General features: G+C 44.4%; 1 protein-coding gene across 1 annotated transcript; it reads left to right on the top strand.

The window, feature by feature from the left end:
* The first annotated feature begins 17,714 nt into the window (after positions 1–17,714).
* Positions 17,715–52,181, top strand: RAB38 (RAB38, member RAS oncogene family). Its single transcript, XM_081860810.1, has 3 exons — positions 17,715–17,964; positions 34,888–35,168; positions 51,208–52,181. The coding sequence occupies exons 1-3, from the start codon at positions 17,757–17,759 to the stop codon at positions 51,358–51,360; spliced, it is 642 nt and encodes a 213-aa protein (XP_081716936.1). The 5' UTR covers positions 17,715–17,756; the 3' UTR covers positions 51,361–52,181.
* The last annotated feature ends 19,908 nt before the right edge of the window (positions 52,182–72,089 follow it).

Genomic DNA, 72,089 nt, shown 5'->3' with positions numbered 1-72,089 from the left:
AAACAGAGCTGCCTTCAGATGTCTTTTAAAAGTAGGATACAGTGGTACCATGGGTTAAGAACTTAATTCGCTCTGGAGGTCCGTTCTTAACGTGAAACTGTTCTTAACCTGAGGTACCACTTTAGCTAATGGGGGTTCCCGCTGCCGCCGCACGATTTCTGTTCTCATCCTGAAGCAAAGTTCTTAACCCGAGGTACTATTTCTGGGTTAGCGGAGTCTGTAACCTGAAGCGTCTGTAACCTGAAGCGTCTGTAACCCGAGGTATCACTGTAGTTGTTTATTTCCTTGACATCTGAAGGGAGGGTGTTCCACAGGGTGGGTGCCACTACCGAGAAGGCCCTCTGCCTGGTTCCCTGTAACCTCACTTCTCACAGTGAGGGAACCGCCAGAAGGCCCTTGGCACTGGATCTCAGTGTCCGGGCTGAACCATGGGGGTGGAGACGCTCCTTCAGATATAGAGAAACCATCTTCTTGACCATTGGACCCACAATTGGTCTCATCCCCTCAATCTTCCAGAGCCTTCTTTCACATGCAGGGGAAGTCTCTAACTCACAGAGGGTTTGAGACCCATCAATTACTCTCACCTGGTTTAGCCAGTCTAAGCCATTCCAGGGATGTGGTTGCTGTCGCATGCTGGCAGCTTCTAGGAGACACAGGTGAGAGCTGAGGGCAGGGTGGGGACCAAAGGTGGACAAACTGCCCCAGAAGGAGTATGATGTGCCCCCCACCAGAGGTACTACCCCCTCCCCTAACTGGCCCCATTGGGGAGAGGCCACATGGTGGTGACTTTCTCATGTTGGGGAGGGTAATTACAGATTCCTTGGGGTGTTACATCCAGACCCTTCTCCGCACCTCCTTCCCTCACTCATAATAAACAGGGACTGAAACATTTCATTTCCAATTGTCATTTCTATGCATCCCCGTTGACATAATATTCCCAAGATAGCTCACAGTAATAATAAAAATACACAATATAAATTGCAAGGCAAGATCAATAATAAAATCTGCTTAGCAGTTAAAAGCACCGTGAAATAAAGCAATAGCAGCAGAGTAGCTGAATGCTTCTAAAAAGCCTGGGGAAATGTAAAAAGAAAACAATTGTCACATGACCTGAGACAAAGAAACGCATCAGAATGCCAGGTTGCCATACGTCCTCCTTTTCCAGGACATGACCTCTTTCTCATGATGAAAGTAGCCATAGAGATCCATAGCTAAAAGGAGAAGTCGGCAAAGGTGTGCTCTTTTTTGCTTTCCAGAATATGGCAACCCTATCAGACTCAGTATCAGAGAATTACAGAATTGGAAGGGAGAGCCAAGGGTTGCTATCACTGACGAGTCACATCAGATGCTCCTTGGGAGCAATCCTGTAGCAAGATCTGCCAGGATGAGTGGATTGGGATCCAATGGATCTCTGACTGAGCTGGGCAGTTTGTGGTACAACCAGACTGAAATATACTTGGAGTCGAGTGTGGATTTCATCCTTTTTATTCAGCTCATAGTAGTGATGAATGGAAGTTCCCCCAAAATATCTGCTTTATATACATTATTTACACAATGGGTCGCACATGATTGGCTAATTCTGGGATTTTCCTGTAGGCCAATCAGGTTGCAGATTCACTTCCACCTGGAGCTGGATTGGGTGGCTTCTGCGGATCAATCATACTGCTGCATTGTTCTAGGACCAATCAGGCTGCTGCTTTTTTGATCCTATTCAACTCAGTACATAACCCAGACTATGCCAGCTTAACTTCCACATTTTCTGCTCAGCTGGAGCTAAACCAACATATTGAGCTGGATCTGAAGCCAATGTAAGCTTCCCAAAAAGGGATGTTCCAGGGGTGTGATGGAGACTGGACCAGAGAGGTTGGAGTCAGTCTGAATCCTAATCCCATTCACCTTGATTGTGTGACCCAGGAACATGACGTAAGTTGAGCCATCCAAAAGGATGGTATAACTCAAACGCAGATGGGGAGCCACCACTAAAAAGGTCCGTTCTTGTGTATTGAAAGCATAGACCTTTCCCTATTGAGTAGCAGCCTAAGGCTGGACTTATATTTAAAGCACACTTCCATCCCCAAGAATCCTGGGAATTGCAGTTGACAGAGCTGCAATTCCCAGCAACCTGAGCAAGTTACATTTCCTAGAATTTGGGGAGGTGGCAAGATGTGCTTCAAAAGTACGGTGAATATTAGGCTGGCCAGATTCTGCAGTTCTGCAAACGTGCATTTTTCTCAACTCGCCTCCATTTTTCAAAATAGACCAAAAGCCATAAGAAGTCTTACCCAACTGTAGGGGTTGGTGCATTTTTGCACTTTTATTTTCCTTACCTGGGACAAAGCACAAGTTCCGATGTGGCTTCCGGTACCTGCCACAGACACACAGGGCAGTTCAGCTTCCCTGAAATATACTCAGAGTCGCAAAGTGATTTCATGCTCTTTATTCAGCTCATAGTGGTGAGGAGGAATGAATGAAAGTCCCCTCAAAGTATCTGCTTTATATACATTATTTACACAATGGGCTGCACATGATTGACTAATTCTGGAATTCTACTGTAAGCCAATCAGGTTGTGGATTCACTTATATCTGGAGCATGATTGGGTGGTTTCTGCCAACCAATCATACTGCTGCATTGTTCTAGGACCAATCAGACTGCTGCAATTTGGATCCTATTGTTCTAGGACCAATCAGACTGCTGCAATTTGGATCCTATTGTTCTAGGACCAATCAGACTGCTGCAGTTTGGATCCTATTCAACTCAGTACATAACATTCCCCAAGGCTAGAGGTGTACGTTTCCTTTTTGCGGCAGTTTCATTTGGCTAAGTCTTCTAAATGCAGCTGCTGCTGCTGCTGCAACAGATTTTGCAGACAATCAGTTACAATTTCTTGCTCCATTCCTTGGGGCCCATGCGCTAAGCCTGGGATTTGGATGCTCGTGTTTAAATTTCGTGTTCAAATTTCCAGCCGAAGAGTAACAGCGAGGAAGGGCATCCAGTTGTGGAGAGAAAACAATTAACAACAAATTGACTAGAAGGCTAAATCAAACATGTTAAAAATTCGGCAGCGGGAGGGTGAAATATGAAAAATATGGCACTTGCTTTCCTACAACGTTTTTATTCTTTTGCCTGATCATGCGTGCACGAGCCTTGGGGAAGAAGGCTGATTAAGGATTTGCAAAATGTCTGGCTCTGTAGGCATCAAATGGAGAGAATAATTTGATTCTTTAAAGAAGGGGGTGGAAAACTTTTTTAGCCTGAGGGACGCATTCCTTTTGGGGGCAAGGAGCTAGTGCTGGGTGGGGACAGAGGAGAAAGTGGGCAGAGCAATGAGTATAAATGTTACCTTTATCCCCACGTGCCCCTCTTTCTACTATAGGCTAGTTTCTGTTAAAGTATCCTTATTTAATTTACTGAAATTGGGAGTGCACAAATGCATTGCTGTGTGTTTAATTCTGGAATGTTCCCCAGTAACTTTTGTGTGATTGGTTAACTTTGATCACATCATCTTCTCCATCTTGTTTTGTGTGTGTGTGACTTGACTGTGATGGCTGCATCTCCATGAACACAGAAGAACAGACCGAGGACTCAGCTACAAATAAATAAAACGTTTTCAATGCATTGTAAAGTGCAATATACAAATGTGGCACTAGATGGCGCCAGTGAGCTATTCAAAATTAAATGTATTTTTCAAAACATGTTTTTTTTAAAAAAGCATTTTCACCGTGTGTGTTTTTGTGTGTGTAGATTCCACCCGTGTTAGATAACTCTAAATGCAATAGAGGAGAGGCATGCTAATGTTTCTGTGTGAGTGCATGTGAGAAAAAGAATTACAGAAGTTGATGTTCTCCCATAACCTCGCAGAAGGAGCTGCATGGCCTAGCAGAGTGCAAGTACTGGAAAGAGAGAAAGATGCTGTTTGTTTGAATGTTTAGGAAAGAAGCTGTCATATTCAACTGAGGAAAGAATAAGCCCATGCTTGGATAAGAATGTGAAAGTAAATACTTTGCACCCAGTAAAAGCTTTGGAATCCTTTAACAGGGGTTTGGACATTGTTTAAATTTCAAGAAAAGAATCAGCATTGCACACAGCGCTGGCTTCCGAGCTGCAGTTTAGCTACTCTGCTAACAGTTTCTACACCAGAGCTTTCCAAACTTTGTGCAACACAATTTTTCAGACATGCATCATTTCGTGACACAGCAATTCAGTTTTACTAGCAAACTGGAAGTTGAATTAACCCCTTTCCAGCACCGGGAGGAGAGCGGGGAGTGTTTGCGTGACACACCTACACACTAATATGTCGTGGCACTTTTGGAAAGCTCTGTTCTACACACACAACCCTCCCCACCCGGACAAGCAAGAGGTACTGGAGTCCAATGGCATATTCCAGTCCGGCAAAATACACCAGTGGCAAGTGTGAAGCAAAGCCAGTGAGATTGTCCACCCATGTAAACACTTTGTCCATAATCTCATGCGCTCCAACATTTCTCCAACAGGGACATCCTATTCTACATCAGAAAGCTTCTTCCACGTTTGATCTCACTGCACAAATAGACGTCGTAGGCACATACGTATTCATCTGCCGCCTTGAACCAAGTGCAACCTCTCTGCCTATCCTACCTCACAGGATTGTTGTAAACTTTCCACAGATAAATGGAAGGAAGGAAAATTGTAGATGTAATCTGCCTTGAGTCCCCCCCCCCCCAAAAAAAAAACAGGGGAAAGGCAGGAAATAATAATAATAATAATAATAATAATAATAATAATAATAGCAGAAACTGTGAGAATGATAGGGAGTATACCTGAAATAAAATCCTATGGGGACATAGTTCTTAGTAGAAATGTGGGACATAGTTCTTAGTAGAAATGTTTCGGATTGCAGTGTATGGCTGCCTAGCCTTTACCCACTGACCTGGGAGTAAGCACCATTGACTACAGTGGGGTCTACTTCTGAGTAGACCGTGCAAGGCTCCATTTACAATAAAGGAATAAACACTCCCTGTGTTTCCTAAGAGATGGCTGGCTGCTGAAATATTGCTGTTAAAGAATATAAAGCAGATTGGCTACCCTTTCCTTGAAAATTTTAGGAAAGGCTTTGTATGCCAGTTTCACCATCTCCTTAATTTAGTGCAGGGATTTTATTGGCCATAAGAAACAGGACTCCGTTTTTGCACCTTCATGCCCACCACTTTTAATTGTTCTTCAAGATGTGGAGGGGAGGAAAAAGACAAATCGGGACATTCTGGGATCAAATCAGAAACCTGGACCCTTGGGAAAAAGAAGGAACCTTTTACCACATGTGGTGGACGTGCCCCAAGGTAAAAGACTTCTGGGAAAGGATTTATAATGAACTGAAAAAAGTGTTGAAAAATACATTTATTAAGAAACCAGAAGCCTTTTTACTTAGTATAGTGGGGGGTGAAATCCCCAAAAAGGATGTTACTTTTTTCTGTATGCCACAACAGCTGCGAGAATATTACTAGCGAAGAATTGGAAGAAACAAGATTTACCAACTATCGAAGAATGGCAGATGAAGATGATGGACTATATGGAACTTGACAAACTGACTGGGAGACTCCGGGACCAGAGAGAAGAGATGGTGCAAGAAGATTGGAAGAAGTTTAAAGAATGTTTAAAAAATACGTTAATATTTAAATCTTAGAATAGCTTTGGAAGTGGATGTAGGCTGTAGGGTTAGAGGTAGAACATAGTGTATTTTAAAATAGTATTATTTGTAAGGGAAAATATGTGAAGATTTTTATGGTAAAAGTAAGTGTGATAAAAAATAGTTAAAAATTATGATTATGTAAATTGCTAAAGGTGAGGTAAAATGAAAATCAGATAGGACGGACTTGGGGAAGCTCACCTAACAATGTTTAGAAAAAATAAGGATAAGACAAGAATTTGTTTGCATTGTTTGTTTTTCTGTTTCTGTTGTTTATTTGTGTTATAAAATGAATAAAAATTTCTGGGGGGAAACCGGGACACTTGGAGGGTATGTAATCTGTAGGCCGCCACCTTTGAATTGGTTCTTCTGGTTGCTTCCAGAAGCAAGACATATAAGAGGCCTTTCAGAATTGTACTTCAGCCAGAAGTCATGTGGGCTGCATTCTAAAATTTCAGAAATCCTCTCAGGCATGATTAATGTTGCATAAATGAGGTGAATGATGGATCCCTGGCCTCAAACCCTCACTTACCCGTTCTGATAAGGACTTATTGGGCCAGCCAAGCTTTAAAACAAAAATGCAATTATCTTCCAAAGGTCATGATCCAATGTTCTTTGTATATCAACAAAATCTTACAGAAAAGACTTTTTCGGGGGGCTGGGGGTCATGCTTTCTTCTTGTTTCCTTCTTCTCCGTGCAAGATTCTCTCTGCTAACGGCCGCAAATCTTTGTGTTGAATTATTTATAAAAATTACTGCATGTTTGCTATTTATTACTTCCTTTTAAAAGCTGTCTCTGAATTTCTTGCTGAGCAAACATTCTGCAAAAGTCTTCAGACTTGAAATGAGCGGCGTAAAGATTTGGGCTGGGCTGGGTGGAGATTTGACTTCTTCGGCCTACAAAAGTTCTTGAGGATATTTATCGTACATCTTTACTTGTTTTACCTGTCCTTCATCCAAAAGAAGCCCGGGGAAGCAAACATAAAAATGGCAAAAAGTACAATATAAAATGAAATGAAAACATTTTTTAAAAATAAATAAATAACAATTAAAAAAAAACACATTTGCAAACGGATTTTTTTTCTGGAAGAAGACAACACAGAAAGAGCTAAACTTATGCTATATTTCACTATATTTCTGGAAGTAGTTTTTGTGTCATAGGGAAGCTCAAGTGTAATATGGAAATTAACCGTTAGGGAAACATCAAGAAAACGGAACAAGCTGTCATGTTTATGCAGTCCTCATTGGCTCTGCCTAGCATTGCCTCTGGCCATCTACTGTTTGTCTTCCAGCCTTTGACCCCACGAGTCTCAATGGGCAGTAATAATAATAATAATAATAATAATAATAATAATAATAATAATTTATTACTTATACCCCGCCCATCTGGCTGGATTTCCCCAGCCACTCTGGGCGGCTTCCAACAAAAAATTAAAAATACATTAAAACATCAGTCATTGAAAACTTCCCTAAACAGGACTGCCTTCAGATGTCTTTGAAACGTGAGATAGTTGTTATTTTTTTTTTACATCTGATGGGAGGGCGTTCCACAGGGCAGGTGCCACTACCAAGAAGGCCCTTTGGGAGGGTCTTCCCAGTAATAATAATAATAAGGGAGGGTCATTTTGAGCTGGAAACTGACCAGATGGGAAATAGTTCTGCTAGATGCTGCTGTTCTGCTGATATATCACAATCTGCCCGTGGCTAGGTAAAGATAAAGGGACCCCTGACCATTAGGTCCAGTCGTGGCCAACTCTAGGGCTGCAGCGCTCATCTCGCTTTATTGACCGAGGGAGCCGGCGTACAGCTTCTGGGTCATGTGGCCGGCATGACTAAGCCACTTCTGGCAAACCAGAGCAGCACATGGAAACACCATTTACCTTCCCGCCGGAGCGGTACCTATTTATCTACTTGCACTTTGACGTGTTTTTGAACAGCTAGGTTGGCAGGAGCAGGGACCAAGCAACAGGAACTCACCCCGTCGCGAGGATTTGAATCGCCAACCTTCTGATCAGAGCCACTCGTGTCCATGGCTGGTTTGGTTATTAAAGGAGGGAAGAAAACCTACAGGGGAAATAACCCTGGGAATCTACATACTGGTGCCACTGGAGGGCACAACCACCATTCTTTCTGCTGATGTAGCGTTGCATTTCAGGGAACACCAGTAACGGTGGGGAAATGATTCAAGGAAGCTAGCGGGCCATCGAGAGGCTCCCCACGCAGGCAGCCTTAGTAAGCTTTTGAGGCACCCCAGGTTAAAAAAGAAGGGCTGGGGAAAGGAAGAAAGTTCCACACGGTAAATAAATGAAGCAAACTGAACTGTGGGGCAGCCACCACAAAGGCCTCCCTCCATACTGTTGCATTTGAGCATGGTGCATGGATGGTGCAGTCAAGAAAGCATGAACCAGTGTGAGAGCCAGTCTGAGAGCCAGTGTGGTGTAGTGGTTAAGAGCGGTAGTCTCGTAATCTGGTGAACCGGGTTCACTTCCCTGCTCCTCCACATGCAGCTGCTGGGTGACCTTGGGCTAGTCACATTTCCTTGAAGTCTCTCAGCCCCACTCACCTTGCAGAGTGTTTGTTGTGGGGGAGGAAGGGAAAGGAGAATGTTAACCGCTTTGAGACTCCTTAAAGGGAGTGAAAGGCGGGATATCAAATCCAAACTCTTCTTCTTCTTCTTCTGAACAGCTGAGCATAAAATTCGCAACAGTAGAAAGGTGAGACAGTGGCAGAGGTGCCAGGTGGCCCCCAAGATTGGGGGCTCCCAGTGCACATTGTGTATGTGTGTGATAGTGTGTGTGCAACGAGTGACATCACACACATATCCCAATGGCTTGCAGGCCGGTGCAACCTTGTGCCAGACCACGCTGGTCTCTGCGTTGTCTCCCTGCACCACGCAGGCTACAGCGTATATGTGCTGCCAGGGTGCAAAGATCTGCCCAGCGCTCCCAAATTTAGTTTAGCCCCCAAATTAACTTTTATTATATTTATGTCAGACACCACGCTTACGCCTTATCTCTTGTTTATGAAAGGAGGGAGGAAAAAGAAACAAACTTTTTTATTTGCTCATTTATTTACAATACAGCCATACCTCGTGTTATGTTTGCTTCAGGTTGCGGTGACCCGGAAGTACTGGAAAAGGTTACTTCTGGGTTTCGCTGCTCGTGCATGCGCAAACATGCAATATGATATCACACGCATGCGCAGAAGCGGCAAATCATGACCCGCACGTACGCAGACGCAGGTTGCGTTCTTTTCAGGTTGTGAACGGGCCTCCGGAATGGATTCCGTTCACAACCAGAGGTACACTTATACTTCAGTATACAACACCACACTTAAACTTATAAGTATAAGTATTGTTTAGGCACCTACTTAGGAGAAACATCAGTCGTGTCAAAGGTCATGCTGCCCCATAGCAGCGCAGCTCAATACAGTACATAACATTATATTTTGATGTAAGAGTTAATTTCGCGTGCACGGCGCCGTTGAGAATGACAAGCGCCGTCGTTGAGTCAAGCACTGCCGTTGTGAATGACAAGCACCGCTGCTAGCGTGGCGCGTCTTTGGTAAATGAGTGCACAAAGTCAAAAGTCCTTTAGTGAAGCAGTAGGTATACATTTCGGTAATACCTAGGTTTATATGTATTTTGTTTTTCTAGTATCATCAAAATTATTTATTATTTCATAACAGGTAGATAGTTAAGAGCTTAGGCAGCTTCAGCGGCCGGTGCCTGATGCCCCACAGAAATCAGCACCCGGGTGCCCCGCACCCCTGCATAAAGACGGACCTGCTGCAGCCTTCTACAATGTCGCACCAAGCGCCCTCAACAATGAGAAGGCCGAAGACACCTTCACCCGCTAGAGTTGGCACATCTGGACAGCGCTCTCTGAGGTGTCATGATTTGAAACCGTTTCTTGTTCAATGCAGCACAACAGAGTTCACCTTGTGATGTTAAAAAAAGGGGGGGGGGAACTGAGCTGGAGCAGGAACGAAGAAAGTCATGGATTTGTTGGCAGGCTGTTTTCTCCCTTGCCCACCCTTCAGTCTCTTTCTTCCTTTGTTCATCTTTCGCCCTCGGAGAGGGAGAGAGAAAACTGCAAGAAAAGGCTCAGCCGGAAGAAACAGCGTGAGGTGATTCAGGTCATTGCATGGCCTGTATCCAGTGGCCTGCTTCTATAGGAAACAGTCGAATCGGTTCATGTAGCTCTGTCAACACAATGCTCTTTGCCTCGGTTTGCCCCTGTTGCTGCCGTCTCAAATGGCCATTGTCAGATCTCGGAAGAGATACACACTGGATCCTTATGGGGCATTATATAATATTTAGCCTACGCAAACTGTTGTCCCGAAGAGGCCTAATCCTGTGGAGCACGAAGCATTTCGTGATTGATACGAAGCATTTCTGGTTGCAGCAAAATTGGGAGACCTGTCAATCTTCTGAGGCCTGGCCTGACACATTGGTGGCTGGGGAAGCTCAGACAGATGGGCAGGGTACAAATCATAAATTATTGTTGTTGTTGTTGTTGTTGTTGTTGTTGTTAGTGATGTCAAAGCAATCCATGTGCCTCTTTGCTTAGTTGTCCTGCCACAGATCTCCTCCGATAAGGTAGAGGGGCGGTGGACATAATTTGCCTCACACGCGCCAAAGGCAGGTGAATGTTTTCAGTTGGGAGAGTCCATATTCCATTCTGGGCAAACTTGGGGCGGGGGCACACATACCCTCCAAGTGTCCCGACTTTCCAGGGACAGTCCCAGAATTACCAAAGCCATCCCAGTTTCTGATTTGACCCCAGAATGTCCCTATTTCCTCTGCTTTGTGTGTCCGCATCTAATCTTTCCCCTTTCTAAAATTGATTTATTGGTGTGTATGTTTCTTTTTTGTAAATCTACCAAAGAATAAAATAAAATAAGGATGAAGGGGTTTGCTCAGGATAGTGTGCTGTGTTCCATTGGTGGTGGCGCTTTGGGGGGGGGCAAGAAGAACGGACAAAAAATAGGGTAGGGGGGTCAAGGAAGGTTAGTTGCAGGCGAGTGAGAAATGTCCTTATTTTGATCTGAGGAATGTTGGAGGGTATAGTCACATGCCAGTGGCAGGCAGTTCCAGAAGCAAAAATGGGCAAAAGAAAGAATGTAGAGTTGCGTGGTGAGTTCCTCCCCCCCCCCCCCCCGTGGTAATAAAGACGCATGACACAATTATTAAGGTTAATGGGCTAAATAAGGCCACAACTTTATTGGTTACAGGTGATGAGCGGTATGGCTTAGGCATTGGTCCTAACCGACTATCCGGCTTCAGCCTGTCTGCTTGAAGTCTAGGAAGGGTTAACCACCAGTAGGGGGAGTCCTGCTGATGCACATCAACTAGGAACTCCCCCGGGGTCACCGATCGGAGGCGTGCCTTAGGCCCCCACCTCCCTAGGCTTTGGACAGGGCCACGCCCCCCCCCCCGAATCCTTTATCGGACTACCCTTCAATATGTGGGGCAGGTGATGGCGCTTCCTCTCCTCTTCCATCTACAAAACAATACCAATGCCTAACCGCCAATACCCAGAAAGTTGTGACAATTTGCTACGATGTAGGTGAAAACCAAGTGGCTGGTGCCAATTTGCCAAGTGGAAAAATTCCTACCAGGCCCCTCAACGGTGACCAACCAAAGTCCATAGCAAGGTCAAGGAACGAAAACCTTAAAGGGCGGGAGGGTGGGAAACAGGAACAGCTGGTATGTGGGGAAAGAGGGAGATCCTTGGCCGCGCCTGCGTTTAAATTGGGTAGGCCTCGCCCCTACAGCCAGTCGATTGGCTGGCAGGGGGTGACGTGGCCGGGGATTCCCCCAATCGCGCAGGGGCTGGGCTCTAGCCTCACATGCATGGTGGGGCCATGACGCCCCCAATATCACCTCCTCTGCAGGGCGGAAGTGGCTTTTTCATGAAACACAACTCCAGTCTCACAGCGGTTGTATCCACAAACAACTGCTGAATTTGTGGTGTGTTTTATTGCCATTTGAAGGAGTCAGATCAGTTTTGCCATATAATATCTCCAAAAGCAGGCTGTAATATTTGCAAATCATTAATCAGCTTCCCTCGCCCCAGGCTCTCACACACATGCTCAGGCAATGAAATCAACATTTCATAGGAAAGAAAGCACCACATTTCTTCTTTTTAATCCCCCCACCCCGCCGTAGAGTTTTAACATCTTTGATTTAGCCTTCGAGCCAACATGCTGTAATTGTTTTCTCTCCGCAGCTGGCTGCCCTTTCTCACTATTACTGTTTGCTTTGAAATTTTTTAAAAATGAGCATTTAAATCCCAAGGTTAGTGCATGTGCCCCGAGGAACGGAGCAAGGAATTGTAACTGATCATCTGCAAAATCCGCAACATCAGCAGCCACGTTTGGGAGACTTAGCCAAAGGAAATATCCGTGCTCTCTGTGTCTGTTGCAGCTATCAGAATTCTTATTCTTCTTATTATTGCTGGGGGGTGTGCTTTCCCCTAAACAAGCATAATCAAACTGCAAAAATGCATCAACACTGATGCTTTCGCAATGCGTTCTTACAAATTAGGAACGGGTACCATGTGAAACCTGTAACAGTACCAATTCTGCAGACTGAAATACTTCCGTGCGTATTTATGGGGTAAGGCGTTATATACTCAGTAACCCCTTGAACTTGACCCCGTAGCAACTCAGCAACCTGGGCTGATCTCTGAGCCCAGGCGATATATGATGGCAAGGCCTCACTCCTGTCAGCAATTGTGCTGCAGCATTCTGCACTCACTGCAGATTCTGGATCAAGTGCAAGGGATGCCCCACATAGAGCATATGGCAGTAACCCAGCCCTGAAGTAGCCAATGCATGAAATACTGTGTCCGAGCTTTCCTGGGCCAGAAATGGTTTATTAAAGATGATATCGGCAGGTTTGGGTGTTAACCAACTCAGCCACACGGTGAGACCTCAGCCTAACCCAAGCTTCCTCAACCTCAGCCTTCCAGATGTTTTTGGCCTACAACTCCCATGATCCCTAGCTAGCAGGACCAGTGGTCAGGGATGATGGGAATTGTAGTCTCAAAACAGCTGGAGGGCCGAGGTTGAGGAAGCCTGGCCTAACCTAATGAAACCATCCAAGGAATATCCTAATTTAGGAAAATCCGATCCTATACCTCTTCTGCGTTGTGGCTATACCCATTCCTGAGGCATAAGCCTGAGGAATAAACCCTGAGGAATATTCCACACCCGCTGCCTTGTGGGGCATCTTTGGGAGAAGAAAAGGAAAGGAGTCAACCCTACACAATTCAAGAGGGGAGTCCCTTAGATAGATGCCGACAGCAACAACAACATATCATGTTTGCCCAAACAATGCGCCCCAAAATAAAGAGGGCTGGCAGCAAAAGTTACTGGAGTATGCAGAAATGGTGGCGCTGTGGGTTAAACCACAGAGCATGGGGCTTGCCGATCAGAAGGTCAGCAGTTCGAATCCCCACGACGGGGTGAGCTCCCGTTGCTCGGTCCCTGCTCCTGCTCACCTAGCACTTAGAAAGCACATCAAAGTGCAAGTAGATAAATAGGTACCAATTTGGCGGGAAGGTAAACGGAGTTTCCGTGCACTGCTCTGGTTCGCCAGAAGTGGCTTAGTCATGCTGGCCACATGACCCGGAAAAACTGTCTGCGGACAAACGGCGGCTCCCTTGGCCTATAGAGTGAGATGAGCACGCAACCCCAGAGTTGTCCGCGACTGGACCTAATGGTCAGGTGTCCCTTTACCTTTACCTTACTGGAAGATTAAGAAATCAGGAAGATAGAATAAACACATGCAGATGATGAAATTAAAATTTTGAGTGCAAGCGATTAATTATACAGTGGTACCTCGGGTAACATACGCTTCAGGTTACATACGCTTCAGGTTACATACGCTTCAGGTTACAGACTCCGCTAACCCAGAAAAATTACCTCAGGTTAAGAACTTTGCTTCAGGATGAGAACAGAAATCGTGCTCTGGGGGTGCGGCGGCAGCAGGAGGCCCCATTAGCTAAAGTGGTGCTTCAAGTTAAGAACAGTTTCAGGTTAAGAACAGGCCTCCGGAACGAGTTAAGTATGTAACCAGAGGTACCACTGTATCTCGGTTTTAATGATGGAGATGCAGGAAAAAGAAGAGACAACCTGTGTCACTGCAGAAAGGGGAGAAGGGAAGTCAATACAGTGGTACCACGGGTTACATACACTTCAGGTTACATACGCTTCAGGTTACAGACTCCGCTAACCCAGAAAAATTGCCTCAGGTTAAGAACTTTGCTTCAGGATGAGAACAGAAATTGTGCTCTGGCGGTGTGGTGGCAGCAGGAGGCCCCATTAGCTAAAGTGGTGCTTCAGGTTAAGAACAGTTTCAGGTTAAGTACGGACCTCTGGAACGAATTAAGTACTTAACCCGAGGTACCACTGTAATATATTAAAATGTATTAAAAGATTATCTGATATGTTCTGTAAAATGAGAAAATCTGAAAATAAAATTTATTTTGAAAAATAGAATCATAGAGCTGGAAGGGATCCTGAGGATCATCTTGTCCAACTCCCTGCAATGCAGGATAATGCAGCTGTCCCATGTGGGGATCGAACCAGCAACCTTGGCCTTATCAGCACCACACTGAGCTACCCAGACAATTTGACAAAGCTGAATTATATGCATCCCCACCTACAGGCTGCATACACACTATGCGTTTAAAGCTCGCAGCTCCAATGAATCCTGGGAACTGTAGTTTACCCCCACATCAAGACAATTCTCAGCACACCTAACGTACTACAGTTCCCACCATACTTTGATAGCCAAGTGCTTTAGAAGTATGGTGTGTGTGTGTGTGTGTGTGTGTGTGTGCAGCCACAGTCTTCAAATCCACTGGGAAGTCTGAAGAAGAACCACATTCATGTCTGAGGGTTACAACAGAGGCCTAAGTCTTGCTGGAACTAAACCGGATGAGCGGCTGGCCACATCAACCCATGAAAAGGCATATGACAAGGGAACCCATTATGTGCAAAGTCCATTTATTGTATAACTAAATAAGTCCCAGTGCTTTTTCAAAATTCACCAGGTTGTGTGTGTGTGTGTGTGTGTGTGTGTGTGTGTTTCCCCCTTCTCCAGAAAATGAACTATGAAGCAGGATAGAATTAAACTGCTCTAGTCCAACGTAATCCTCTTTCCATGCAAATACAGGCCGCCGTAAGTTGGTAAAAACAACAACCCACTGACTTCTAATTGACTTGCTTTGTGCTTTGATGGTTTTGTTTCCTTGCTTGCTTTTTGTTTTAAGAATAATTTTTTAAAAATCAGTGAAATGATTAATAAAAATATAACTCTCAGGGCAAGGACATAGATCTTTCCAGCACCAACTCCCAAAGTAGAATAATTGCCTCTTGGGATTGTATAACAGACCTGTTGTATATTTATTTATGCAAATTCTTTGTCTCTCAGCCAATCAGTAAAGTGGGTATTTAGTGAGTCAAGAACCATCACACTACAGGCAGACAAGTTTGATGACTCAACAGTCCTTTCACCCCAGGAATGTTTTGATTGAAATACGATGAAGCCTAACCCAAATGAATTGATTAAATCTATCTTGCCGCAGAGAGATAATGCACTTGTTTGGTTTGTTTCAGGATGCTGAGTTGCATAGAGCTTAGTAAGTGCCATGTGTAAAGGGGACTTGAGTGACAACACACACACACACACACACACACACACACACACACACACAGAGGCCTTGTTTGTATGTATATGGCAGAATCAAATGTAGGCTCAATGGGAGCCAGTGTGGTGTAGTGGTTAAGAGCGGTGGACTCGTAATCTGGTGAACCGGGTTCGCTTCCCCGCTCCTCCACATGCAGCTGCTGGGTGACCTTGGGCCAGTCACACTTCTCTGAAGTCTCTCAGCCCCACTCACCTCACAGAGTGTTTGTTGTGGGGGAGGAAGGGAAAGGAGACTGTTAGCCGCTTTGAGACTCCTTCGGGGAGTGATAAAGCGGGATATCAAATCCAAACTCTTCTTCTTCTTCAATGGGACTTTCTCCTTTCCTAGAAAACTAGCCACTTAATTGTGTGTTTATTACAACTACTATTACTAACGTTTGCGACGATATTCACTACAAGAGAAAATGCCTCTTTGTTTCCAGAAGAGAGAGAGAGATCTTCCATATCACAGATCTTCCAAATGTGCAAAAAATAAACAGTAAAACAGATTTATTCTGCACACCTAACTGAAGATACAATCGTTGGCCATTAAAAAGGGAGCCAGTTCACTAGTATGTATTTCTACTGGGTACTAAGCTTTACCTAACACTGAGAACTGGATCTTTGATAAGCAGGCTCATTTCATTAATAAAATTAACTTCCATTGTTTATAGAGCCATTTATATTTCGAAAGACTTGATTGCATGGGGGCGGGGGTGCTGGAGGGGGGTGGGGAGCCTTGCTAAGAGGTTCCACGCCAGTACTTGCCATTTTTCAGGGACGAAAAAGGTGCATTGTCGGATCTAATGGCAATTGAATATTTACCATGTAGGGAATACAGCTTTGGCTAAATTGCTAGGTCCTCAACTGTGTGTAAGAAAACAGAGTGTGGTACGAATATGAGGCCAGCAGCTTCTAAATATGCCCTCTTGTAAAAAGAGAACCACAATTGAATTTTCAAGTAAATCTCCATTACGAGTTTGTTCGTATCTCCCCACCTAATCAATCTTGCAGGGGAGTTGTGAGAGGTTGTCTGCCCTTTGCAGTGCGATCCTCTGGGAGTTTGCAAGGAAACTCAATGGTACATCACCTGATTTGCCTGCAGAAGGTTCACAGAGCTACAATCTCCAGATTGGCTTAACAGTGCCTCTTCACAATAAACCACAAAGGAAGTAGAGTGGTACCTCAGGTTAAGTACTTAATTCATTCCAGAGGTCCGTTCTTAACCTGAAACTGTTCTTAACCTGAAGCACCAGTTTAGCTAATGGGGCCTCCTGCTGCCGCCACGCTGCCGGAGCACAATTTCTGTTCTCATCCTGAAGCAAAGTTCTTAACCCGAAGCACTATTTCTGGGTTTAGCGGAGTCTGTAACCTGAAGCGTATGTAACCCGAGGTACCACTGTACAAAGTTGCAGACTTTTTAATTTTAGAGAAGAGGCGTCATGATATATAAACCTAACATTCGGCACGGCATGGGAAAAGTGGATAAAGAAGAGTTTTTCCTCCCTCTCTCACAGCTCTAGAACTTGCGGACATCCGATGAAAGCGGATCTTGAAAGATTCAAGGCAGATAAAAGCGGGCCCGTAGCGCAGCGGGTAGTTAAAACAATGGAACTCACTGCCACAGGATTGGCAGTGACGGCCACTAGGCTAAAAGAGAATTAGACAAATGAAGGGAGGAGAAGGCTATCCATGGCATAGGACCCAACACCTAGGGGCTGAGATCCCTTTGCCCCCCCCATAAAATATTTGAGGGCCCCCCAGTTGATAGACATTGCCATTCAAATGGTGTGCATGGACAGTATCATGGGATCAAGTACACAGGGCGAGGCTTACCTGCCCCCTCCCCCAAAAATATTTTATTCAAGTTGGCTTAGCACCCCTGATCGGAGGCAGCAACGCTTATGAACAGCAGTTTCTGGAAACTACAGAAGTCCTGCTCTCAGCTCCTACTGGTAGACTTCCCAGAAGATGCGTCTGGTCTACCCCGGTGAGTCCAGGATACTGGACGAGATCGAGATGGGCTGATCCAGCAGGGCTCGTCTTACGTCCTTAAGGCAGTTTTCCCAGGCTGCTGCGTCTGATCCGCACGAAGCATTAAAAAAAGTCGCGCCAAACTTTGCCAAAACTTCTCGCCGCTGTTCCCTCGGTTGGGGATGCTTTGAAGCCACCTTTTGCGACGACCATGGGCCGCTCTTTCGCTCGCTTGCCAAGGGGTGTCTCCCCACCCTCCACCCCACCCTCGCCCGCCTCTGGGCCCTCCCCCTCGGCCTGTCTTCCCCTTCTCCCTGGCGAGCTCGCGAGCAGATCCCAGGACCGGCGCGCCAGGCAGCTCGCTGCGCAGCGCCTCGGCCGCGCCGTCGGAGGAGGAGGCGGCGGCGGCGGCGAGGAGGGCGATGCAGAAGCCGGCCGGCCAGAAGGAGCGCCTCTACAAGCTGCTGGTCATCGGCGACCTGGGCGTGGGCAAGACCAGCATCATCAAGCGCTACGTCCACCAGAACTTCTCGCCGCACTACCGCGCCACCATCGGCGTGGACTTCGCGCTCAAGGTGCTCAGCTGGGACCCGGAGACGGTGGTGCGGCTGCAGCTGTGGGACATCGCGGGTGAGTGTGTGTGGGGGGGGTGATGGGAGGGGGGAGCGAGGAGCAAAGGTAGGTCCGCCTTTTGACACGGGGTGGGTGCGCAGGGGGTTGGAGGTGGGAGTCAGGGGAAGAGGTAGAGATAAGTCTCTCCACTGATCCGGGCTGGGTGCGCCAGGAGCAAGAGGGGAGAGGCGAGGAGGTTGGTCTCCCCACTCTCTTGGAGTAGGTGCTCCAGGCACGGGTGTGTGGCATGCGAGTCAGGAGTAGAGATGGGTCCCTCTACTGGGGGGGGGGGTGAGGCCAGTTCTTCCTTGCCTTCAGGGCCGGGCGTGGAATTGCGTGGAGTGATAATAGTAGACGCGCTCAGAAGCTGCCTTCTAAACACTCTGGTCGGAGCCTGCTAAGCCCTACTCAGAGGAGACCCATTGGGATCAATGTTCATGGCTCCACTGAAGTGCGTTGGGTCTCCGAGGGCGAGGATCCCAGCCAAAAACATGGCATGTTTACTCTGTGATCCTGTTGCCCTCAAGGAAGTAATAATAAAATTATTATTAAGTATGCTGTAGGGTTTGCAGGCTGGAAGCATTTTCCAACTCCGGTTCAGGAGCTGTGTTCCAAACTTATGGGCGTGATACAGCTCGGTTGAATCGGTAGTCCCACAGAGTCGAGTGTGACCACTGTGTCAGGATTTCAGCCTTCTTGCAATTCTAAGTCTTGTTTACTTTAGTTAAGAAGCTGAGCTTATGCGGTCTACTCCGGTGTAAGGCCCATGAGTTCCATGCATGTCTTAAAACACTTTCAAGTTCAGCACATTGAAATCAGTGGGATTTAATTTGGCTGGGTCGGCCATTAATTAATTAATTAATTAATTAATTAATTAATGGAAAGAGTCTAGCCAGAGTTAAACATTTTTAAGCCCCTGCTGGTTTTCATTGGAGAGATTTAATGCATGTAACTCCCTGCCCGGAATCCACGAGACTTTAAAAGTGCTGTAACTGTGGGCAGTTCTATGAGACTCTGTTTTCAAATATTTATTCAATAGTTATTACAGGAGCAAAACAAAACAAAAAAACCTCAACCTTTGAAACCTCAAACCGATGTTGTTGTTTTTAACCTTTATTGGCATAAGTTTAAACAATAAAGGCATACAAAGTCATCCAAATACATTAAGAATCCAAACACATAAAATATATAAAAGGCTCGGTAGCCACTGCTGAATATATCAGACAACTTTAGATTTAGCTTTAAAAATCCCGGCTAAGTATCCCGAAACAATCTTGGTAGTTTCAGGAATATCATCCCTCAACAAATATTGGGTTATAGATTCTTTATGTAACTGTTTAAATCACACACCTCCATCCAAATTTCCATTGATTTCAGTAGGAATCCAGATATCTAGATATCTCTACTCTAAGGTAAGGCCAATTGAGTTAAATGACACTTACTCCCAGATAAGTGTGTGTAACATTGCAACCTTAATAAAAAATTAAAAAATAGTCCAGTAGCACCTTAGAGACCAACTAAGTTTGTTGTCCAGTGTATCTGAAGAAATGTGCATGCACACAAAAGCTTATACCTAGAACAAACTTTAACTGCATCAGACCAACACAGCTACCTACCTGAATTGCAACCTTAAGTATATGCATCATCTCTTCCTTTGAAATTAGGAATGCTTAATCTTGGTTGGATGTTGCTTTTAGAATGCAAACTCTTTGATGCAGAGGCCTTCCTTTTGCACCCATTATTCTAGCTGTATTCATGGGTAAAGGTAAAGGGACCCCTGGCCGTTAGGTCCAGTCGTGGCCGACTCTGGGGTTGCGGCGCTCATCTCGCTTTACAGGCTGAGGGAGCCGGGGTACAGCTTCCGGGTCAAGTGGCCAGCATGACTAAGCTGCTTCTGGCGAACCAGAGGAGTGCATGGAAATGGTGTTTACCTTCCCGCCAGAGCGGTACAAATTTATCTACTTGCACTTTGACGTGCTTTCGAACTGCTAGGTTGGCAGGAGCAGGGACTGAACAACAGGAGCTCACTCTTTTGCGGGGATTCGAACCGCCAACCTTCTGATCGGCAAGTCCTAGGCTTAGTGGCTTAAACCACAGCACCACCCGCATCCACCCGCTGTATTCATATGTCACAATAAACAATAGTTAAACATCTTACCGTGAATGCAGAGATCGCTCCCACTTCATTTCTCCCCTAGTACAAGTAGGAGCACAAACCCTAGTTTAGTGGGATTGTGGATTGCTTTACTCCAAACCATGGTCTCTTCCAGGCAACCTGATTTGCTTGTGGAGAGGTCCAAAAGCAACTTTTTGCTGAGCATCCACTCTCAATTTGTTTGGGGGAAAGTTAGATGACATTACGTCAGCAAGTGTATTTTCCTGTCACTTTCCTTCTCTCAAAAATCTTGCTGTTTTTTGGGAAGCGGGTTTGTTGCACAAGAGCTCCAAACCAACTTTAATTGTGCAACCTCAGTTTGCCTGTACCTGACTGAATCCCACCTGAAAATAATGACAGTTTGGAAGTTCCCCACAAACTGATAAGCCAGGAACAAACCTCAGCTTCACCATGACTTCTGGGTTAGATGTAACGCTAAACCATGGTTTGTTGCTTGTACTAGGGAAGGAGCATTTTCAAATAACAATTTACTATGGCTTTACTGTGGTGCACAAAAACAGCCTCTGTCAAGCATGATGCGCATTCTGTAAAAAGCAATGATAACAAGGAAACCAGATGACTTCATCTGTCCCTGCAGGTATGCTCCCAAAGGCTCCTCTATTGTCCCCCGAGACATATGGAAGCCAACCAGCCAACCAACTATGGATCCAACATCTGGGGCTTCCACCGGAGGGAGAGAATAGATCATTTCAGATGGTTTCTACCTTCTATCCTGCTCCAAAGGGGTCTCTGTTAGGGATCTGCAGGAGCAACTGATGATTATCACTCCCCCCTCTCCACCCACAGGAACATCCAAGTAGTGGAGACCCTCTCTAGGCAACTCTGGATGCAACCCGTTTATGTTTCCTAGATGCACGGCTACGAAATGTCAGGTGTGCCCTTGAAAGTACAATGTGCAAATGGGGACGAACCTGTGTTTGCAGCACTTTGTGCGGCTGGAGTCCTCAACTGCTGCTCTAGACTAGAGAATGAGCCCCACTGAATTGAGCTATTGGCTCTGCCTAGGCTTGCACAGCCAGGGGGCACATTTCAAAGAATGCTGAGCTTCTGCCCAGCCACCGACCCATTTGATAGAGCTGAAGCATGCCCAAGAGCATAGGCTCTCTGCATGATCAGAATCTTTACAAAAGTCACATGCTTTTTAGCTGCCGCCCTCATTTTGCTCCAACCACTTCTCTAGCAACCAAGGAAAAAGCACGAGTTCACGAACATTTTTATTGCAATAAAATAGCCATCGGATAAATGGATTCTTCGGCGATCATCATGTTCTAGGCCAAATTGCTGCAGTACATTGTTGCAAAAAATTAAAAACCAGTTGCCTTTGGCCCTTAAGAAGAAGAAGAGTTTGGATTTCATATTCCACCTTTCACTCCCTTTAAGGAGTCTCAAAGCAGCTAACATTCTCCTTTCCCTTCCTCCCCCACAACAAACACTCTGTGATGTGAGTGGGGCTGAGAGACTTCAAAGAAGTGTGACTAGCCCACGGTCACCCAGCAGCTGCATGTGGAGGAGCGGGGAATCGAACCCGTTTCACCAGATTACGAGTCCACCGCTCTTAACCACTACACCACACTGGCTAAATATAGGAATGGTCCGTGTCTGCCTCCTGAACTGGGTCTGCTGAAGCTTACCTGGATGGGCAGGATGGTGCTGAGGTTGGGGATGTACATTTGCAGTGGGGGAAGTACTGGAGTGGTCTTTGGGACAGCCCTGAACTCACCTCTGCACTATCCAGGGATGCTGCAGCAACACCTGTGTTGAGAATCAGCTCTACAGCCCTGTCATACCTGCCACTCCCACTTATATAGGAAACTTCATGCATAAAGCGTATTACAGTGGTATCTTGGTTCTCGAACTTTATCCGTTCCGGGAGTCCGTTTGATTCCCGAAACCGTTCAAAAACCAAGGCTTGGCTTCCGATTGGCTGCAGGAGCTTCCTGCACTCAAGCAGAAGCCGTGTTGGACGTTCGGCTTCTGAAAAATGTTCGCAAACCAGAACACTTACTTCCAGGTTTGCTGCGTCCAGGAGCCGATTTGTTTGAGAGCCAAGCTGTTCGACAAGCAAAGTACCACTGTACTTTGTAGTTTCTGCTTTTAATTTGGTGTGTTGACTTTACTTGCCACTCTTGCCAGTGTTGCTCTGTTCATGCATTCTACAGAATTCTTATGCTTAATATCTTGTTTTAGGCCACCGATGCACAAGACCTCGGGGTCTGCATCACATGTCACAATATATTGTAGTGCTTTGGCTTATTACAGAATTGTCATTGAAATATTTGTATATCCGATAGTTGTTGTTTTTAAAACAATTTGTTCTACTTTTTTTTTTTAAGCGGTTTTTCCGTTTTGCTGTAAGGATTCTCTTTCTCTCCCAACTGGACCTCTGGCCATTCCTTCGGTACCATGTCAAGAAAAATATGTTTTAGAGGCATGCAGTAACTGCCTCTACGAAAACAACAACAACCTATAATCCAGTATTCCTCAGATAAGGCTTTTGCAAGCAAGCAAGCAAGCAAGCAAGCAAGCAAGCAAGCAAGCAAGCAAGCAAATAAATAAATAAATAAATAAATAAATAAATAAAAGACCATTGCCCAACTCAAAATAGTCTGGCATGAAAAGCCCCAAACACGGCTTCATGGATGATTCTGAGTCAACTCCCTGAGTCAGTTTATAGTTGTACATTGCTGCTAAATTTAGTGATGTACATTGTTTTAATTGTCTGTTTTAACCATATCTGCACAGCAGTTTTTAATGTTGTGAGTGTCCTCTATTTAAGAGGCTTTTACTCTGCAGCCTCTTATAGTTGCTTTAACTGCGAATCTTTTAGTTCTTTTGCTCTCACAGTTGTTTTAACTGCGTGTCCTTGTTTGTTTTTAGTTCTTATTTGTTTTAATTATCAGTTTTTCATCCATCCACTATCCGTGTCTAATCCTGTATTTTATCCAGATGTTTTATCCTATGCCTTATCGGTTAAAAAAAATCCTAACTGCTATTTTATCTATATGCTTTTTAAACCTGGTCTGAGACCGTAATAAAGTTCATTCATTCATTCAATAATACATATGTAGCTACAGGTTTAATTTCTTTAAACTCTACTCTTACTGATTCCCCCACCCCGTCTCTCCCTAGAATTACATAAAACGAGACCAGGGAAATAAAATTCCTAACGTTCTTTTGGAATTAAAGGATTTTAGGTGCTTGTGCTGCGCATTTGGCAGGGCCGATACGAACAATAATTATGCAATGATGCCATTTGCATCTCATCCCTTTGACATTGTGCACACATACCTGGCTTGTTAAACTGCCTCTGTACCTCTAGAATCCTGCACTAGTGCTAAGTCTTTAGCATTCTTCTTACATTGCACTGGCGGCTACCATGGAACTCCTTCCCTCATCATTGGGTTCCTAAATGAAATCTCTGGCTACATAGGAGGAGTTCGCCTAGTTGCCTATTCCTATTCCGCTGTTGCCCTGCCCATGGAAATTATTCACGTAGGGAGGAGCCACACTGTTGACTGTTCTAATGGAGGCTGGTATGCAGGGAGATGTGGGAGACCAACAGTTTGTTGTTGTTGTTGTTTAGTCATTTAGTCGTGTCTGACTCTTCGTGACCCCATGGACCAGAGCACTGCCTCCCGCAGCTTGGTCAAACTCATGCTGGTAGCTTCGAGAACACTGTCCAACCATCTCGTCCTCTGTCATCCCCTTTTCCTTGTGCCCTCCATCTTTCCCAACATCAGCGTCTTTTCCAGGGAGTCTTCTCTTCTCATGAGGTGGCCAAAGTATTGGAGTCTCAGCTTCAGGATCTGTCCTTCCAGTGAGCACTCAGGGCTGATTTCCTTCAGAATGGAGAGGTTTGATCTTCTTGCAGTCCATGAGACCAACAGTAGGCGGAGCCAAAGCCAGTGTCCCATTTTCCCATGCAGACCAGCCTTCTTTGGACTCCACCTGACCATCTTGGGCTCCTCTCTTGCAATCGGGCAAAAATAAAGAGCCCCACTGCACTGTCAGCTCCCATGCCACCAACATAACAGAAAATGGGCATCTTATCTCTGCATGCAAAAGTGCAGGATAGTAGCTTGCATTTGCACTTGCTTATGGTGTTTGGAAATCGTAACTTGTAAGAAGAGCCTGCTGGATCAGGCCCTTGGCCCATCTAGTCCAGCATCCTCTTCTCGTGGAGGCCAACCAGATGCCTGTGGGAAACCCACAAGCAGGACCTGAACACAAACTCACTTTCCCCTCTTGAGGTTTCCAGAAAGTGGTATTCAGAAGCAATGCTGCTTTCGTCCATGGAGGCAGAACATAGTCATCATGGCTACTAGCGACCATTGACAGACTTACTCTCCATGAGTTTGTCTTAAAACCATCTAAGTTGGTGGAGATCACTTGTCTCCTGTGGGAGCAAGTTCCCTAGTTTAGCTATGTGCTGCATGAAGTATATTCCTTCATTTGAACCTTCCAGCATTCAGCTTCATTGTATGCCAATGATGGTGGTGGTGATAATAATAATAATAATAATAATAATAATAATAATAATAATAATAATAATTATTATTTATACCCCACCCATCTGACTGGGTTTCCCCAGCCACTCTGACGGCTGCCAACAGAATATTAAAAACAGAATAAAACATCAAACATTAAAAAATTCCCCAAACAGGGCTGCCTTCAGATGTCTTCTAAAAGTCAGATACAGTGGTATCTCGGGTTACATACCTTTCAGGTTACATACGCTTCAGGTTACAGAATCCGCTAACCCAGAAATATTACCTCGGGTTAAGAACTTTGCTTCAGGATGAGAACAGAAATCGTGCTCCGGCAGCACGGCAGCAGCAGGAGGCTCCATTAGCTAAAGTGGTGCTTCAGGTTAAGAACAGTTTCAGGTTAAGAACGGACCTCCGGAACGAATTAAGTACTTAAGCCGAGGTACCACTGTAGTTGTTTATTTCCTTGACATCTGATGGGAGGGCGTTCCACAGGACAGGCACCACCACCAAGAAGGCCTTCTGCCTGGTTTCTTGCAGTAAGGGAACCGCCAGAAGGCCCTCGGAGCTGGACCTCAGTGGGGGTGGAGACGCTCCTTCAGGTATACAGGACCAAGGCCGTTTAGGGCTGTAAAGGTCAGCACCAATACTTTGAATTGTGCTCAGAGACGTACTGGGAGTTCTAGTGTTAGCATGATTACTATTATTGGGGGGAATTGTAGCAAATGTTAACAACCTGAATGCATTAGAATAGCAGTGCTGTTAAAATGCTCTCTTTTATAAGTTGGATAATATCTAAAGGGCCAGCATCATAGACACATAGGAAGCTGCCTTACACTGAATCAGACCATTTTATCCAGCTTAATATGATCTACACTGACCTATAGCAGCTCGGAGGGTTGAAAATGGGGCCTTTTGAATCAAAACAGATGTTCTACCGCTGAGCTAAGGCCCTTTCCCCATGATTTTACAACCCTTCCAATTTGTGCAAGGAAGACTAGTACAACAAATCATGTGCTGGAAGATCATATGATGTAGCTTTCAGGCAGATCGCTAAAGATTTGGAAGTAATTATAAAAAATGCTCTGGGTTTTAATGAGCTGCACAGCCTTTGAATTATGCCACAGGGCAGAAAGAATTACTGCACTGTATTTGCAAGAGCAGAGTTTTGCTAAACTAGGAGTGGGCAATGTTTTTGGCCACATGCAATGGGGAGTGGTTGTTAAGGATTGCAAACTCATGTGTGTGCGCGCACACATGCACAAATGTATGAACCCTTCCCTTCTCTGTCTCTCTCTCTCTCTCTCTCTCTCTCTCTCTCTCTCTCTCATGCACAAAACACTTATGATTTGTGGAAATCATACTTTGTTATTACATCAGAGCTGGGCCAACCACAGCTTACTGTTTCTGATATAATAACAAACTACCGTATTTTTCGTTCTATAAGACGCATCTAGTTTTTGGAGGAGGAAAACAAGAAAAAAAAATATTCTGAATCTCAGAAGCCAGAACAACAACAGGGATCGCTGCACAGCGAAAGCAGCAATCCCTCTTGCTGTTCTGGCTTCTGGGATAGCTGCACAGCCTGCATTCACCCCATAAGACGCACACACATTTCCCCTTACTTTTTAGGAAGGGAAAAGTGAGTCTTATAGAGCAAAAAATACGGTATGTTTTCCCACAAAAACAGAAGTAATGCAGAATATAGAAAACGAGAAGGGACAGAGATGGGAGGAGAGAGTACACATACACAAGTCTTCTTTGCGTAAGACTTAATGGACTTCACATTACAGGTGAGCTATGTTGGAACATGGAACACCGTGGTTGGTTTTCTAAAGTATGGTAAGCACAGACCATGGTTTGATGTGATATCTGAATTGACTTGAGTCACTGTCTCACACCAAGATCTCATTTAGTATTATTTGGCTGGTTTGCATGTGGTTCTAAATCATGGTTAGCATGGTTCTAAACCGTGGTTAGCACTATGTGGATGAACCTCATTGAAGTATCAGTTTTACACACTCCTCTATCCTCCTTCAAGCTGTGTGAGACAATGACCTCTGCTGAGCTTACTTGCAGTTACAAAGGATGTTGGCTGTGAATACGGGCTTAAATCAAGCAATGGTTCGTTGCTTAACAAGCCAACTTCAAACCATGGGTTATGAAGCTGGCTAGTTTAAGTAGCCATTGTTTCTTGCAAACCAGGATTAATCATTCTCAAGGAATGCTTAAAAGTAAACTTGCCAGATTCTGTCCTAGTTGGCTTTCTAGTCAGGCTTTCTAATGCTTGTTTACAAAATGCTGAACCAGTTCATTAAATTTTTGGCTACTAACTGACTCAGATACAGTATATACATTACTTTTGTAGGGCTATAAGCTTTCATCAGTACAGTACAAACATTAAATTTAGCTAAATGGTCAGTCATCTAAATAATTGGTTAGGTCGGACAATCCAATTTTTGGTCATTATTTGGGGTGGTTGCTGCGGGAAGTTGAGGTTAATTTGGTTCTGCTGTAATAGAAAACAGAAAAGAGAATATCAAAGATGTCCTTTGCATCTAAGGGATTGCTTTTGTTAATTAAATTGCAGCTTATCTTAATCTTCCGTTGATATCTCAAAAGGCAACTCTATTAAGATTCCAGTACTATGGAAATGAATTTACATTGAATTGATTCAGTAGTTGATTAATTGGTTAAAAGACCATGGGGAAGAGATTTTCAACCGCAATCACACGGGATGTGGGATGGGTATTAACAGTTTAGACATCCCACTAGCTCAAGTTGAGTGAGAATACTTAGTATTAGCATGCGCAGTCTAAATACTAGTGTGTATGTTAATGACAAGTCTCTCTCTTTTTCATCTTCCTCTTCTAAGCATTTTAATCTCTGTGCCTCACATGGAAGCCAGCCTCTGTAATGAATGGATAGGTTCATTTTCCATGCCTGCCAGTTTCCCCTTCAAAAACAGAAGCCTTTGGGAACCCAGAGATACTCTTCAAGGGCTTAGAAAGACTGTAAGGAAAATATGAGTATTATTATGCATTAGTGTGGAGAGCATTAGAGTGTACCTTTTCTGGAGCGCAAACAGGGGTTGCATGCAAAAGTGAGATAGTCATGGCGCTTTCTTGGTCACAGTCCCCTGACAGAGGCCTCTTTTCGTAAAATGGGGGAGGGGTTTTCTTCCTTACCTCTCGCAATTGGGAACATGCTGTGGTTCATGAACAATGCCCTCAGCATCCAAGCACCAGAGGTTGTGTTGTGACACATGGGGAGCCATCCACTGGGAAGCTCACAGGTTATCTGTTTTGTTTTATTTATTTAGGCACTTAAACTCTGCCTTTTCAAAGCAAAAAAGAAAAGTCAACGCAAAGCATCTCACAGTATTAAATGGGAATAAAATGCAATTTTTAAACAGTAAAAAAATAATATGGCCAACCATTAGGGTAGTAAGAATGGGATGTGGATGGCGCTGTGGTCTGAACCACTGAGGCTCTTGGGCTTGCCAATTGGAAGGTCAGCAGTTCGAATCCCCACTACGGGGTGAGCTCCCGTTGCTCGGTCCCAGCTCCTGCCAACCTAGCAGTTCAAAAGCACACTAGTGCAAGTAGATAAATAGGTACCGCTGCGGCAGGAAGGTAAACGGTGTTTCTGTGCGCTCTGGCTTCAGTCATGGTGTTTTGTTGCACCAGAAGGGGTTTAGTCATGCTGGCCACATGACCCGGAAAGCTGTCTGTGGACAAACACCAGTTCCCTCGGCCTGAAAGTGAGATGAGCGCCCCAACCCCATAGTCGCCTTTGACTGGACTTAACCCTCCAGGGGTCCTTTACCTCTTCACCTTAAGTTAGTAATATATTAAAAGCATTCTTTTGCCATTCTAACAGACATGGCTTCCCTCCAAGATTCTTGGGAGCTGTAGTTTGCTAAGGGTGCTGCAAACTAGAGCTCTTTGAGGGGCAGCACCCTTAACAAATTACAACTTCTGGGATTCTTTGGGGGAAGACTAACATGTTTGATAACAAACTAGGTGAGAGTGTTTTAAATCTATGGCATGGATGTGGCCCCATTGCTTTCAGTGGAACTACCCTGAATATGGGTATTTCCTAGTACAACCCCTGAAAATAAGTCTCTGAATCTCCTTGGCACCTACAAGAAGAGCAAAACGACTGCAGTTCACGTCAAGGGGCTTACTCTGGAAGACTTTCCCTGGTTTCGATAGTGGAAGGGTGGAACTATTTTGATCCTCCACTACAGGCATTTGGAATCTCTTGAGATTGCCACACCCTCCCTCTCAAGAGGCTGAGCTAGCCATGACAGCGGGAAACCTATGTGAAGAATCAGTTCAATTCATTCAGCGTGCCAGGGGTGGAGAAGTTAAGGATAACAGAATCATAGAATTGAAGAGTTGAAAGGGACCCCAAGGCACATCTAGTCCAGCCCCTTCAATGCAGAAATCTCAATGAAAGCATCCATGAGGGATGGCCGTCCAATCTCTGCTTAAAAACCTCCAGTGGAGGAGAGTCCAACACCTCCTGAGGGAGTCTGTTCCCTCAGAAAGTTCTTCCTGATGTTGAGTCAGAATTTCCTGTCCTGAAACTTGAAGTCATTGGTTCAGGTCCTACCTTCCAGAGCAGGAGAAAACAAGCTTGCTCCATCTTCCATGTGGCACCCTTAGGAAGATAAATGGTAAGGCTTCACTGAAAGTTCACATGGTCTTTATTTCAACCGTTCAAAGGGCATAGGGGGTAGAAGAAGAGTTTGGATTTGATATCCCGCCTTATCACTACCCGAAGGAGTCTCAAAGCGGTGAACATTATCCTTTTCCTTCCTCCCCCACAACAAACACTCTGTGAGGTGAGTGGGGCTCAGAGACTTCAGAGAAGTGTGACTGGCCCAAGGTCACCCAGCAGCTGCATGTGGAGGAGCAGAGACACGAACCCGGTTCACCAGATTACGAGACTACCGCTCTTAACCACTACACCACACTGGCTCTCATTCAAAGATGCCTCTGAAAAGGGAAGAGGGGAACATGATGGTGGTGGGATATTGGGTTTCATGAACTAAACGAGATACAGTGGAGGCTTGGGTCGCAAACGTGATCCATGCGGGAGGCACGTTCACAACCCACAGCATTCGCAACCCGCAGCACCGCATCTGCACGATTTAGTGTTTTTGCGCATGCGCGAGCGCCGAAACCCAGAAGTAACCCATACCGGTACTTCCGGGTTCGGTGCAGTGCACAACCCGAAAACGCACGACCTGAAGCGTCTGTAACCCGAGGAATGACCATATCTTATTTTCTGCTCACAGGTGTTTAAAAATCCCATGCTCACTCACAGTAGACTGGGGCTGTTTGTGGGCAGACTTGCAGCCCAGAAGCACTTTCCAGATTGAACACATAGCACCATATAGAGGCCTGTCCACTCCGTTCTGTCCCCTTCCATATACAGTGGTACCTCTACATACAAACGGGATCCGTTCCGGAGCCGGGTTCACATCTAGAGGTAAATGTAACTAGTGACGGCACGTCTGCGCACGTGTGCATCACTTTTTGCCGCTTCTGCGCATGCGTGGGACATCATTTTGAGCGTCTGCGCATGCGCAAGCGGTGAAACCCAGAAGTAATGCGCTCGTTACTTCCAGGTTGCCGAGGAGCGCAACTCGAATGCGCTCAACTCGAAGCATATTTAACCCGAGGTATGACTGTAAAAGAGGCGCGGGTGGGGGGAGTCCACTTTTAAAGGGAATGAAATTTTTGAAGAAAAAATTGGGGTGAGGTTCAGCGCAGAACTAGTATATAGAGTCTTCACCCATTTCCTTTTGCAATTCCTCTCTGCTAGAATTTAGAACCTCTCTCTGTGTGTGTGTGTGTGTGTGTGTGTGACTGGCAGACCTCTGACCTCTTGAGCCAAAAGGGAAAGGCTAGATTTATTTGAAATTTTTCACTCCTAAGAATCCTTCAGCCCTCTTCATTTCCCTGCAGAGGTCTTGCAAAATTCACTGTGCGAAATTCTCTTGCTGTAAGCTACTGCTCTGAAAATAAATTGAATTTTTTAGAAGGAGGTATGCTGGCATACAAGGGAATCTTCTCAGGCACAGGGTGGTTGGACAACACATGATATAGCCGCTCATCTGATTAGGCTGTGGAGAAAGATCATAAGGCGTCTTATGCAGGAAATGGTCCAAAAGAGTTGTGTGCATTTTTGTGTGCGTGCGTGACCTTCACTTTTCCCCCAAAAGATCATGCTTCGAGTTTAGCATCATCAATGGATAGCAGTGTTAAATAAGAGAGAAATAATCAAAGACAGAAGTTCACTTTTGGATTTTCTGAATCATGTGAATGAATTTGTGCCCTTCTTTTTAAAAAAAGAAAGAAATGTTAGCCTGCTGAACAATAGCTCAGTGTTGCAAACCTGTGATATTGTCTGTGTCATAAATGGGCCAGCTGGTGGCTGTGTGCTTGTGGCCATTATGCATTTGGAAGAAGAAGAAGAAGAAGAAGAAGAAGAAGAAGAAGAAGAAGAAGGAGAAGGAGAAGAAGAAGAAGGAGAAGGAGAAGGAGAAGGAGAAGAAACAACACATGATGTGGTTGGGGAGCAGAGGAATTGGCGTGGTGGATCTGGACTCTGAAAGTTGCGACCTTCCAACCCATCTTCCCGGAAGAGCTCAGGCTAGTCTGCTGCTTGGCTTCAGAGATGGAAGCAGGAGTTTTCAAGCTGTGTTCCAATGGAATCTTGGGGTTCTTTGGGAGATTTCTTGAAAAGGATACCCATAATGGCAAATGAGCCTCTTTGTGTGGCAAGACCCCCTCCCCCCTTGTGAAATAAAGACACAGGACACTTTATTTAAGGTTAATGGGTGTAAAAGGCCACAACTTTATTGATTACAGGAATTGAGAGGTATTGGCTTAGGCATTGGTTCCTATCGGCTAACCGGCTTCAGCCCAATTGCATGAAGACCAGTGAGGGTTAACCACCTGCGGGGGAAGTCCTGTTGAAGTACGTCAACTAGGATCCCCTGGGTGTCACTGCTCGGAGGTGTGCCTTGGGCCCACACCTCCACAGGCTTCGGACAGGGCAACGCCCCCCGGAATCCTTTACCAGACTACCCTTTTACCTTGGGGGAAGGTGATGGCGCTTCCTTCCCCCACTTCATTTGCATAACAATACCCCTGCCAATGCCTAACCGCCAATACCGGGAAAGTTGTGACGTTTGCTACGAGGTAGGCAAAAAAAACAAATGGCCAGTGCCAATTTGCCAAGTGGAAAAATTCCTACCAGGCCCCTTGACGGCGACCAACCGAGCTCCATAGCAAGGTCAGGGGAGCAACTAAAGGGCGGGTAGGGTGGGAAACCTGGTCAGCTGGAGAGGCGGAAAGAGGGCAGTCCTCAGGCGCGCCAGGCATAAATAGCCCAGGCCACGCCTCCCTGACCAGCCGATTGGCTAGGCAGGGAGCTGACACGCCCGAGGATTTCCTTATTCTCATGGGGGCTGTAAGCCAGCCCCCGAGTGTGTGGAGAGGGCGTGGGCCCACAATCCCACCTCCTCTCCAGCTCGGAAGTGGCTTTCTCAGAGCAAGAAAATGTTTCAGAATCTGGAGAACAGATTTCAGAACTTTTCTGGGTGGTTTTCCCCCCAATAAATTTTTATGATTTTCCTTACACATTTTTCAAACAATACATGGATCAACATATCAACCTTTTTGTTCTGCCAAGCTTACAACTTCCCTCCTTCCCTTCAGCTGGTATCCCGTATCAAATCCAATCGCGCACCCTAGCTCTTTACAACTTATCTACATTGTAGGAGTTACTTCAGTCCTGCTAGTGTCTTTAAATTTTTACAGTTATCATTTAAACAGACAATAAATTTACTCCAGTCTTTCTGGAATTTCTGATCATCCTGATTTCAAATCCTGCAAGTCAGTTTGGCCAACTCATCAAAATCCAAAATAAAAAAATTCCTTCCAGTAGCACCTTAAAGACCAACTGAGTTAGTTCTAGGTATGAGCTTTCGTGTGCATGCACACTTCTTCAGATACACATCTGAAGAAGTGTGCATGCACACGAAAGCTCATACCTAGAACTAACTCAGTTGGTCTTTAAGGTGCTACTGGAAGGAATTTTTTTATTTTGTTTTGACCATGGCAGACCAACACGGCTACCTATCTGTAACTCATCAAAATCCATCATCTTCATCTGCCACTCCGCAATAGTAGGAATTTATTGTGTTTTCCTTTGTTGGGCCAATAAAGTCCTCACGATTTCAGAACTTTTCTGTACTGAATCTGTGCCTAATGTTGACATTTACCTTTGTCTTGACCAAGATCACATACCATGCTTGGGGCTGAGTGGGAGATGAGCCTTTGCTTTCAGTATATGAGAGCAACTGCTCTCAGGGGAGGATCCTGTAAGTGGAGCAGACTGCAAATAAGCAGCTCAGCCTCATCTCAGTAGCTGCATCACAGCACATACCCAGTCCAATACCAGGTATTATTATTTTTGTCTGTTTCCATAATAAAAAGCATTGGTTAATTTTCTCAGTGTCTCAATGCATCTAGCAGTGCTTCTCCAAACTACTGTGTTGACAGGCTTGCTTGCATTCTTTTTAAAAAGGGGGGTGGGAATCAACCAACAGAATTGATTTTCAGATGAGTTTTGCCAAGTAATAGCTTTTCGAACGATCTGTTGTAGAGTGAATATCTGTTCACAGCCTGATCTGCTTGGGCGAGCTAACCTGGCCTATTTTCTGTATATTGGATAAGGCCATCTGTATTTTTGTTGGGCTTCTTCAACGCTTTCTCTCTCATCTCCCATCACATCTCCCATGTTCCTGCCACCAATATTCCATTACTAAATCATGACAGTGGAGTGACCAAAATTCTATCTCCAGGACTCAGGTTCTATAATAGAGTGGTTTAACAACCAATATCTTTTCCCAGGGAACTCTGGGAATTTTAGCTCTGTGAGGAAAAAGGGGGTCTCCGAACCACGCTCAGTACCCTTGACAAACTGCAGTCCAAGATTTTTTGGGGGAAGACCTGGCTATTTAAAGTGGTATGATACTGATTTTAATGTATATACAGTGGTACCTTGGGTTAAGAACTTAATTTGTTCTGGAGGTCCATTCTTAACTTGAAACTGTTCTTAACCTGAGGTACCACTTTAGCTAATGGGGCCTCCAGCTGCCGCCGCACGGCCGCACGATTTCTGTTCTAATCCTGAAGCAAAGTTCTTAACCCGAGGTACTATTTCTGGGTTAGTGGAGTCTGTAACCTGAAGCGTATGTAACCTGAAGTGTCTGTAACCTGAAGCCTCTGTAACCTGAAGCCTCTGTAACCTGGGTTACCACTGTACTGCAAATGAGATTCATGTCTGAATAGGCTTGCCTGAACAAAAACGGTTTTCAGTGAGTGATGAAAAAAGCACCATGCTGTCAATCGGCATCAGGTTACAAGGGCAATTTGGGAGTGGTGATGTTTGTTCCCTCCTTCAGATGGGCAGAAGCTTCCTGGGCTTTGGGAAGGAGGCACCAAGGGAATATTTAGGTGACCAGCCTAGCCTCCCTATTCCACTGACTGCACACCACGGTTGCCAGTTCCACAGATCAAAGCAGTCAAATACATTGGTGCCTCGCAAGACGAAAAGAATCCGTTCCGCGAGTCTCTTCGTCTAGCGGTTTTTTCGTCTTGCGAAGCAAGCCCATTGACAGCTTAGCGGATTAGCGCTATTAGCGGTTCAGCGGCTTTTAGCGGCTTTTAGCGGTTTATCGGCTTAGCGGATAAGCGGATAAGCGGATAAGCGGCTTAGAAAAAGGGGGGGAAAGGGAAAAAACCTGCAGGAACTCGCAAGACATTTTCATCTTGCGAAGCAAGCCCATAGGAAATTCGTTTTGCGAAGCACCTCCAAAACGGAAAACTCTTTCGTCTAGCGAGTTTTCCGTCTTGCGAGGCATTCGTCTTGCGGGGCACCACTGTACTTATCATCCCTGGTTATCGGCTGTCCTGGGCCATTTCCTCATTTCACTGTAGGATTCTTGCAATTACAGCATCTCTGATGAATGAGCAACCAGCTTCCTTTTAAATACATCCAGTGAGCTCAGCACCTCCCAAAGCAGTCTGGCCAGATGAGCCTGGGATGAGATTCATCCAGGCAATGCTTATATTCTCAGGCATCCAGCCTGAATCCAGGAAACAAACTAATCAAAAGATTCCCCCCATCTGTTCAGTATTGATCTTCCTTTGTGTGCATCCACTTAACGGTGTGTGTTTTTGTCGTCTGTAGGTCAGGAAAGGTTTGGGAACATGACGCGAGTCTATTACCGAGAAGCTATGGGAGCGTTTATCGTCTTTGATGTGACGAGGCCGGCAACCTTTGAAGCGGTCACCAAATGGAAGGAGGATTTGGACACTAAGCTGAGCCTCCCCAATGGCAAACCGGTGCCGGCAGTTCTCTTGGCAAACAAATGCGACCAGGGCAAAGAGTTGCTGGTGAACAACGGCATCAAGATGGAGCAGTTCTGCAAAGAGAATGGCTTTGTGGGATGGTTCGAAACGTCAGCAAAGGTAACTTGTCCTTGCGATGTTTGAGGGGTCTGCACACGTCATAAGGTTGAAGTCAGGGTAGCAAAATGGCAGTTAAGAAGCTCAAATCATATATATATGACCGACACCCTTCTTTGGAAATTAAAATTTTCACAGTCACATGCTTATCCAAGCATGGGCTTGCAGTCTCTTCTTCTAACTTCCAAACAACTGTATTTTCTTCTCTTTCCAGAGCTCAGCACTTTCAGCCTTCTGTATCTCAGTTAGGCATGACTTGCAGCTCCTATGAGAGATTTCCACTTTTATCTTCTCCTGCAGCTTTTGCTCTCTTTCTTTCAAGCAGAGAAGAACTACAACACTCTATCCAACTTAGCAGTGTTCACAGTGGATTCTAAAACACAGTCACCTTGCCTCACGTAAAATGGAGTCTCCTTCCATGTGACCAGCATTAGCCAATCCCATGAGAACTACTAGAGAACTCTCTGGAATTCAGCTACCAACCAATCAAATTTAAACACATGCATAGACAAGCACTTACAATTTCTGTGAATTAAATTACTATATTGTAATAGCTTCTGCTACTCAGCTGTGAATTCCAGTCTACTATGGTAGTGTTGGGGTCCCTTCCCACAAATCACAGTGGTTCTCAGGCTGTGGAGTTGTATGCATTATATATATATATATATATATTTGCTTTCGTAGATTTTCACGGGTACAGGAATGCAGGTTTTGGTGTCCTCGGGTGTCTTCCCGTGTAAAAGTTGGGGTGTCTAGGCGACGTTTCGACCTCGTCGAAACGTCGCCTAGACACCCCAACTTTTACACGGGAAGACACCCGAGGACACCAAAACCTGCATATATATATATATATATATATATATATATATATATATGGAAATCAAGTGCATGGCACATGGAGCCCAATAGGCGACTTGTTCCATACCCTGAGCCACCATTTTGTAAGTGGCTCCACCATCCCCAGGCAACATTTTGCAGCTGACTCCAGCTGTTGGAGCTCAAGAGCTCTAGTAAAAAGCAAAGTAGACTTGAAAGCCTGAAGTCTGCTCATATCTGCTTTTTGTAGGAATGCTCAGGGTGGCAGAAGAGGATATATTGTTTATTAATATCCTTCCTAACTTGTGCTAGCAAGTTCCTTTACTTAGCAGAGTTACATTCCCCTTTTTTACATGCACAGCAGATAGCTGGTTGCAGGCTCGTGTGAGCTTCTCACTATTATACAATTCAGTCTGTCTCAGATTGAATTCTACATTCCTGGTAAATTCCCTTTAATCCCTCTTAAAAGAATAAAGACACCACAATCTTATTCAAAGTCAATAAAAGAAGTTTACTTACATCGGTTCACAGTTGGATTCCTGAAGGCAGACTTAGTTACAAATATGTACATGTGGATCTACCCCATATGGGGGAATAATCCCAGTGCTTCTGCTAGCTGGGAACGAGCAGAGCAGTCGTAGCTAAAAGCTGGTCAAACGAAGAAGGAAGTCAAAAAGAGAGGGAGTTGCTGCGTGACTCATCCTTTTGTTACCTGGATAGCTTAGGTCACACCCACCTTCTATCACATGCAAAAGAAGGATGCTCCAGCCAAGAGGAACAGGAAGTTTTGACTGGCTGGACCAAACATTCTCTCTCATGTCTTCTCTAGCATTTCAAGGAATGTTGTACTTGACTGCCTCTCATGGATCACATCCCACACTTTTGACCATGCTCTGTATGCATTCAATGCAGGATCAGGGAAAAGACCCAACCAGAGGCTTATGGGAAGCTCTCAGGCAATAGCAATCTTCCCTCTTGTATTCCCTATGCTGCCTCCAATATTGCAGGTGCTATTACACAGACAGGGACACGGGTGGCGCTGTGGGTTAAACTACAGAGCCTAAGACTTGCCGATCAGAAGGTCAGCGGTTCGAATCCTTGCGACGGGGTTAGCTCCCGTTGCTCGGTCCCTGCTCCTGCCAACCTAGCAGTTCGAAAGCACACCAAAGTGCAAGTAGATAAATAGGTACTGCTCCGGTGGGAAGGTAAACAGCGTTTCCGTGTGCTGCTCTGGTTCTCCAGAAGCGGCTTAGTCATGCTGGCCACATGACCCGGAAGCTGTACGCCAGCTCCCTCGGCCAATAAAGCGAGATGAGCGCCGCAACCCCAGAGTCGGCCACGACTGGACCTTATGGTCAGGGGTCCCTTTACCTTTACCTTATTACACAGACATCATCACTAGAAGCCACTGATATCCTCCATGAATTTGGTGTCCATCACTGCATCCTTTTTCGACCTATTGACGGGTTTGCTTATTTTCCCCTTCCACTCCATGAATTGCTATTCCTTGTGACAAACTCAGCAGTTAGTATTTCCTTGTTACCCCTTTGGATACACAGCAGCGAGAGCAAGGAACATAGTGACTTTCAGTAATTGCTTTCCCGAATGTAGGAAGATCCGGCTGCTGGGAACTGAAAATGTATTACAAATGGAGCCAAATTAGTTAGTAAGTTCAGTAGGAGAGAGTGAGTGTACAACTGCCTCCAGACTCGACCAGAGTGAGCTTGCAAATTAACTACATCCATTTTTTTTTAATTTAAAAAAATTCTAATTATTTCAAGCTCTTAAATAACTTTATCGGGCCTCCAGTGTGCTTTGGCCGATGGCAAAGTGAAACCACCCACTACAGAGTTGCAAAAAATCAAGTTTTCATTTATTTTATGGAGGAAAGGTTTTTTCCCCATAATTCAGTTTCTCCAACACAGCCAACAACTGTCCCACTTAAGCAGCAGATTCAAGACATACCCATTGCAGGGGGCTGGACTAGATGCCCTTTGGGTTGCTTCCAACTCTTAAGATTCTATGATTCTACCAAAGGAAGTACAGTGGTACCTCGGGTTAAGTACTTAATTTGTTCCAGAGGTCTGTACTTAACCTGAAACTGTTCTTAACCTGAAGCACCACTTTAGCTAATGGGGCCTCCTGCTGCTGCTGCGCCGCCAGAGCACGATTTCTGTCCTCATCCTGAAGCAAAGTTCTTAACCTGAAGCACTGTTTCTGGGTTAGCGGAGTCTGTAACCTGAAGCGTATGTAACCCGAGGTACCACTGTACTTGGTCACAGGATGGTAACATTTCTCTCACTCACGAGGTCTAGCAGTGCCTCCGAGAATAAACAGCTTTTCTTTATAGAACTCATAGATATAACATGTGGAATTCATTTGCAAAAAAAAAAAAAAAGTGTTGGCTGCTGTTGACTCCAAAAGCTTTTCAGAAAGGATCTGGCATCTTTAGGGAAAACAAATTTATCAATGGCCAGCAGCTATGGCTGCTGAGAATTGACCATCGAAGTTCAATGGCATTGACTTCATTCATTTGAAGCCTGGGCATGACTGGGGCTTTGGGCTGTGCATGCAGCCCCCGTCACATCAATGAGCAAACAAAGTAGTTCCATTGAACATTTCCTGTTTCCTCTGAACCTGGTAGCTATTTGTTTCCAGCTTCAGAAGAGGCCAGAATAACAAAACATGTTTTAGTATGCAAAAGGAAAGGTTGTAAGTCAGTGTTGTACCCTGTGTTGCTTTGAATTTGACTTAATATTCTGGCTTGTTCCAAAGCTGTTGACCATAGTTTCCTAGTCTGGGCAAACTATACTTTTGGGAACTATAACTAGTGGAAGACTTCTTGCTTTGTTTCTCAGCTCTCACAAAGCGAGAGGTGCAGGAACTGCATGCAGTACCAAAAGCTTGCTCGTCTCTCAACTGCAAAGACTACTGCAATGCGCTCTACGTGGGGCTACCTTTGAAGGTGACCCGGACACTACAACTAATTTAGAATGCGGCAGCTAGATTGGTAACTGGGAGCGGCCGCCGAGACCACATAACACCGGTCTTGAAAGACCTACATTGGCTCCCAGTACGTCTCGAGCACAATTCAAAGTGTTGGTGCTGACCTTTAAAGCCCCAACGGCCTCGGCCCAGTATACCTGAAGGAGCATCTCCACCCCCATCATTCAGCCCGGACACTGAGGTCCAGCGCCGAGGGCCTTCTGGCGGTTCCTTCCCTGCGAGAAGTGAGGTTTCAGGGAACTAGGCAGAGGGCCTTCTCGGTAGTGGTGCCTGCCCTGTGGAAGGCCCTCCCATCAGATGTCAAGGAAATAAACAACTATCTGACTTTTAGAAGACATCTGAAGGCAGCCCTATTTAGGGAAATTTTTAATGTTTGATGTTTTTGTGTGTTTTTAATATTCTCTTGGGAGCCTTCCAGAGTGGCTGGGGAGACCAAGCCAGATGGGCGGGATATAAATAATAAATTATTATTATTAAACAGAGGTATGCCTCTCTCGACTGGTCCATTGAGTCGGATCCGAAGCTCCACCCCCCCCCAACTATGAATCTGTCAGAGGGAGGCCTTTACCATAACAGCCTGCTTGTGAGTTTTCCTTGGTCTCTACGGCATGTTTGATTCTTTCAAATCACCTTGGTTGAAGCCTGTGGTGCAAAAATTAGCTCAATAGGTCTGTCACCCTCTTACCTGTGAACTGTGGGATCCGAAGGGTGTCAAATCAATGGCTGAACAGGGGCTTTAGGATATCGGATTTCCAAGAGCATCAAGGAATTGTGTGAGAACCCTGTTCCCCTCAGTCGCTGGTACCGTGCCCCTTCTGTAAAGATGGAAAGCCGGACTTGGGAAAGTTAACTATCCCTAAATATAGGAAGTTTCTTTCTTTTTGACAAGGTTGAACGTTCTAATTTGTTAGATGGCAGATACCACAAAACCCCAAAGAACAAAAGATGCTGCCTTTTAAAAAATGTTGCAGTTGAGTCTATCTTTCATCCCCCCTCCTTTTTTCTTTTTTTTTATTACGGTTTTTATCAAGAGGCTAGGAAAGACCTAATATATCCCATTAATTCCTTCCTGGCTTGTCTTTTGAGTGTCTTATGGTCAGTCTGCTTCAAGGCTCCAGTAAGTCGATCACAGATGGCAAAATTTTTGAATGTGGCTGTTTTTGTTAGAGCATTTCTGATCGCCGTACACACAGAGAGACTCACACTGTTTAGTGTTGTTATAACTCTGTGTTTTATCTGAGCTGCATTAATGTGCATTTCTCTTTACGTTATTTATTGCTAATTGTTGTGTTATAGTTGTCCACAGACTGCAAATAAAGAAAGTCAGATAGTTCAGAGAAGTGGTGGCCTGGTTTCTCCATTCCTAAAGCTGATGTTGGCTCTTTGAGTGAAATAAAACGGGCACTTTTACTGTTCCAATCTTATTTCCCTCCCCTGTGCTAATTGACATGGGCAAGGCAGGCGGGCAGGGAGAAAGGATTCAGCATCCCCTCCCCTCTTCATGGCTTTAATCAGCAAAATGAAAACAGGGGGATCCTAATCATGGATCTCCTGCACAGCGTCTTCATCAGCCTAAAAAAAGCAGAAATGTTTTTTTTTCTTTCTTGCATAATTAGCTCTCTGGAGATTTAGGGGAATCTGCATGCAGTTGCTATAGATTTTGGAAGGAACGCCACGTCTTGGCAGGGAGAGCTCAGACATAAATCTGTAAGCTGTTGTGTAGCAGGCCCTGCGATAAGCTGAGTCCCAAACATGAGCTGTTCTAGTAATTATTGCTAACGTCTTGCACATGGCTCACAGCCAATGCCATGCTCTGTCTTGATTTGTTTCTCCGTTTTTGTTGCCGTTCATGCAACAAAATGAAAGGGCTTGTAGATCAGTGGTAGTTCATTGGCTTTGTGTACAAAAGGTCCCTGGTTCAATCCCTAACAGAATCTCTAGCTGGGACTGGGAGAGGTTCCCTGTTGAAATTCCTTGAGAGCCACTGTCTGTCAGTGCTGAGCTAGGTGGACCAATGTAAGAGGCAGATCCCTGAACAGTGGTTCGTCAGGTTACAAAGACTTTGGGTTTTGCATTTTCAGGTTGCGGACTGTGGGAAACACGGAAGTACCGGAAAGGGTTACTTCTGGGTTTCGCCGATCTCGCATACGCCGAAGCGCTAAAAAATGCTGTGGGTTGTGGATGTGCCTCAGTCACGGATTACATCCACAACCCGAGGCTCCACTGTACTCCTTGAGGTTGTAGGTTGCTATCTTTCTATATAATAAAAATGTAAGGCAGTCACCGTGCAGCACCCTCTGGAGGATATGCTGTGCTGCATCACAGCCCTGGATTTGCATGAAATCGGGGTGCGGGAGGGCATCGAAAGGGAAGAGCAGGTTTATAAATGGCCGTTTTGAACAACAGCAGAAGTTTGGAAAATGCAGGGATGGCGGAACTCAGGGGAACCCTGAGGATATGTGAGGGGGATGAAGAAACTGCGAGGATGTGGGTTGCTTGAGGGAGCTGTTGAGAATATGTGAGTCTGAATGAGGGGTAAAGGGCAGGATGGAGGGCTGGCAGGGTTGTGACATGAGGAGGGGTGGGTGCCCCTCGTGTATACAGGTGTATATGTGAGAGAGAAAGATTTGGGTATTATGCAGGTACTATTAGCAGCGTAGCGTGGGTTGTCAGCACCCGGGGCAAGGCAAGTAATTTGCGCCCCCTAACCCAGGGCAAGGCAAGTAATTTGTGCCCCTAACCTGCCGCCGCTGCGAGCTGCTTCTTGCTGCTGCCTGGGCTGGGGTATTTACGGTAAGGTAGCCACGGTGGCGGCGGTGGGTCCGTGCCAGGTGATCTGAGGCGAGTTGCTGCTGGCGCTGCCGCCCAAACGACGCCGCTTGCCCAGAGGAGGGCAGAGAGGCGAGGAAAATGCAACATGGCCCAGCAGCTGCTGCAGCAGCAGCGGCGGCGGCGGGGCTGTGAGGAGGGGCTGCCTGGCGCGCCCTCCGCGGTCCTGACGCACGGGGACCATGGCGAGTGCTGAGAGCCGCTGCCTGCCGGATGCCTTCAGCCCAGACGCGTGTACAGCTCGTCGGTTCCGCAAGACATGGGGCTCTGCTACAGCCTGCACCCGAGGCTCTTTGGCGACTCCGGAGGCGGTGAGCGCGCCCCCCCCCCGATGTTGCGCCCGGTGCGGCCAGCCCCCCCTGCACCCCCCACGCTACGCCACTGGGTACTATCTTAGTTTTCTACCTTGCCCCATCCCTAATGGCAGGGGTGGATAGGAACCATTTTTAAAAAAGAAGAACACAGGAATGTTGGCAAGATAAAATAGCCACTTAAAATATATATAGGTAAAATCTGCCATTTTGTTTCGTTTATTTAAAAATGTTTTATTGGAAATTTATGAGCATTGCACACCATGAAGTGATCTTGATCTACTGTGTGTTTTCTAAGCAAGTGTGCCCCAAATACTCAACAAACACTTTCTCCCTGCAGTCCCCACACCCTAAATCTGCTCTGAGAGTTGGGGACCCCCCGGATCAGCTTTAGGTGGTAGGGGCTGCAGTCGGGGAGGGGGAATCCCATTGGTTTGAGCAGGAGTCTGTTTATATCGCGGGTGGCGCTGTGTCTAAACCACAGAGCCTAGGGCTTGCTGATTAGAAGGTCAGCGGTTCGAATCCCCATGACAGGGTGAGCTCCTGTTGCTCGGTCCCTGCTCCTGCCAACCTAGCAGTTCGAAAACACGTCAAAGTGCAAGTAGATAAATAGGTACCGCTCCGGCGGGAATGTAAATGGCATTTCCGTGCGCTGCTCTGGTTCGCCAGAAGCGGCTTAGTCATGCTGGCCACATGACCCGGAAGCTGTACGCCGGCTCCTTCGGCCAATAAAGCGAGATGAGCACCGCAATCCCAGAGTCGTCTGCAACTGAACCTAACGGTCAGGGGTCTCTTTACCTTTACCTGTTTGTAAAGTTCTGGGTGTAAAGTTCTGGGTGTCCCTCAGCGTGTACTGTACCCTCTATCATAGAATCATAGAATCATAGAATCATAGAATCATAGAATCATAGAATCATAGAATCATAGAATCATAGAATCATGATTCTATGATTCTATGATTCTATCAGTAGAGCATGCGGCTTAATCTCAGGGCTGTGGGTTCAAGATCCACATTGGGTAAAAGATTCCTGCATTGCAAGGGGATTGGACTAGATAAGCCTCATGGTCCCTTCCAACTCTCCAATTCTATGATTCTATGAACAGGCAAAGAAGTATTTTCAGGGGTGTGTATGTGAGATGCAGAATAGAAGTGTTGTAAGTACACAAGATTTGTGCCAGCCTTAGTGAACCTGATGATCCCCAGCTGTTTGGGGCTACAACTCCTGCCAGTGCCAGCTGGGGTTGATGGGAATTGTAGTCCAAGACAGTTGAACATAGACTGGTCTATGGGAATTGTTGATAGGAATTGTAGTCCAAGACAGCTGAACATAGACTGATCTATGCCTATTTTTAGCTCTGAGGTTTTGGAGGGCAAACACTGAGCTTCATCTCTGAGAAGGAAATGGACCTGAATCCTGGTCTCCCCGCTCCAAATCCAGCATGTTTGCCACTACACTGCAATATTCCCCCTGCATGAGCATTTCCACTTTGCTCTGCTGACATTTTCTAAAGAAGCCGTTATAAGATAGCCAGAACTACTGCATAGAGATGAGATAAGTATTAGGTCGGTACTCAGGAAGTAATGGGCTTCCTTTGCAGTTCTGCTTCGCTTCCGTTGTGACACGTGGAAGCTGCTTCATGAGAACATGAGAAGAGTCTTCTGGTTCAGACCAATGTCCCATTTACTCCAGCAGTTTGTTCTTCCAGTGGCCAACTAGAAGGCTATGGAAAGCCTTCAAACAGGGTTGGCAGGGGGTTGGACTCGATGGCCCTTGTGGTCTCTTCCAACTCTATGATTCTATGATTCTAGGGTCTGAGCACCGGTGGGCAAGAGAGCTATAACCAGAGCCTGAAAACACTTTGTAAAATTCATTGCAAATATACTAGCAGAAAACCAGCTGAATGCATCTCAGCTGACGATAGCTTCTGTTTGTTTTGGCCAGTGTGCTCCTGGGGTCTTACACTGGACCCAGAGCCATTGGAGGTATCCTCTTCCGACAATGGTCTGTTATCAGGGCTGGATTTAGGTTTGATGAGACCCTAAGCTACTGAAGGTAATGGGGCCCTTTAGATGTCCAGCTGTCCTTTGTCAACAACAAATTGTCGCTGGTATTTGTGTTCAATATATGCTATAAGGTAATTTATGGACCTAATAGGTATCTAAAGCCATTTGCACATAACAAAATATGTATTTTATCATAAAATACATATTTTATGTAGGTACCCTATATATAGAAATGAGCAAACCAGTGATATTTTAGGGAGCAGGCTAGCAGGCGAGGCCCATTACTTACATCATAGGAGCCTACACAACACCAAACACTGTTGCTGTATGTAGGTTTTATTTTAATTCTTTTTTATCTTATATTTTGGAAATGTACATCCAGGGGTTTTTCCCTTTAATTTTTTTGGGGGCCCCCAAGAGAGTGGGGCCCTAAGCTATAGTTTGTTTAACTTATAGGTAAATTTATAGGTAAATCCGACATTGTTTGTTATGGCAACCATTTATCTATCCTTCGCCTCATTTCAGAATCCTGAGGTCCAGACTGAGAAACATCTCTGTCCTTCCCATTGCAACAGGATACAAGCTGTTTATGAGCCACAGTTCTTCTGAACTAAAGATTCTTTTCATTTTCCTAGCTCAGAAAGCCCCTTCTTCAGCATCGCTGGATAGGGATGGGTGTATCTATCAATGTTGGTTTCTCAAATTTTCTCATTTTTCCCCTATCTTAAATTCTCTCTCTCTCTCTCTCTCTCTCTCTCTCTCTATATATATATATATATAAAATTGGTTTTACATAAATTTATACATTTTAACTTTAACCATTTCAAAACATTAAAATAAAAAATTTCTTTCGAACCTTTGGACCTCCTCCCCTCCCTCCATGGTTTCCATTTCCAAAGAAAATATTTTTTTCTTTTTCTGCATCTTTTACCTTTATCTATCTGTTATATAAGGGACGCGGGTGGCGCTGTGAGTTAATCCCCACGACAGGGTGAGCTCCCATTGCTCGGTCCCTGCTCCTGCCAACCTAGCAATTCAAAAGCACGTCAAAGTGCAAGTAGATAAATAGGTACCGCTCTGGCGGGAAGGTAAACAGCGTTTCCGTGTGCTGCTCTGGTTCGCCAGAAGTGGTTTAGTCATGCTGGCCACATGACCCGGAAGCTGTACTAATAAAGCGAGATGAGCACCGCAACCCCATGACTGGACCTAATGGTCAGGGGTCCCTTTACCCTTTACCTTTATCTGTTATATATTCATTGTTTCCAAAGTTCATTTCACATTACAAGTGTCATTGTAACCCTGCCAATGATTTTAACAGTTTACAGTCGTCTTTTAAATATGCTTAAAAATTATTCCATTCTTTTAGACGTACTTGATTTTCCTGGTTTCTGATATGGTTTTTCCCCAATCTTAAATTCAGATCCCTCATATTTCCGCATCAATTTGCATTTTTTTAAAGTTCTCATTTTAGTGTGAATTTCTCCTAATGTTCACATTTTTTTTCAAAGCAGTTTCCCCTATTACAAGGTTATATCTATACATGTATTTTTATGCACACAAAAAATGTGCATTTTTCTACAAATGCAAAATTTGGGGAAGTACGAATTTTGAAAGATGCCTATGTTTCAGTTCATGCATTGTTTTGGAGAGTGGAAATTATGTAGGTTCTCCTTTAAATGCAAACTGAATTGAATTTCTTTCCCTTCCCTGTTTCCAGAAACCTCCCCCTCAAACCCCCCCCCCACCCAAATAAAAGCAGTTCAATCGGATTTCTCTTTATGCTGGAGGAATCTCAGATAAGCTTCCAGTGAACCCCAAGAATTCCCTACAGTTTGCATTGCTCTGTGTCAGGGTGACATGAAGGCCTTAGCATAATTTCAAGTGGGTGGCAGAGAAAATGGGGAAAACCCACTGCTGGCTTCAACTCTGCTCATGTGCAGTGCCTGACAGATTTACCTTCCTCCAGGAGAGTCTGTCCTTGACAGGGGGGGGGGGGCAAAATATTCCTCACCCTCTGCTTTTCCATTGTATAGATGTCAGTAGCTGGAGCTACCAAGGACAGGACAGCAAATGTAAATAGTCATTGTGATTAAGTGATTAGGATGCTGGCCTTCTGAACTGGCCTTTGACAGAACACACCCAAGGGTGGGGGGACAAGTCTCTGCAAAGTCCCCCTCCCTCCGCTTCCTTGGTGCCTGTTGAACAGAAGGCAAGGACCTGCGGCAATCTCTGTTAACGGAGGGTGGGAATTAAAAGCGTTTATTTGTTCTCTCCATTTGCATCCAAACCCTTCAGACAGAACGCTTCCAAGGGCAGCTGACACAGCAGCAATCGATAAAACAATCAGCGTTACAGAATGCAATAAAACTCAAGTTACAGCATGAATCTTAATGAAAATGAGGGCGATGAAAATGATCCATTCGAGGCAGGGAGGTTTTTCAATCGGCGGGGGCATCCTTAACCAAAAATATTAACTGTGTAGGTACCAGGTTTTTTTGTGAGGGGGAGAGCATTCAGCATTCACCAGTGTCACCCAACACACTTTATTTAATGAATTAACCCTTTATTGAATTAACCCTTAAGTAACAAACTGAATGATCTCTGCTGTTGCACTTCCAGTACAGTGGTACCTCTGGTTGCGAACGGGATCCATTCCGGTGGCCTGTTCGCAACTTGAAAAGAACGCAACCCATGTCTGCGCGGGTCGCGATTCGCCGCTTCTGCGCATGCACGTGATGTCATTTTGCACGTCTGTGCATGCGCAAGCGGCGAAATCTGGAAGTAACCTGTTCCGTTACTTCCGGGTCGCCGCGGGACCAACCTGAAAATGTGCAACCTGAAGCAAATGTAACATGAGGTATGACTGTATATAGTTTCCCCTGGGTTTCAAAAGACACACAATTCCACCTTACCATAAACTGCTTGACTGTGTAAATTCTAGACACAGCTTAACATCCCTAGACCATAAGAATCATCAATCCTAAGAGATTTACATGGCCAATCATAAACCATTTCATTTGGAAGTGGGAAGCAGCCCATGAAAACTAAAACTAATAAAGGCACATTATGTCAGCAAAGAAAGCAAGGCACCCAGATGTAACAGGATTTATTTCAGGTATTAGAAATGAAAGCTCTAGGCATTAATGTTGTGTGTTTGCTTTACAGCTGTATGAAAAATGCAAAAATTATACTGGTGACGAATTCTGAACTGCAGCCTGAAATTGCTTGAAGGCCTATTCAGTAAAGTGTCATATTTTCTCTTCAGGTTAATGTTACGATGCTCAATAACGATAAACCTGGAAGTTTTGAGCATTGTGGTGTGTGTCCTAGTAACAGAACAGAAATCCCAAAATTGTGTGCCTAAATGTGCCATGGGTGGGACATGTACCATTGAAACTATTCTAGTACTATGTTTTTCTGCATAATAATAATAATAATAATAATAATAATAATAATAATAATAATTTATTTATACCCCGCCCATCTGGCTGGGTTCCCCAGCCACTCTGGGTGGCTTCCAACAAAACACTAAAATACAATGACCTATTAAATATTAAAAGCTTCCCTAAACAGGGCTGCCTTCAGATGTTTTCTAAATGTCAGGTAGTTGTTTATCTCTTTGACATGTGATGGGTTCCACAGGGCGGGTGCCACTACCGAGAAGGCCCTCTGCCTGGTTCCCTGTAACTTGGCTTCTTGCAGTGAGGGAACCGCCAGAAGGCCCTCGGCACTGGACCTCAGTGTCCGGCCAGAACAATTGAATTTGTATTCCGTTTTCAAAAATGCATGATAAATTGATATGGTACAGTGGAACCTCAGTTGTTGAACGTAATCCGTTCTGGAAGACCGTTCAGCATCTGGAACATTCGACAACCGAGGCTCAATGGGAGGCCGGCAATTTCGATGGAGAAACGTGCCGTTCGACTTCCCAGGTATGTTCGAAAATGGAAGCATTCACTTTCGGGTTTTCAGCATCCGGGTTCTGAATCAATCAGCTTCACTCGAAAACCGAGGTTCCACTGTACCAGTCTAATTGGATTGTGTTCAGTTTTCTGTTTATGCGTCATATTACTTTCCCATGGTCCGCCAAAGAATGTGTGAGCTTTCCATCTGCTTAGCTGCTGTGAGAAAAGGATACTAGGCTAGATGGGGCTTTGGTCTGACCTACCTAGGCTGTTCCTAGGTTCTTAAGTGTGGGCTTCTGAATAGGGTTGACTGTGTTGTATGGTGACCGGGGTGAGGGGCGTCTCCTGAAATGAGGCTGAGGAATCTTACACCAGTGATGCTTCACTTGTTTAAGGTTCCTCCACCCAGTTTTCAGACAGCGGAGGAAATATCAGTTGCTCAAGATGCCTTCAGCTCAAAGCATTCCATGACACCTCGACAGTCACTTATGGTCAACCAAAGGAATTTGCAGGTCTGTTCAGAATGTTGTATGATAGACTCAAGTCCTTTGAGGTTGGTGCCTGCTATCCATCCTTCGTCACTGTGTAAGCTGTTAAATTTCACAGTGAGGTGCAAGCGATCAAGAGCCAATATCTGGCTGGGTCCACCACACACAAGCATCTCTGAATGCAGCCATGCAATTAATTACCCTGGAATAAGTATTATAGACTCATAGAATTGTAGAGTTGGATGGGACTCCAAGGGTCATCTAGTCCAACCTTCTGAGGTGCAGTAAACATTTGCCCAATGTGGAGCTTGAACCCACAACCAAAGAGTCTCATGCTCCACTGACTGAGCTATCTCAGATGGGTGGGAGATTTGCTTCTATTCACTGGGCAGCCCCAACTTGCATTGGGCACATTTAGAAAGGGGTGTCCACGTTTTCTCCAGCTTTTCTGGTGATAAGGAATTTCATGGGTCCATTCTGAAAGCAGAGCCCATACTGTCCAACCCTTTCAGATAAAAAACTGAGATGTGTATCTTCTGGGATGCACTTCTGGGTGAGTCACATGACCCACACCATAATATTGCCCCCCAAACACTTTTAAGGGTGCAATCTCGCATGACACCCCCAAAATGCACTTTTTGGGCACTGTGCAAGATCACAGCCCCAAATAAAGCATTTTTCTTGGGGTGAGAGCAAGAGTGCACATTCAAAATGGCTGCTGCGATTGTGCATGAAAAAATGGGATGTCCCATTTTCCCCCAGTCACTGGGTGGGTATGAGATGCCTGTTCTGGATTCTGAAATCCAACCGAGTTCATTTGTTCACTTCAACTGCCTTTGCTATATTCAGACTCCAGTCTGTGCCACTTTCCTCCTTTTGTATGTTTGCATTTCAGATATTTATACCTTGCCTGTCATGCTAAACCTTCACAAGGACAGACAAGCAATGCATCAGGTATATAACAGAATTAAAAACAGGCCAATAAATGTCAAAACAACCAAAAAAAGCAGCAGCAAAAACATTAGTCCCAGCGTGAAAGCTACAAAATCCGATGAGGATCACCAATAAAGGGGGGGTGCACACTTCCTGGGAGACGGCTAGCGAAACATCCGTCTGATGATTACGGGGGGCCAAAGGACAGGACCTTGGAGGTCAGTCGAAGGCTTGGAAAGCTTTGCATGTGTGTAGTGTCAATGCTTTCATTATTATGGCATGTATGTTTGTGTTTTTACATCGCTAACTGCCCTGTGGTCTTCAGATGAAAGGTGGTATAGAAATTTAATAATAGGTGGTGGCCCTTAAAATAACAAGGTCCCAAACTGTTTAAGCCTTAACTGTTAAAGCCAGCACTTTCAGCTGGATCCATCAATACGCACTCAATACTACTGGCAGAAAATTGGTGATAGGAAGGTCCCTCAAAGAGCATCCAGACGAACCTCCTGGGTAGCTCAGTGGCAGAGCCCACAAAGACTTTCAGAGACCTATAAGACTTATGTTTATTTGAGAATCCATCAAGAGTGCATATTTTGTGACTTTCAGAGATTTAGAAGATTTCTGTTTATCTGGTTTTGCAGAGAGTGCATATTTCATATATTTCATATTGTACAATGTTCTGTATAGATTACCGTATTTTTTGCTCCATAAGATGCACCTGACCAGAAGACACACCTAGTTTTTAGAGGATGTAAACAAGAAAAAAAATATTCTGAACAAAACAGTGGATGTATGATTTTTGTGGTTCATGCTGTGGCCACAGACATGATATGTGATTCGACAGTGAGTTTGGGGTAGCCCAATGCAAAAATCCTGAGGATCCATGTGGATTGGTGCTTTGTAACCACGTTTTTGCGCCATTGCAGCCCCACAAAACAGTAGATGTGTGGGTTTTTTGGTGCAGGCTGTAGCCATGGACATGCTATGTGATCTGATGGAGAATTTGGGGTGACCCAATGCAAGAGTCCTGAGGATCCATGTGCTTTTACCTCCCCCCTCCCAGGCAGCCTCCTTTATCTCTAGAGTCCCTTATGTCCCTCCTGATCCCCTGCCGAGCAGCTGCTCAGTGGCTTTGTTTCAAACCCCCTTCCCTCTTGTTTGCCTTAGTGTCTTTTCCTTAGGTGAAGCAGTTTTTTGCTCCTCCTTTTCTTCTAATTTCTCTCCTCATTGCTTTAATCTTCTTGTCTCCTCTCCTTGCAAGTTCGCTGTCTTTACCTCCCCCCTCCCAGGCAGCCTCCTTTATCGCTAGAGTCCCTTATCTCCCTCCCGATCGCTTGCTGATCAGCTGCTCAGCAGCTTTGTTTCAAACCCCCTTCCCTTTTCTAAAAAAAAGAGAATGATCTGCTTTTTGCCCCTGGGCAATTTGGCTCCAGGGACCACGTATTCGCTCCATAAGACGCACAGACATTTCCCCTTACTTTTTAGGAGGAAAAAAATACGGTATATAAAGAGTTCATATTGACATCACATTGTTGTACTTGGACATTGTGTTGCCTTTGGATACAGTGGCAGATGAGCTGCCTTGCAGGCAGAAGGCTCCTGGTTCAATCCCGGATGGTATTTCCAGGAAGGGATGGGAAAGACTCCTGCTTGAAATCATATCCAGCTGCTGCCAGTCAGCGTGGGCAATACTGAACTGGGTAGACCCGAGATCTAACTTGTGCTTCTTCTTTTTTCCTTCACCTGCAGGAAAACATAAACATTGACGAGGCTTCCAGGTGCTTGGTGAAACACATCATTGCTAGTGAGAGCGACCCAGTGCAGCCCATCGAACCCGATGTCGTCAAACCGCACTTGAATTCCTCCAAGCTCGTCAGCTGCTCAGCTTGCTTTAAGTCCTAAGTAACTTCCGAGCTGTTTGTGGACACTGGAACTGAGCTAATAACTCACGAGAGAAAAGCGTCTCCACATAGCCCAGCCTTTGCTACTCCAGAACACAAAACCAAGATCAGGAAATCTGCATCCTTCCCAAACACGCGGTTGAAAAAAATATATATATCAAAGTTGTTGCTTTAAATTCTTTGGATGGTTTGCCTTGTAGGGTCCCCCACAAATGTTTGATATTCACAGTCTGGGCTATTTCTCTGAATCATCACTGCTCAGCCAAGGTGCTCTCTTTAAGAAGGCTGAGATATTACATTCATTGCTTCTTTTGTGAATACCTGCTTGAGGGAGACTCTAAAATTTGCTTTCTGGGGATACATCACAGTTACAAGCATACCCACAGAAAGCAAAATTATTTTTTAAAAGAGTTGAATATCCACAGCTATTTTGAAAAAATATATGATGGGGTTAAATGCAATATTTCTTCTAGGGATTTTTAGTGGGCGGGGGGTGGAATATATATATTTTGCTCTGCAGCTCTGCAGCCCAGTGACATGAGCTCTAGATTTTGGCAGTATTTCCTACTGCTTAGATGAGTCATTTGGGAATCAGAAGTTTGCCTTGGGGGCAAGCAGATGTTTTCATTCCTGTTCTGAGGGTTGGCTCTGCTGCACGACCCACTCTGCCCGCCTCCTGGTTTAACCAAGAGAGTGACGAAAATTAATTCCAAGTGTGTCTTATGCTGCAGTTTTTCATTCGTGCCCTTTCCCTCTTTCAGGTTTCTTTTGGGCACAAAAATAAACCTTAGGAATGTACAATCTCTCTTGCATCAAACCAGACACCAGCCTTTTGTCTCTTCAAGTGGCCAACCAGATAACTCAGGGAATCTCACAAGCAGAACATGAGGACGCTTGTCCTTCTCCTGCTACTATTCCCCATGAGTGGCATCTAGAGATATGGTGGCACCTCCAGGATTATGGACAACATAACTAGCAGTCACTAGGAGCTTTGCTCTCCATGAATTTATATGCATTCATGCATATTGGTAATCTATCAAGTGAGGGGAAACCCCTAGAGTTGGCTTCACAACTCTAGTAATTCCTAGACTTAGGGGCGGAGCAAGGTGAGTGCGTTGGGGGTGGAGCGCCCTGGGTGTCATCTCCTGGGGGGGTGACATTTAGCGCCACGGCCATCCACAACTCCTGCCTACCCTGAGCCGTCGTGGGAAGGGCGGTAGCTGCAGTGCTTTCGAGGCATCCTTCTTCCCTTTCCCGTTCGTTTTGACAGTCCTGCTGGAGGAGGCATGCAGGCAGGCAGGGAGAGGGTGGGAAGGAGGCAGGGGAGCAAACCAGTGGAGGAAACGCCCCCCCCCCTTAAAAACGTTCAACAACTTTGGCCAATCCTTCCCTAAAAAAAAGCTCAATGGCTCCTGGCAATGACAATGGGTAGATCACAACCAGTCTTTTTATACTGTGAGTAGATCACAGTCTCTTGGGAGTCCAACTAGATTTCAGGGGGGGTGGGGAGAGAAGAATTCTTTTTGCACCGGGTACCACCTGACCTTGCTATGCCACTGCCTAGGCTTAAGTCCCATTGATTCCAATGGATCTGCTCAGAGCATCACAAAGTCTGGATCCAACACAGTGGCAAACTCTGTAGGTTCAATAATCTGAAAAAGTCCTGACTTTCTAAAGAAATCGGAAGATGGCAGATCACTTGTACAAGAGTGCCACTCCCCCAATGAAATCAGGTCATTTGTCGCCTCCCCGAATCTGAAAAGAAATTTTGCAAACTCGCATTGAGCCTTTCACAGCTGTTGCAGAGATTAATAGTATGGCATGCCCATGCTTGCTCACAGGTGACTGAAACTTATTACACAATGGTGTGAAAAGCTACACCTTCTGCACAACAATTAGAGGATTGTGAGTTCTACCGTCTCCTTGCTTGTATGTAGCCCAAAGCCAGATAGATGGGCCCGGCTTTAGGGAACCTATAGCTCTATAGATGTGGCTGGCTTGTGTATCCATTAGCTCTGACCATTGGGGCTGATGGGACTTGGGGGTCCCAAGAATATCTAGAGCAGGTGTAGGGAATCTGTGCCCCTCCAAATGTTGCCAAACTACAACTCCCAACACAAAGCCAGCATAACCAATGGTCAGGGATGAGGAGAGTTGTAGTTCAACAACAGCTGGAGAGCTACAGATTCGCTGCCCCCTGATTTAGAGGGTCACAGGTCCTTTCCCATGGACTAAACTACCTATAAAGCACTCTCCAACTCTTAGGATCCTCTGGTTTTGTTTCTTTGGAATTTCAGCCCCGCTGATTTTAGCAGAATTTGCTCCCAAGCCAGGGTGCCTATCAGCTGGATAGCTCAGTTGGTGATCAGTTGCCTGGATAAATTTCATTTAAAATGGCAGCCTTAATGTAGTACATCTCGACTGACTTTTAATCCTTCAGGATTCTCATGGCACCTGTGACATAGCCTTCAGCTGTCCCTACCTTCCTGAAAGTAAGTCTCATTGGACTCAATGAGAACTTCTGAGTAGACACATACGCTGCAAACTAGTCACAGGCACCACAGATCTATATAAATGGCCACTTGGAAGTAAGCCCCATTGAGTTTAATGGGAATTATTCCCAGGAAAGTGTATAGCAGGGACAAGGCACCTTTTGTGGTTTGACTCCAATTCCCATAATATCCCTGATCGGGATATAATGTTGGCTGAGGCTGATGAGAGTTGGAGTCCATCTGCACACAGGGAGCCTTAATGTTGTCAACCAGGGATGATCACACTTGGCTACCTTCAACAAGGGCATGCAGAAATCCAGGTGTTTTATTCCCGCCCCTTAAAATGTGCTACACATCTTAAGAACAAGAGTGATGTATCCACTGAGATTTCAACAGAAGAGCTGTACTGCTACTAGAATGTGATCACAAGCCTTAAGATGCAGTTCTTGAAATGAAACGCTACACTTTCTACAGAGGGAAAACTTTTTGTTCCAAAGAAATAAAGAATCCATCCCCCGATTGTGGTGCTTTTTGTTTGCAAAGCCCAAGAAATGTGTGTATAGCGAGAATAGAGACTCTGTGTCCCTCCTGACCATTGAACATGCTGGCTGGGGTTGCGGGGAATTTGAGTCCGACAACATTGGGGTGGGCCACAAGTGTTTATATCCATCTTCCCAATGTTTCTTTGATTAAAAGAGAGGAGTGTGAGATTTGCATGCATAAAACCCCTCTGCTTGAACCCTTCACTCCGAAATGGACCTATAGACCCTGGGGAGAGAGCTCTATCCTGAAGAAGGGTATTGTGGGAATTTTAAGGATAGTAGGAAAAGATATATTGAATAAGTATTATCCTTCCTTCACTCACGCTAGTGAGTGATGCAGCAGAGCAGATTTCCCCTTAATATAGCACGAAGCTAGTTGGCAGATTCACTTGAATCTCTTTTGTTAAGTAATCCAATCTGGTTTGCCTTGGTGGATTATTCCTGGTGTCCCCTTTGATCCCTCTTAAAAGAATGAAGACACAAGTCTTTCCTTAAAAGTAACAAGAAGTTTACTCACATTTCAGTTCACGATTTGATCCCTGAAAGGCAGGCTTTACTTAGTAGTTACTTAACAATCTGTGAGTTCATCTCACATAGAGATTGAGCTCATGTGCTGCTGGCGGAGAGCCAGCAGACAGCAAAATTACATTAAGAGAACAAAATGGCTGCAGGAGAGCTTTGACGTGCTTTCAAACTGCTAGGTTGGCAAGAGCAGGGATCGAACAACGGGAGCTCACCCCGTCGCAGGGATTCGAACTGCCGACCTTCTGATCAGCAAGCCCTAGGCTCTGTGGTTTAGCCCACAGTGCCACCCACGTCCTGGTGTTTATATATGTAGAAATCAGCAATTGATCACTAAACAGAGCTAAACTTCCAACATTTGTCACAAGCAGAGTCGATCTATGATGATGATGATGATGATGATGATGATGATGATGATGATCTGCATTCTGCCCTTCATCCACAGATCTTGATGTGCTTCACAGCATAAAATTACGATATAAAAACCACAGGATACGTAGTAAAAATAATAGCAACAAGCAACCAATAATCCACTCTCCCACAACACATTTAAAAGAGCAGCAGATGTCAATCAACTAAAGGCTCCCAGCACGTTTCTGAACACAATTCAAAGTGCTGGTGCTGACCTTTAAAGCCCTAAACAGCCTTGGTCCAGTATACCTGAAGGAGTGTCTCCACCCCCATCGTTCAGCCCAGACACTGAGGTCCAGTACAGAGGGCCTTCTGGAGGTTCCCTCATTGCAAGAAGTGAGATTACAGGGAACCAGACAGAGGGCCTTCTTGGTAGTGGCGCCTGCCCTGTGGAACGCCCTCCCTTCGGATGTCAAGGAAATAAGCAGCTATCTTATCTTTAAAAGACATCTGAAGGCAGCCCTGTTTAGGGAAGTTTTTACTATTTAATGCTGTATTGTTTTTAACACTTGATTGGGAGCCACCCAGAGTGGCTGGGGAAACTCAGCCAGATGGGCGGGGTATAAATAAATTATTATTATTATTATTATTATTATTATTATTATTATTATTATTATCCTGGTTGGTGGCCATCACCCCTTCCTGTGGAAGTGAGTCCCATAGTTTAACAATGTGCTATGTGAAGACCACAGGTTCTTCTTCCTTGGTGTAGACAAAACTGAGATGGATGGATCAGTGACCTGGTTTGCTATGAGGTCGCTTCTTATGCCCCAAATCTGAACTTTCTCCACCTTCAAGTCTTTTCTCAGCAGTAGCATCCCAAAGCATTGCAAGAGCAGGAGCAAGGCTGCCTAGACAGGTAGACTGCATGCGATTGCATCCCATAAGACCACGCAAGGTACATTCCTTGTTTTGCCGTACATGAAAAGATTGCTGCAAACAGCTGTAATTTGTTTTTTTAAAAAAATAATATTTATTAAAGTTTTAAATGTTACAAAAAGAAAAAGAGATAATTCCAAGTTAAACAAAAACTTAACAACACATCACAATAAAGAAAGAAGAGAATAGAAAAAAGAAAGAAAGAAAAATTATAAAAAACAGAAAAATAGAAACAATTAAAAAACACAATGAACCTTCCCATAACTTATCTTTCATTTACTTGTTTCCTTGACCTCCTCGCACCTCCCTTTTTTTGTATTCTAGTTCGGTTAGCTATTTCAGCAAATCCTTTCCATCTTTCCCAATTTTTATCCTATAATTTATCTTAATATAATGTAACTTTACCTTTCCTCCTTTCATCCATTAACAATCTATTTTTACTTAATCCTTTATAATATTTCTGCTAAAGCCACATAACTTCACAAACAGCTGTAATTTGAATCCCACTTGGAGACATGTAGAAATTGGAAGCTTTCGAGATGTTGTTTTATCTTTCTTTCACTGTGATGGGTTGTAGCATTGCTCAGATGCAGCTGTTGTGTGTGGTTTTCTTCCTTGCTTGCTTGCTTTCCTCACTTGTAACAGCCTTGCCGGTTTTCATACAGCTTAAGTGATCGCTAATTGGAAGTGAGGTAGCAATAAAGCGAATGCACAAAAGGCACCTGGGTAGTTAGTTAGCAGCCTTTGTGTTGCGAGATCATTTGGAGATCCCTGAATGAATGCTCCGTAATTCAGAATTAAGGCTTTTTGCAGCATGATTGCGAACTTTCCAAACGAAGATTGAATTGCTACTGTGAAGTATGAACGTGGCTGGGAAGGTCTCCACTATTCTTCCGTACTCTTATGTCATATCTTAGATATCTACTCTATATATGTGCTATTATGAGTTTGAGTCTTCCCATGTTCATGTTTGTGGGATGTGATCCATGGGAGGCAGTCAAGTACAACATCCCTTGTAATGATAGAGAAGACATGTGGGGGAATGTTTGGTCCAGCCAATCAAAATTTCCTCTTCCTCCTGGCTGCAGCATCCTTTCTTTGCATGTGACTAAAGGTGGGCGTGACTTAACCTGTCCAGGTAACAAAAGGACGAGTCACGCAGCGCACCTACCTCTTTTTGACTTCCTTCTTCATTTGACCAGCTTTTTTAGCTAGGACTGCTCTGCTAGCTCCTAGGTAGCAGAAGCACTGGGATCATTCCCCCATATGGGGGAACATATCTGTAACTAAGTTTGCCTTCAGGAATCCAACTGTGAACTGATGTGAGTAAACTTCTTTTATTGACTTTGAATAAGATTGTCGTGTCTTTATTCTTTTAAGAGGGATTAAAGGGAATTTACCAGGAATGTAGAATTCAATCTGAGACAGACTGAATTGTATAATAGTGAGAGGCTTACACGAGCCTGCAACCAGCTATCTGCTGTGCATGTCAGAAAGGGGAATGGAACTCTGATACATAAAGGAAATTGCTAACGCAAGTTAGGAAGGGTATTAATAAACAATATATCCTCTCCTGCCACCCTGAACACTCCCACAATGTTGATGCAGCAAAAACTATCACCCACATACACAAGCGAAGGACTGAGTCACTGGCAAATTCTGGTTTAGCCAGAGAAAGAGTGTATTAGACACTTACTGAAAACTTACCTTTTGGGGAGATCTTATGAATAACGCTTGAGGGAGTTGAGTATGTTTAGCCTGGAGAAAAGGAGACAGAGAGGAGGGATGATAGCCATCTTCAAATATCTCAAGGGCTGTCACATGAAAGACTCTGGCTAAACATTAGGAAGAACTTTCTGACAGTAAGAGCTGTTTAACAGAGGAACAGACTGCCTCAAAAGTGATGGACTTTCCTTCATTGCATATTTTCAACACAGGCTGGATGACAGTCCATGAAGAATTCTTTAGCTGTGATTTCTGCTTTGCAGGGAGTTGGACTAGATGACCCTTGGGGTCGCAGAAGAAGAAGAAGAAGAAGAAGAAGAAGAAGAAGAAGAAGAAGAAGAAGAAGAATCTGTTCACAGACCTTCCTAGTGTCTCTATTTTCCAGGAACAGCCCCGGATTTATAGAAGCTGTCCCAGTTTCTGATTTGATCCTGGAATGTCCCACTTTTCCTTAGGATGACCTTATCTTCATCAGAAAAAAATGTTGGAGGGTTTGGTAGGGTGCCCCTATTTTCATCCGAGAAATGTTGGAGAGTGTGGTGTTCTGGGGCGTTGCAGGCAAAAGACATACACGCTCCTTAGGCCAAACCTTTTTTTAAGCAAACAACAACAAAAATTCTAATTTAACTACATGCCAGAAATTACGAAGCCATTCTAGCTGTAGCTCGACTGTCAAAAGATTTCCACTTAGCAGCAACCAATATCGGCACCCCACTAGTGTGACATATTACCAATTAACGGAATATTAAATCTGTCTACGAGTTCCTTCATTTATCCTAACAACTAACAGAATTGACTCTGGTTGCAGAGGGAACTTCCATCAAGCCGCACACATTTTACATGCCCAAAAACATTTATCAAAAGCTCTTGATTTTAGAACAATCCCTACCATATGCCAGTATTCTACTTTATCCCTCCTTCATCTCCATGGCTGCTTAGGTGATACATCAGTTTAACTTGCCTGGCAGCAAGTACTACTAGGATAATGAACGGTAATTATTTCCTCTAATAGTTCTGTAAGCTGCAGTGGCCAGAATCACTGGGAAGATAAATTCCCACTGATTACTAATTAATTGTAAGGGATCTGTGATCCTCCAGATATTATTGGACTATCATCCCTGACCATCCGCCATGCTGGCTGGGACTAATAGGAACTGGATTCCACCAGCAGCTAGCGAGCCAACAGGATTTTTCCAGTGTTGCCATCTGATTTTCCATCAGTTGATCCAAGTCTAATAAAAAATTATATACTTTTGGCCATAAAACAAATGGTTTTCCCCCAAAGACTACAGGATAATCTCCATTTTTCTGTTTACCGACATTTTCCAAAAACATATTTATCTGCAAATATTGGCACCAATATCTTGATATTTATCATTTTCCCCCCATGTGACTTTGATATAGGGAAATGGAATCTAGCTCATTACTGTTTACATTGACTGGTCAGTTTTACTGGTTCTACCTGGGTGTGACATAGATTAAACTGCAGTAGTGGCTGGTGCCCATTGGAGCTGGTAGGACAGAAGGCAAGGAGTCAGTGACTTACTTTTGTTCCCCATCCTTTTCCCTGACAAGTTCTACAAGCGTCAAATTAAGAATGAGGAGGGAAGAAGCAGAAAGTCAAGACCACCCTCTGGACTGGTTGTAAGCAGTGTTAGAAACTCAGATTTATAAACTAGGTGCCAAGTGACTCTTTAAACCAGGGTTTCAGTTGCCAAAACGGAACGTCTAGTTGCCATTTTGGGGCAAGCTACTGTAGCTCAAGGGACACAGGTGGTGCTGTGGGTTAAACCTCAGAGCCTAGGAAGGTCGGCGGTTCGAATCCCCGCAACGGGGTGAGCTCCCGTTGCTCGGTCCCTGCTCCTGCCAACCTAGCAGTTAGAAAGCATGAAGTGCAAGTAGATAAATAGGTACCGCTCCGGCGGGAAGGTAAATGGCATTTCCGTGCGGTGCTCTGGTTCGCCAGAAGCGGCTTAGTCATGCTGGCCACATGACCCGGAAGCTGTATGCTGGCTCCCTCGGCCAATAAAGCGAGATGAGCGCTGCAACCCCAGAGTCGGCCATGACTGGACCTAATGGTTAGGGGTCCCTTACCTTAGGTAAAGGTACCCCTGCCAGTCTTGCCAGACTCTAGGGTTGTGCGCTCATCTCACTCTATAGGCCGGGAGCCAGCGCTGTCCGCAGACACTTCCGGGTCATGTGGCCAGCGCGACAAGCTGCATCTGGTGAGCCAGCGCAGCACACGGAATGCCGTTTACCTTCCCGCTGGTAAGCGGTCCCTATTTATCTACTTGCACCCAGAGGTGCTTTCGAACTGCTAGGTTGGCAGGCGCTGGGACCGAACGACAGGAGCGCACCCCGCTGCGGGGATTCGAACCGCCGACCATGCGATCGGCAAGTGCTAGGCGCTGAGGTTTTACCCACAGCGCCACCCGCGTCCCTGTAGCTTACTGTAGCTCAAAAGTTTTCTCAAATGATGGGCTGACTGTGATTGATTCTCAGTTAAACATCTGGCCAGTTCAGACGACAACCTTGAGCTGGGTTAAGAGCTTTGAGAACTTAAAGAAGAAAAGTCACTTGATCCACATAGAAACTGACCTATTCCAGGCATAGGCAAACTCGCCCCTCCAGATGTTTTGGGACTTCAACTCCCATCATCCCTGACCACTGGTCCTGTTAGCTAGGGATGGTGGGAGTTGTAGTCCCAAAACATCTGGAGGGCCAAGTTTGCCTAATCCTGGCCTATTCCCACCTCTTCTGAATGGTGACTGCTCCCTGCTCAGGCTTCCCATAAAAAGCATTTCGGTTCCAGAAATCCATTCTGATTTTGCAGATAAAATAGAATGGATAGAATTCCACAGGATGGGGTGTTAGTGTGTGAAAATAGTCCCTATCCAATGATCTCCCATATGGTGAAGATGTCAGGTATCCTGGCATCCAGGCACCTTCACTTAGAATCATAGAATCATAAAATCATAGAGTTGGAAGAGACCACAAGGACCATCGAGTCCAACCCCCTGCCAAGCAGGAAACTTGGTTACAAGTGGTTGAAAGTCAGGTGCAAAATATGCCTGGCTAATTTCAAACACTGGTTGTAAGTAAGAAGTCTGGAAGGCACAGAGGAAATCAAGGCCAAAATTGGAGGGGCAAAGCCTCATTTGCCCTAATGGACTAGCCTCCCCTGTTAAACCAGGAATCTCCTGCGTGCTTAAAGAAGATATAAGACATCATCACACAACCAAGGATCATAGAAAGATAATAAAGGTAAAGGGACCCCTGACCATTAGGTCCAGTCATGGCCGACTCTGGGGTTGCGGCGCTCATCTTGCTTATTGGCCAAGGGAGCCGGCATACAGCTTCCGGGTCATGTGGCCAGCATGACTAAGCCGCTTCTGGAGAACCAGAGCAGTGCACGGAAATGCCGTTTAACTTCCCGCCGGAGAGGTACCTATTTATCTACGTGCACTTCATGCTTTCAAACGGCTAGGTTGGCAGGAGCAGGGACCGAGCAATGGGAGCTCACCCCGTCGTGGGGATTCGAACTGCCGACCTTCTGATCGGCAAGTCCTAGGCTCTGTGGTTTAACCCACAGCGCCACCTGCGTCCCCATAGAAAGATAGTCCTCTTTAAATAAACAGTTACAACCAGGGAAAGATGCATATGTCAGGCAGGCAGGCTGTCAGCCGGAGTCTTGTTGGTTTGGGGAGATTTTTATTTATTTATTTTAGTAGGTAATGGTGCAGCAGCAAGAGAAGGAAGGAGCCGGGCTTGGCAGAGGATGAAAAGGAACCTGATTTGGAAGAAAAGAACGGCGTCAATTTAAAACGTGGAAGAAAGATTGCACTGCAGAATCGTAAGGAAAATGGAGAAGCTGCCAGAGCGCTTGCCAAGCACAGCATAAAGACATATAACTGTACAATAGGAGAAGCAAATTACTGCAGATAAGTGGTATTTATGAGACGACAAACTGGTAGCATGATCCAAATTCCATTCAAGTAATGGGCTTTTCAGAGAACGCTTCCTGAAAACCATGAATGGATTTTCAAGGACAAAACAACAGCACTGAAAGATATGCATCTGGGGAGAGGGGTGTGTGTGTGTGTGTGTGTGTGTGCGTGTGAACAGCCTTCAACATGCTTCCTTGGAAATAGACACGGGTAGTCTGGATCTTACTGACTGCCCAGGCTGAACCCAAAGAGTATTGGGTAATGAGCCCCAATATTTCCCCAACAGCATTTACTCGTTGTCGCCCTTTTGGTCTCTAAAGAAGTACATGCTCGCAGCAGGAATTTTATAACTGAGGATCCTGTTTAATAGGAAAATAAAGTTGTGACCTTTTATGACCTTTTATTCTCTCTCCCTTCTTTGCTCTGTCATGTGAGGGAAACAACAAATAAATGAATTGGGATAATTAATGGCTTGAGAATTCTGCCATTCTACTATTTTACATTCTACCATTTTAGGATTTTGCCACTTATTCATCTGTTGTTGTTTGTTTGTTTGTTTTATTATATCCCACCTTGTCTCCAAAGAGTTCAAGGTGGGGGGACATGGTGTGGCCCCCATTTTATCCTCACAACAAAAGAGACAGTGATTGGCTCAAGGTCACCCAGTAAACCATGGGTAGGCAAACTAAGGCCCAGGGGCTGGATCCAGCCCAATCGCCTTCTCAATCCGGCCCATGGACAGTCTGGGAATCAGCGTGTTTTTACATGAGTAGAATGTGTTCTTTTATTTAAAATGCATCTCTGGGTTATTTCCATGTTAGGTTGCAATGTTTTTGTACAGATGGACTATTAAGACTTCATTTTTCTCCCAATTTCACTGTCAACTTCACTCTGGTTCATCCACTCATGCATGCCACTAATTGGATGATGAGGCATTTAGTGACGGTTTCTACCACTGCTGCCATTTTATTTATTTTTACTTTTTTTTTGTTTTATGGGTTGTCGTTTTTAATAACCATTCTGTTACTATTTCTTTTGTTCGCCTCCTTGAATATATTTTTCATTCATAGAAAATCCAAGCACAAATAAATGAAACAAATAACCACAGAGTCAAATACTGAATATCAAAAACAGATGAATCAAATATTGATACTGACCTCCACATAGCCGATGTCAAATATCTGATGGTCAACAATATCAGGATACATAGCAGAGTGTTCTGCATGCGATCTGGGGGAGAGGGTTTCCTCTGACTGTCATACACAGATCAATACATCCTATGATACGGTCATAAACTGCCTACTTGTGGTACAAAAGGTTTATGAAGAGAATGTAGTCAATATACCCTTTAAGGATAAAGTTCAATTTCTCAGGATTATCCTGTCAATCTCCATCACTCCCTCTCTTGCCGAGGTAAATAGTTTTGTAAATATTTAATGCAATGCCTTTAGAAATCCTCTTTAACATCGTACCTCAGGTTTGGTTGCTGAGGCCCTTGCTGTGTGTGCAGTGGGTGGAGGTGGGGAGGCTGGAATGTGGGATAGTGGTTAAGAGCATCAGCCTAGGACCTGGGAAACCAGGTTCACATCCCTACTCAGCCAGAAAGCTTACAGCAGGGGTGCTGGATGAGACTCATGAGAGTCCCATGGACTGCAAGAAGATCAAACCTCTCCATTCTGAAGGAAATCAGCCCTGAGTGCTCACTGGAAGGACAGATCGTGAAGCTGAGGCTCCAATACTTTGGCCACCTCATGAGAAGAGAAAATACTCCCTGGAAAAGACCCTGATGTTGGGAAAGATGGAGGGCACAAGGAGAAGGGGATGACAAAGTACGAGATGGTTGGACAGTGTTCTCGAAGCTACCAGCATGAGTTTGACCAAACTGCGGGAGGCAGTGGAAGACAGGAGTGCCTGGCGTGCTCTGGTCCATGGGGTCACAAAGAGTTGGACACGACTAAACGACTAAACTGTAGCACCCTGCTTGTGGTTAACACTTAGCTGGAATGAAAAATTCAATGCAGCAATAGAGAAATTAAAATAATAATTTATTTTTCAGACAAATAAATGATTGGCACAGTGGTATATGGTTACCAAAGCTCTGCCCCTTCCAGCCCTGATGGCCAGCACTTATATTTCCTCAGCCCAGCCCCCTTGCTCCTCCTTTGGCTGCCTCTGTCCAATCAGCCTGGTTGAAATTCCTATTGGCTGTTTGCTAGAACCAATCATAAAAGATACACCCATTGCCTATTACCTTTTATGGGAGACAAAGAGCTATATTTCCTTCTATCCATAAATGGCAGACAAGTAGCCATATATCTTACATTTGCCTCGACAAGGCACCTTAATTACCAGATCACCTTTTGCCCCTGTTGCCCCTGCATTCCAAAACAAATGGCTAAAACAAATGGCTCGTGGTATTAAATTCTATCTAAACAGAGATCTTGGGTTCACATTCTCACACACCATCAATGAAACAAGAATCTAACATAAGAATCTAACATTTCTTACTTTCTAAATCCTTTGCCTAATTACATTAAGCCAACAAATCTCATACATAACATAGATAGCTTTTTAGAAGAAAAGGCCTGTGCAAAGTAAAAAGGAACTCAGTAAAAAACAGCTTCAAAAGAAGCCTCTTCAGTTTACACCCTCCTTTTCCCAGCCAGCTGCTTTTCCCATTAGCTCTTCCCAAAATTTATTGCCCTTTAATTCTCTCAGTATACCTTAAACCTTAGGAAAATAGGACTAGAGTCTAATGAGAGGCACGTGGTATTATTTTCTGTTAAACAATAAATCTTACTATTTACCAATTTAATTAGTGTTTTTGCAGCTTGATTGTGAATATGTAGGGTCAGTGTAACCTTTGCTCCCAGCCTTTAATTCTCTTTTACAACTTTGAGAAACTTGTCTCCTGCTACTGCTATAAATCAGGGGGGCCCTTGTTCAGGAGAGCAGGAAGATAAACAACTGCCAAAGTACTTAGCCAGCTGGTTTCTGCCTGGCATGAAACATACAAACACTTGCAAATATATCTTTAAGCTCATTTTAAAATACAGGCCTTGATCAGATGTCTCAAAACAACAACAAGAGCTGGAAGGGAACCTGAGGATCATTTTGCCCAACCCCCTGCCATGCAGGAACATGCCGCTGTCCCATACAGGGATCGAACCTGCAACCTTGGCATTATCAGCACCACACTCTAACCAACTGAGCTATCCAAGCTGAGGTTATCAACAGCTACTAGGCCTGATGGCTGTGCTCCAGCTCCACTGTCAGAGGCTGTATGCTTCTGAATACCAGTTGCTGGAAACTGCAGGGGAAGAGAGTGTTGTTTCAGTCATGTCCTGCTTGTTGCTTCCCTTTTTTTTTTTTATAATAATTTTTATTGATTTTACAACATAAAGAAAAAACAAAACAAACATAATGCGACTTCCCCAAACCTCCCCTTCACTGCATCCAAATTTCAAAATTTTTAGCAATTCTTCATCCCATTTTTATATTTAATTCTCTTTAAAAAGAGTTTCTGCTTTATAAATTTCGATTTATAGCTGTAATTCTTAGTGTCCAATCCCCTGACATCTTAACATTCCGAAATTTTACAACAATTTTTAAGATAGATTTTAAATTTTTTCCAGTCCTCCTCCACTGTCTCTTTCTTCTGGTCACGGATTCTGCCGGTCATCTCTGCCAGTCCCATAAATTCAGTCACCTTGGTCTGCCATTCTTCCAGAGTAGGTAGTTCTTTAGTCTTCCAATACTTCGCCAAAAGGATTCTTGCTGCTGTTGTTGCGTACATAAAAAAGGTCCTATCTTTCTTTGGTACCAATTGGCCGACCATGCCCAAGAGAAAAGCCTCCGGTTTCTTTACAAATGTCCACTTAAGGATTTTCTTAATTTCATTATAGATCATTTCCCAGTAGGCCTTAATCTTTGGGCAGGTCCACCAAAGGTGATAAAAAGTTCCTTCACATTCATTACACTTCCAGCAATTGTTATTGGGCAAATGATATATCTTTGCAAGCTTGACTGGGGTCATGTACCACCTATAGATCATTTTCATTATGTTCTCTTTCAGGGCACTACATGCCGTAAATTTAATACCTGTGGTCCATAACTGCTCCCAGTCAGCAAACATAATATCATGACCAATATCTTGTGCCCACTTAATCATGGCTGATTTAACCGTTTCATCTTGTGTGTTCCATTTTAGCAGCAGATTATACATTCTAGACAAATTCTTAGTATTGGGTTCTAGCAATTCTGTTTCTAACTTTGACCTCTCCTTCTGAAATCCTAGTTTTCTGTCCTGCTTAAAAGTTTCATTAATCTGGTAATAATGTAACCAGTCTCGGACTTTAGGTTTCAATTTCTCAAAACTCTGTAGTTTCAGCTTTTCACCATCATATTCTACAATTTCACAATATTTTGGCCAGTCTGTATCCATGTTCAATCTTTTTACCGCCTTAGCTTCCATTGGTGACAGCCACCTGGGGGTTTTACTTTCAAACAAATCTTTATATCGATTCCATACATTATACAATGCTTTCCTAATAATATGATTTTTAAAATTTCTATGTACCTTTACCTTGTCATACCACAAATATGCATGCCAACCAAAACTATTATCATAACCTTCCAAGTCCAGAATGTCTGTATTCTCAAGAAGTAGCCATGGTTTCAGCCAGCAAAAAGCTGCTGCTTCATAATAAAGTTTTAAGTCCGGCAGGGCAAAGCCCCCTCTATCCTTTGCATCAGTCAAAATCTTAAATTTAATTCTGGGTTTTTTGCCCTGCCAGACAAATTTAGATATATCTTTCTGCCACTTCTTGAAACAGTCCATCTTATCTAAAATTTGCAATGTCTGGAACAAAAACAACAATCTCGGCAATACATTCATCTTAATTACAGCAATTCGGCCTAACAAGGAAAGTCTCAGTCTTGACCATATATCGAAATCTTTCTTCACTTCAGCCCAGCATTTCTCATAATTATCTTTAAATAAATTCACATTCTTAGATGTTAAGTTCACCCCCAGATATTTTACCTTTTTAGTAATTTCCAAACCAGTTTCTCTTTGAAAACTATCTTTTTCCCCCACCGTGAGATTTTTTTCCAACACCTTTGTCTTGTGTTTATTCAATTTAAAACCTGCTACCTGACCAAATATTTCAATAAGTTCCAAAACTCTTTTTGTACTAGTTTCTGGCTGTTGTAGTGTCAAAACTAGGTCATCTGCAAATGCTCTTAGCTTATAATGTTTAGTTCCGACCTGTATACCTTTAACCAGCTGGTCTCTTCTAATCATGTTAAGGAAAACCTCCAGTACCGATATAAACAATAGAGGGGAAATTGGGCATCCCTGTCGTGTCCCTTTCTCTATTGGAATTTCATCCATAACTATACCATTTACAATAAGTTTGGCCTTTTGCTCAGAATAAATTGCACTTATACCATTTTCAAAGTTCTTGCCTACCCCCATTCCTTGGAGATTCCTCTTCATAAAGCTCCAACAAATATTGTCAAAGGCTTTCTCTGCATCCACAAAAATCAAAACAGCTTTTCTATTTATGTCAGTTTCCAAAAGTTCTAGAATATCTATAATATTCCTCACATTGTCTGACAAATGCCTGCCTGGTAGAAAGCCTGTTTGGTCCCTGTGAATCTCCTCTAACAGCACTTTTTTGAATCTTTTTGCTAGAATGTCTGCAAAAATTTTATAATCCACGTTCAAAAGTGATATAGGGCGGTAATTCTTGACTTGATGTTTCTCAGTTTCTGTCTTTGGTATAAGTGAGATGAATGCTTCCTTCCACGATTCGGGAGCCTTTTTCCCCTCCAAAATTTGATTGCAGACTTCTTTCAATGGTTGTATTAACCAATCCTTCAATACTTTATAATATCTCGCAGTTAATCCATCTGGTCCTGGTGATTTTCCCAGCTTCATATCCTGGATGGCACTCTCTATTTCTTGATCTGTAATTTTCTCGTTTAAACTCCTTCTGTTGTTTTCAGAGATTTTTGATAGTCCGTATTTTCCAATAAATTCTTCTATCTCCTGTTCATTTTTTGGCCCTTGTTTGTATAATTTCTTAAAGAAACTTTGAAAACAATTACTTATCTCATTTGGTTTATTAATAGACTTCCCATCTACTTCGAGTGATGTCACTGTATTCAATTTTTGTCTCTTTTTCAGTTGCCAAGACAGTAGCTTCCCACATTTATCTGCAGATTCAAAAGTCTTTTGTCTCATTTGTTTAATTTTCCATTCTATTTCCTGGTTCGTCAATTCCATATATTGTGTTTGATAGAATTTTATTTCTCTTAATATCTCCTGGGATTTAGGCTTAGATCTCAATTTCTTCTCCCCTTCTTTTATTAGATTCCAAATTTTCTCTTTCTTCTCATTCTGCTTTTTCCTCTTTATTGAATTCTGTTGTATTAGGAAGCCACGCATCACGGCTTTACTTGCGTCCCAAATGATTCTTTTTTCTGTGTCTGATCTCAAATTGATCTCGAAGTAGTCTTTAAGTGTTTCTTGGGCCTTTTTGCAAATTTCCCCATCTCCAAAGAGAGTGTCATTCATTCTCCATCTAAAGGTTCCAGCTGTTGTCAGTTTCATTTCCATCTTGACAGCATTGTGGTCAGAGCAGGTCTTTGGGCAGATTTCTGTTTTTTTAACCTTTGATGCCAGATTACTAGAAATCCATATTTGATCAATTCTAGTCCATGTCATTTTTGCTTCAGAGAAGAAAGTCCCCTCCCTTTCCAGAGGGTTCCTAGTTCTCCAAATATCGATCAGATCCATAGTGTCAGTCAGGTCAAAAAAAGTCTTTGGTAGTCTTCCGTCATTAGATATTGTTTGTCTTTGGGCCTTATCCATGTTTGTAGAGACGACTCCATTCATGTCACCCATCATTATAATTTTAAAGTCCAAAAAGTCCATTAAAGTCTCATGCAACTTCTTGAAGAATTCAGCCTTCCCCTCATTTGGTGCATAAACTCCAACAATCAATATTTTTTCTCCATAAATTTGGATTTCCACTGCCAGGTATCTTCCTTGGTCATCCTTAAAGATCAATTTTGGTTCAAATTTTTCCTTGACATAAATCACAACTCCTCTTTTCTTGACTCTATCTGATGATATAAATTCTTGTCCTAGTCTCTTGTTTGTTAAAAGTTTTCTATGTATCCTGGCAATGTGAGTTTCTTGTAAACAGATTACGTCTAGATGTTCCTTCTTTAATAAATGAAATACTTGGCCCCTTTTTCGAGGGTGGTTCAAACCATTGCAGTTCCAACTGAAGAGTTGCAGAGACATTTTGGTTACTGGGTAGACCTTCCACCGACTGCACCAAGTTGTTGTTCCTCCTCGGTCGGTGCTCGGTTCAGTCCAAATGATAGATTTGAGATGTCCGGTACTTCCTCCTCGCTGACAGTTCCTTTCTGAAGATCCTCTTGATTTCTTTCCAAAAAGAACTCTTTATCCTGGTTTGTTTTTATTTTAATTTTCTTCCCTTTGTAGCTAAAGGACAGCCCTTGTGGAAATTCCCACCTGAATGGGATATTATTCTTCTTAAGTAGATCAACTAGTTCTTTAAATTGAGATCTAACCTCCAAAAAGTATTTAGGAATATCCTTGAAGATTTGAATCTGAGAATTTTTAATGACCAAGGCCTTCTGGAAATGTAGGTTCAATATTTTGTCTCTTTGTTCCTTTGATCCTAAGGTAATTAAACAATCTCTTGGCTTCTTCCCTTGCTTCCTGCCAATCCGAAAGGCTGAGGTTATCATAAATTCATCTTCCTCTCCATCTAGCTCATCATTCCAGAAGTCTTGAAATTTGTCTGTAAGGAATTCCCCGAGCTTGTCCTCTTCCTCTTCTGGAACCAGTCTTAATTTCAAATTCTTACTTTTCCTTTCCAGTTCTAGTAGGGCTAATGCTGAATCATGTTCATGTACTTTTTTTACAATAGGCGCAAACTTTCCTTTGGTTTCTTCAGCAGTGGACCTAGCACTCTCAGCTATTCTCCTTGTTTCCGTAGATTCTTGAACCAAACGGTTTATAGAATCTGTATTAGATGAAATTGTTGTTGTATTCAGGTCTAGTCTTGTTGTCAACTCCGTCAATTTCTTTGAGTTCTCTGTAGACTGTTTAGTGAGTTCTGCAGATTGCTTGGTAAGTACTTCTAGTGACTGATTTATTTTAAGCAGGGCCTGTGTCATTGACTCCATTGATGCTGCTGTTATTTTTTCTTGTGCAGCTGCTGCTCCTGATAAGGAGCCTCTTTTTTGAGCTTGTTTTTGAGCCTGCTTTGTTTTACTTCTTGTTGAAATCTCTTCTGGCGGATTGCTCATAACTCAAGGTCATTCACACAGGAAAGTTGCAAGTGGAAAATCCCACTGGATACTCCGTAATGTAACTAAAGCCCTCTAGAGGAGGAAATTGTAACCGTCCAAAGGCACCCAGAACAAAGAAACAGAAAGTCCAAAGGCAAAAGTCCCATTAAAAGTCTTTAGTTTGTAGCACTTTACTGTTAAAATTGTAATCCACCAAAGTCCCGAGTATGTTTCAAAATAAGTCTTATTTTGTAGCCGCTGTCCTTTGACAGCTCACTTGACAGTTCCTTTTTTCAGGCGATCGCTGCTCCGGCAGCCTGGCCAGAAGTATCAGCAGCAGAGGTTTTTTATTCCTTATCCCTTTCTTTTGCAGGTTAAATTAATTCTGTTTCCTCCCCCCCTTCTCCTGCACAACAGGGGGGAGATCCTTTCGATGTCTGGTTTAATAAGAGTTAAAAGGAAAGTCCATTTAAACACAGCTTAGTCTTTTCATTGCTCCATTAATCATGCAGTTCCGGGAGGCTGACTTCCTTAATTTTGCCTTCCCGTTTTCAGCCAAATCTTCTAAATTTTTTAAGTCCCGTCTTACTTTTGCAGTCTTACTCACGGGTATTGTTGTTGCCAATCGTTGATTTCAGAAAGGAATCGGCGCTCTCCGTTAATGGCGACGCGGCTTCACTCCGTAAGCTGGGTAGCGATCCTCAGCACCGCGCTCACCCCGATGCCGCTCCGGAGCCTTTAAAAAGGCTCTTTCACGATGCCGGGGGGGCGCAAAGGTGCCCACCGAATCTCCTTGCTCACAGGCTTCAGCGCCTGTGATTTTAGGGGTCCCCCGCTTGCCGTAGCGGGTAAGACCCGAACTTACGGAGCAGTCCTGCCTCGGAGCTTGAGGCTAGGACCGCCATCAAACGCTGGCGCCGACCGGAAGTCCCTGCTGCTTGTTGCTTCCCTACAGGGATGCGGCTGGTCACTGTGAGAACAGGATGTTGGACTAGATCAGACATAGGCAAACTCGGCCGTCCAGATGTTTTGGGATTACAGTAGTACCACTGGTCGTGAATGGGATCTGTTCCAGAGGCCCGTTCGCAACATGAAAGGAATGCAACCCATGTCTGCATGTGCGCGGGTCACAATTCGCCGCTTCTGCGCATGCGTGTGATGTCATTTTGTGTGTCTGTGCATGCGCAAGCGGCAAAACCCAGAAACAACCTTTACCGGTATTTCCAGGTTGCCGCGGGACGCAACATGAAAATATATATCCTGAAGCAAACGTAACAAGAGGTATGACTGTACAACTCCCTGGATCCCCAGCTAACAGGACCTGTGGTCAGGGATGGTGGGAATTGTAGTCCCAAAACATCTGGAGGGCCGAGTTTGCCTATGCCTGGACTAGATGAGCCATTGGCTTGATTCAGAAGGTTCTTCTTATGTTCTTATGAAGGAAGATGCAAGAAGACTTTAACACGGCATTTGGCTTGAAGATGGAGATATTGAAATGACAGGTTACTGCTAACGCATTGAGAACTCAAGTTCTACATTTCTAGTTCTTTTTAAAACACACACACACACACAAGCCATCACAACCTCAGCATTCCTTTAAAGGAAAGGATGAGGACACAGAAGATGGGAAATCCTCTGCAATGAATTAGCTGAAGTGAGACCTCTGGAAAATTGCCCTTTCGGGGGGGGGGGGTTAGGAGGTCTATTTTGGAAAAAGCCGACAGATAATGAAGGAGATAAAACCACCCATCACGCTTTGAGCAAGGAAAACTTGGGGAAGTAATTAGTGCAGCGAATGCTCTAATGAGAAGCCTTGTAAAAGGGTTCCCTCTAGGTTGCTCGCTGCGATGGCGCTGCGGAATTAAAGCCATTATG

Source organism: Podarcis erhardii (genome assembly GCF_964252035.2).
Source record: "Podarcis erhardii genome assembly, chromosome: 4".
Lineage (NCBI taxonomy): Eukaryota > Metazoa > Chordata > Lepidosauria > Squamata > Lacertidae > Podarcis > Podarcis erhardii.
The sequence above is the reverse complement of the archived record's forward strand: the minus strand, read 5'-3'. Positions and strand labels throughout refer to the sequence as shown.

What these genes read in the sequence shown, in the direction of transcription:
- RAB38 (XM_081860810.1), top strand. Translation starts at nt 17,757, where the DNA reads ATGCAGAAGCCGGCCGGCCAGAAGGAGCGCCTCTACAAGCTGCTGGTC. An exon ending in GCAGCTGTGGGACATCGCGG is followed by an intron (nt 17,965 to 34,887) that starts GTGAGTGTGTGT and finishes TGTCGTCTGTAG; the next exon opens with GTCAGGAAAGGTTTGGGAAC. An exon ending in GGTTCGAAACGTCAGCAAAG is followed by an intron (nt 35,169 to 51,207) that starts GTAACTTGTCCT and finishes CTTCACCTGCAG; the next exon opens with GAAAACATAAACATTGACGA.